This window comes from Ceratotherium simum, chromosome 26, assembly GCF_057802395.1.
Source record: "Ceratotherium simum simum isolate JZ-2026a chromosome 26, ASM5780239v1, whole genome shotgun sequence".
NCBI classification, from domain to species: domain Eukaryota; kingdom Metazoa; phylum Chordata; class Mammalia; order Perissodactyla; family Rhinocerotidae; genus Ceratotherium; species Ceratotherium simum.
The window spans coordinates 24790476-24857443 of NC_141925.1; the positions used below are offsets into that span (position 1 = coordinate 24790476).

Below are 66968 nucleotides of genomic sequence, written 5' to 3' on the forward strand. Positions count from 1 at the left end.
AAAAAAAAAAAAAAGGATCTATGGGACCACATAACAGGAGCCCCTATTGAAATCTGGGGGTCAAGAAAGTCTTCCTGGAGGAAGTGATGCCTATGCTGGTACCCGAAGGATGAATAGTAGAAGTTAGCCCCGCAGAGAGAAGAGGGGAGAGAACTTCAGGAGGAGGGAAGAGCTTTACCAAAGGCCTGGAGGCAACAAAGAGCCTGTGGTGTGGAAGTTGCCAGAAGGAGCTCAATGTGGTTGGACTGTGGGGCCTGGGAAATGGTGAGAGAAATAAACATAGGGCTGTAGGCCCTTGTTAGGAAAGGTGATAGCAAACTAGCCAAGCTTCCTATTCTGTCGCAGGCCCAGCGTCTACATGCAGTCTGGACAATAAAGGCACCCCAGGCAGTGTTATGCTGGTGCCCCACCACCTACTGCCCATGCTAGAACTTGCAAAGACCAGTGTCTTTCTGACATCCTTGTAGGAGTCAAGTTCGGTTGGCGCACACTGGTGCAGCTGTCCCAGTTGTTAAGATATTGAACTAGTTCTGTACTGCTTGTAAAGAGCCAGGGCCCGAGCAGTCCCTGGAGTACCCCCCATGCCACTCACTTGGGCCCCTCCTTCAGGAAACCCCAGAAGGCCCCACATTTCCACTACTGACGGGTTTACACCTGAATAACAATAGTACCCATCCCGTGTTATCATAAAGACTAATGTATATAAAATTTAGCCTAGTGCCTAAGTGCACATTATTAGTACTTAATAAATGTTGGATATTATTATCACCACCAAGGCAACTTCAGGAACAGTCAGACCAAAGTTCGTTTCCCAGAAGACAAACCTCCAGTGGGCTTCAGGTAGATGTCACATGTCCTGCCTCCTCATGGATCCCAGATAAGTTGGTGGCAGTGGGATCACATGGAGCCTTGGGCCACGACATTCAAGGCCAGGCTCCTTCCACCACCCTGCTCCGCCATGCCGGCCTCTAGCCAACACTGCATGAATGCTCATGAACACAGAGAAGAGTGCAACCTGCTAACTTCCATGGAGAACTTTGGGGACATTTGTGGAAAACCAGAAGCTGCCCTCTAACGTCTCTACTGCCAACTGATACTAGGGCACAACATGGAGCTGGGTTGGGGCTGGGTTGGAGCCCAGCATAGTGTACCCAAAAAGCCTGACTGGGGCTTCTGACCAGACTAGAGTAACAGGGGCCAGATAGACCTACCTATCCTAAACAAGTAAAAAGCCACACAAAATCTAGGATTTTCAGACACTGGACAACGGGCAGAGCATGACAGCGAGCCTTCTGACTGCCCTAGCTTACTGCCTGGACACAATTTCCAGCAAGTGTGGGAATAGAGAACCCAAATAGACTCCAGCAGTCTCCCTGAGTTGAGGAGACAGAATGCAGAATCTGGGGAGGCCAAGGCAGTCAGCATTGACAGGGCAGAGGAATGAGAGGAGAAAACTGCACCATGAGAGAACTCGAGACACTGGCAGAGGGTTTCCAGCTGAGTGCTGAGGAGAGGAAACAATCCCCAGGGCTCACACTGTGGCAGACTAGGTGCCTTGAGAAACTCAAAGGTGGGTTTGGAAGCAATTAACTGTTTTTCCAAGTTGTTTATTTTCCTGTTGTAAGTTAAGGAGATGTAACCACAAGCTATCCTGAAACTGACCAAGTGAGAAACTCAAGGGAGATATAATCACCAGCCATCTTGAAACTGACCAAGCCTCACCACAAGAGCTATGCCCATGTCTGTTGTCTTATTTTTAATGCAAAGATCTCTCCAGGAGGCGCTTAGGCCTCATTATGTGGAAGCATGTTCTCTAACTGAGCCTGTGCAAGCGAATACCTGCCTCTCCCTTTTGAATATTCCTTCCCCAACCTAAATAAATGTTCCTGCTTACCTTTGTTTGGGGACACCATGACTTTCGAAATGATTCCTCATATTTGCTGCATATACACTTTACTTTGTGAGACAACTTCCACTGGTGTAGAGTCTCATTTAACTCACCAGGAGGCAAGCCCACTTGGTTCAGTAACAACACTGGGTGGGAGTAGCTCTTGGTTCCACTAGGCAGATGGAAAATACCACCAAACGCACAGGCATCTGGTAGAACTCGAAGGGCATTGCCTCAGCGGTGGGGCCAAATTAACCCTGGACTGAATGCTATTCTGGTCCTGCCTAGCAAAGTGGAAAAGCAAGCCTTGAAAGAATCAAACTGCTTCCAAGGCATTAAGACACCCCAGGGCTGGCCCCGTGGCTTAGGGGTTAAGCGCGCGCGCTCCAGTACTGGCGGCCCAGGTTCGGATGCGAACTCGCACTGACGCACTGCTTCTCCGGCCATGCTGAGGCCGCGTCCCACATACAGCAACTAGAAGGATGTGCAACTATGACGTACAACTATCTACTGGGGCTTTGGGAAAAAAAAGGAGGAGGATTGGCAAGAGATGTTAGCTCAGAGCCGGTCTTCCTCAGCAAAAAAAGAGGAGGATTAGCATGGATGCTAGCTCAGGGCTGATCTTCCTCACAAAAAAAAAAAAAAAGACACCCCAAATTTCTCGGCAAAGTAACGTAACTATTTCCCAGAACAAAGTTCAAAATATTTAAAGGAGATTCCCACCTGTGGTTGAGTGAGGGGGTCAGCAAATCCTTTCCCCCAAAAGCAACTATAAAACTGGACAAAATAGACAAAACAGCCATTTCAGTGCTCTGAAATTGACCAAATGCATACCACAATCCAAGAAGTGTATTGGATTGAAAACTGCTCAGCTTTGGGTTAGGACAGCAGGAGCCCATGGTGTTCTTGCCTGGGGCTGCTCCACCTCTCCCCCTTCCCAGCTCATTAGGTGCAGAGGTCCTGCCAAAGTGGGGCAGGGCTTAAGGACCAGCAGCTTCACCAGTGAAGAGGGCTCGTTTGATTTGGAGACGCACACCATGCCCATGCCCAGCGATGTTGCCGGTGGAAGTAGACACCTTAGTGGCAAGAAAGTGGGGAGAGCCAATGGCTCTACTAGCCTGATGCTGTAGTTGTGGTTGAGGCAAGCAAATTCCTAGTTGAGGCTGTGTGCATTTGCAGCAGAGAGCAGAGAGTGCCCATGCTACCCTCACAATCCTGGCCACCCCTGGGGCTACATGCACAGAGAGGACTCAAAAGGGCTCAGTGGAAAGTGAAACTGGAGCCCACTTGAAAACAGCCTGAACTTTGTGATTTCCTACCCACACACAGATCCATCGGCAGAGGATAGAATCCTCACTGGCTCAAGGTGACTGAGTACAACCTCTCCCCAATAACTGGCCGATCATTAAGCTACACAGACACAGGGTAATTCCCAGGAGCCCAAGCATAAAAATAAAAACAAGAATTGTTAAAAACAGGGTAGAGATGTCAGTGGCCACACACCATGAGGCAGGCAGATTTCACAGGTTTTGCCCACGCAAATTGTTTGTTAAACAAACAAAAAATAATGACAACAGGGCTGGCCCCATGGCTTAGTGGTTAAATGCGCGCGCTCGGCTACTGGCAGCCCGGGTTCGGATCCCGGGCGCGCACCGAGGCACGGCTTTTCCAGCCATGCTGAGGCCGCGTCCCACATACAGCAACTAGAAGGATGTGCAACTATGACATACAACTATCTACTGGGGCTTTGGGGGAAAAAAGGAGGAGGATTGGCAATAGATGTTAGCTCAGAGCCGGTCTTCCTCAGCAAAAAGAGGAGGATTAACACAGATGTTAGCTCAGGGCTGATCTTCCTCACAATAAAAAAAAAAAATAATGACAACAACAACCTGTAGGGGGCATAGGAATTCTGTCCAAACTCAGGGAAAAAAGTAATCAGTAGAAACTGTCTCTGAATGTCCCCAGATGTTGCATTTAGCAGACAAAGACTTTGAAGCAACTATTATACGTATGTTCAAAGAACTAAAATAAACCATGTTTAAAGACTCAAAGGAAAGTATGACAATAATGATCAAAAAATAAAATAGATCATCTTGATAAGGAGATAGAAATCTTTTTTTTTTTTTTTTGGTGAGGAAGATCAGCCCTGAGCTAACATCTGATGCCAATCCTCCCCTCCCTTTTTTTTTTTGCTGAGGAAGACTGGCCCTGGGCTAACACCTGTGCCCATCTTCCTCCACTTTATATGGGACGCCACCACAGCATGGCCTGACAAGCGGTGTGTCAGTGAGCGCCCAGGATCTGAACCTGGGAACCCTGGGACGCTGAAGTGGAGCACGTGCATTTAACTGCTTGTGCCACTGCGCGGCCTCAGAAATCTTTTTTTTTTTTTTTTTGGTGAGGAATATCAGCCCTGAGCTAACATCTGATGCCAATCCTCCTCTTTTTTTCTGAGGAAGACTGGCCCTGAGCTAACATCCGTGCCCATCTTCCTCTACTTTTATAGGGACGCCGCCACAGCATGGCTCGACGAGCAGTTTGGGGGTGTGTGCCCAGGATCCAAACCGGCGAACCCCGGGCCGCTGCAGCAGAGCTTGCGCACTTAACTGCTTGTGCCACCGGGCTGGCCCCAGAAATCTTTTTTTTTTTTTAAAGGAATGAAGTTTATGGGCCGGCCCCGTGGCTTAGCGGTTAAGTGCTTGCGCTCCGCTGCTGGCGTCCCAGGTTCGGATCCCGGGCATGCACCGACATACCACTTCTCTGGCCATGCTCAGGCCGTGTCCCACATACAGCAACTAGAAGGATGTGCAGCTATGACATACAACTATCTACTGGGGCTTTGGGGGAAAAATAAATAAATAAATAAAATTAAAGGAGTGAAGTTCTGATACCTGCTACACCATGGATGAACTTTCAAAACATTATGCTAAGTGAAATAAGCTGGACACAAAATGACAAATGTTGTTATGATTCCACTTATATGAGGTACCTAGAATAGGCAAATTCATAGAGACAGAAAAAATAGAGGTTACCAGGAGCTGAGGGGAGAGAGAACGGAGAGTTACTGTTTAATAGGTACAGAGTTTCTGTTGCGATGATGAAAAAATTCTGAAAATGGATAGTGATGATGGTTACACAACATTGTGCATGTACTTAATGCTGTTGAATTGTATGGTTAAAATGGCAAAAAAATGAAAAAGGAATTCCGGAGTTGAAAAGTACAATAATAACTGAAATGCAAGATTCACCAGAGGGGCTCAACACTGATTTGAGTTGACAGATAACAGAATCAGTGAATTTGAAGATGTGTCAACAGAAGCTATCAAATCTGAAGAACAGAGAGGGGAAAAGGCAAAGAAAAATTAGTCTTGGGCCGGCCCTGTGGCTTAGCGGTTAAGTGCGCGTGCTCTGCTACTGGTGGCCCGGGTTCGGATCCCAGGCACGCGCCGACGCACCACTTCTCCGGCCATGCTGAGACCGCGTCCCACATACAGCAACTAGAACGATGTACAACTATGACATACAACTATCTACTGGGGCTTTGGGGGAAAAAGAAAGGAGGAGGATTGGCAATAGATGTTAGCTCAGAGCTGGTCTTCCTCAGTGAAAAGAGGAGGATTAGCATGGATGTTAGCTTAGAGCTGATCTTCCTCACAAAAAATAAAAAAAAATTAGTCTTTGCTCAGAGACCTGTGGAACATCAGATGTCCTGACATAAGCATAATAGGAGTTCCAGTAGGAAAGGAAAGAGAAAAAAAGGGCAGCAAAAATATTTGAAGAAACAATGGTAGAGTTCCAAAGTTGGTGAATGTATCCACATACTGGAAGGGTGGCATGCCCCAGTTTCATGGGGACAGAAGCTCCTGTGCTCAGGACCCTTCCAGACACTGCCCTATGTACTTCTTCATCTGGCTGTTCATCTGTATCCTTCATAATATCTTTTATAATAAACTAGTAAATACAAATCAAGACACAAAGCAATGAAGTGACTTGTCTCAGTTCACACTACTACTAAGTGGCAGAGCTAGGATTCAAACCCATGACTGTCTGACTAAGAAACCAAAATCTTAATTATTTTGCTTGCAGAATATGTCTTCACAGGAACTAATAACATAAAGTACCTTATTAGGGAAAAGAACAAAAAATAGAAACAATGGCCAAAAACTTCCCAAATTGGATGAAAAACTAATCTACACATCCAAGAAACTTGATGAATACCATGTAGGATAAATACCAAGAGATCCACAGTCAGACGCATCATAGTCAAACTGTTGAAAGATAAAGAGAAAATCATAAAAGGAGCAATGAAAAAAGACTCACCATGTGCAGTGAAGTGTCAATGCTGATATATGCTGACTTTGCATCTGAAACAACAGAGGCCAGAAGGTAGTAGAATGACTATTCAAAGTGCGACAATTCAAAAATGAAATTAAGAAAGCAGTTCCATAAACAACTTTGTGCCAGTAAATTCAACCACATAGATGAAATGGACAAATTCCTTAAAAATAACAAACTACCAAACCTACTCAAGAAGAAATAGAAAACCTGAAGAGCCTTACATATAATTAATGAAACTGAATTTGTAGTTAAACCTTCTTATGAAATTAATTTGAACTCTGTGCCTAAAATAAAAGCTTTATCTTTGAAACTAGCGCAGACCTCTAGGCATTGAGAAATAAAGTTTTTCTTTTTCATTCCCAGAAATACTCTTTCACTATACAATGGGTTTTTGGGGTTTTTTTGTCTTTACATAAGCCAACTTTCAAAATATTTGGAAGCAGAGAGGATTCACTCTCAGGTTTCTCGTCGTTTCTTTTCTGGTGACCTTGATAAAGTCCATTGAATTCTTTTACATTCCCCATAAACTGGAGGTAATAAATGCAAATATTCAGGGGAAAAAAAAAAATTTTCCTACAAAGAAAACTCCAGGTACTGATGGCTCCATTGGTAAATTCTACCAAATATTTAAGGAAGAAATAAATAATATCAGTGAACATTATTAGAAATAAAGAAATAAATATAAATTCTACATAAATTTAACATTATCCCAATCAAATACCAACTTGTTTGAGAAATTGACAAGCTGATTCTAAAATTTATATAGAAATGCTAAGGACATAGACTAGCCAAAATAATTTTAAAAAATTTTTTTAACATTTTTTATTTATTTCTTATTATTTATTTATTTATTTTTAAATTTATTTAGTTGACATACAATATTGCATTAGTTTCAGGGGTATAACATAGTGATTTGAACTTTATTTACATTACAAAGTGATAACCTTGATAAGACTAGTAACCATCTGTCATTATACAAAGTTATCACAATATTGTTGACTATATTCCCTATGCTATACGTTACATCCCCATGACATTTATTTTATGACTGAAAGTTTGTACCTCTTAATTCCCTTTACCTATTTTGCCCTTCCCCCCACCCCTCTCAAAACAATTTTTAAAAAGAAAAAAGTTAGAGGATGTATACTACTTGATGTCAAGACTCACTATAACGCCACAGTTATCAAGACATGGTGAAGAGTATGGTATTGGTGAAGAGACAAACATATACATCAATGGAATAAAATAAATAATTCAGAAATAGATGAACATATATGTGGTCAATTGATGTTTGGCAAAGGTGGCAAGGCAATTTGATGGGGGAAAGGATAATCTTCTCAACAAATGATGCTGAAACAATTGGACAGCCATATGCAAAAAAAGTGAATCATATACAAAAGCTTACTTGAATGTATCATAGACCCAAATGTTAGAGCTAAAACTATAAAACATCTGGAAGAAAACATAGAAAATCTTAGTGACACTGGGTTTGATGAAGATTCCTTAAATATAACACAAAAAGCACAAACCATAAAAGAAAAAAAGTCAACAAATTGAACTTCATCAAAATTTAAAACTTTTGCTCTTCAAGAGACACTGATATAAAAAAATGAAAAGACAAGCTATGGCCTGAGAGAACATATTTGCAAAATATATATCTGACAAAAGACTTGCATCTGGAATATATAAAGTTCTCTCACAACTCAATAATAAGACCCAATTTTAAAAATAGGCAAAAAATAGTAACATATTTCACCAAAAATTCTGGCTGGACTTTTTTTTTTTTTTTTTTGGTGAGGAAGATTAGCTCTGAGCTAACATCTGTTGCCAATCTTCCTCTTTTTGCTGAGGAAGATTGGCCCTGGGCTAACATCCGTGCCCATCTTCCTCTATTTTATATGTGGGACATCTGCCACAGCATGGCTTGATAAGCAGTACATAGGTCTGTGCCCAGGATCCGAACCTGTGAACCCCAGGCCACTGAAGCAGAGTGCGCTAACTTAACCACTACGTGACTGGGCCGGCCCCTGGCTGGACTTTAGAATCACACCGACCTGGGTTCAAATCCTGGCTTTACCACTTCCAAGCTGTGTGACATTGGGCAGGTCACTTCACCTCACCTCTCTGAGCCTTGTTTTTCTCATCAGCAAAATGGGGAAAATATGTAACTAAATAGTAGGTAGTTGGGAAGATTAAACATAATATTCCTAACTTATTTGGGTACTTAAGAAATGCCGGTCGCCCTCTTCTTCTCTTTGTCAAATAGAGGTGAGTTTAGTACCACGTTCTAAGCCTGAGAAAGCTGGGCCAATAAGAGGCAGCAGTGCCTTAGGCCAGAGGGCAAATGCCCACATATGTCCAAGCAAATGTGAAGAGATGGAGACAGAGAAATGTGTCCAAAACCGGGCATGGGAGCTGTAGGGCCTGACGCTGCTGAGAGCTGCAGGGCAGAGATACGTAGGGTAGTGGGTGGAGAACAGGAAAGTGAGAGCAAGGATGATAGCATCAGAACAGCAAAACCAGAGGCTGCCCGAGCGAATCTGAAACAACACCAGCGTTTGCAGCTGGGTTTTACAGGCTTGTCACGTGCAATGTTTACGCATATAAGTGGGGTTTACATAGAGGGCAGGCTGGGCCAGACAAGCCTCCTGGAGAACAGGGGCCTGGTAGGGACAGGGTAGCAGCAGCCCCAGCCAGCTGACTGGAGATGGGTGCTGGGACGGCCCCCTGGAGGAGGCTGTGGTGGTCTGGGCACCACCAAACCTACCACTGAAGAGCATACCCTTGAACCTGAGGAATTGCTGAAAAGGACCAAGGGGCAGCCCGGCCTCCACGGGGAGTTCAGAAGTGACTACTGACTTGAAAGAACATTATCCACTCTTGGGCCCTGCACAAAACATCTGTTTCTAAATTCACTTGAGAGAAATTCCTCTCGGGTCTCAGCATGAGGAGGAGCTGGGCATCTCCAGGGCTCCAGCTTGGTTCTGGCTGGGAGAGAGTGGAAGGCAAGCTGACAGCCTCAGGTTGGTCGACTGCCAGTGAGTCTGGGGTTCAGTGACCATGCAATGAGGCACCCAGCCAGTTGGGTGGGTCTGGAAGGGGCAGCAGATGTGTCAAACGCATAAGACACCCCCAGGGCCGGCCCCGTGGCTTAGCGGTTAAGTGCACGTGCTCCGCTGCTTGCGGCCTGGGTTCAGATCCCGGGCGCGCACCGACGCACCACTTCTCCGGCCATGCTGAGGCCGCGTCCCACGTACAGCAACTAGAAGGATGTGCAGCTATGACATACAACTATCTACTGGGGCTTTGGGGGGAAAAAATAATAAATAAATGAAATTTAAAAAAGACACCCCCAAACTCCATGGGCTTTGTGGAGTCTGACCCTTCATTTATTTTGACCCCTTTCTGGGCTCCCCCACATTCCTTGTCTCCCCCAGGGCCCCACCAGACGCCCAGGGCAGAGTGTGATACCCCGGCCCTCACCCAGGAGTTTCCAGACTCCCCTTCCCCACTCCTGCTACTCTTCTGGAAAATGGCCTGCCAAAGGCAAGAGGCTGCATTTCAGAGGGTCTGCTGTCACAGCTGCAGTGATGACATCTGCAGCTTTGACCTGGAGCCCCTCCTATAAATTTGCCCATGGCTCAGTGACACCCCCAGGAGTTAGAAAAACCCTAATGACCCCTCAGCCCTGCCCCCTGAGAGATTTTTGGGTTCAGACAACTGTACACTGCCCATCCAGGTCACACCTCATCCCTTCTGGGGCAGCAAAGAGTAACAGTCCCACAGGCCCCCAGTTTCCAGTCTGGCTCAGGAAGGGGTTGTCCCCCTAACACACAGCACCCCTAACACACAATTGGCTCCTTCCCGCTGCTCTTTTGTAGTCAACTCTTCCCCCACCCTTACCCCCTGGCGACTAATGATCTGTTGTCTTTCCCTATGGTTTGTCTTTTCTAGAATATCATATAAATGGAATCCTACAGTATTTGGCCTTTTGAGTCTGGTTTCTTTCATTCAGCACAATACATTTGTTTGAGTGTTCATCCATGTTGTCGACTGTATCAGCAGTTCCTTCTGTTTTATTGCTGAATGTAATATCCATTGTATGAATGTACCACAGTTTGTCCATCCACCAGTTGAAGGACAATTGAGTTATTTTAAGTTTTGTCTTTTTTGACCATGAATAAAGCTGCTATAAATCTTTGAAAAAAAAAAAAATTGGCTCATTCCCTATTCATTCATCAGCACTGATGCCCTGTCTCAGGCTAACTGGTGGAGACAGACCAGGAGAAACTGCTCTAGGTGTTGTGTCAGACATCTGTGCTGTTTGGCCGTGGAAGAAACGATGACCAACCTGGGAAGTGGGGAGTGGGAGTTACAAAGAATTTAGGACAAGGGAGGCCTAGAGCCAAGCCACAACAGTTACATTAATTGGCTTTCCCAGATAGACAGAAAAGACAGAAGGGCATCATCGGCCAGGTCTGGAGAAGTGAAATTATCCACCCTATTCTGGGAGCAGGCTGGAGCCTGGAGAGGGGAGAGAGAAGCGAGAAGGAAAGCAAGGCAGATGTGGAGCTGAAGGGGCTGGCTCAGGCCAGGCCATGGAAGACCTTCTCAGTCAGCTTCAGGCTTCTGCATTTTATCTTAAGGGCAATGGGGTGTCATTAAAGGTTTTCAGCAAAAGGCAAAGGACTTCACCTCTGTGGTCTTCCTCCCAAAAACCTATAACCCAAATCTACCATGAGAAAAATACCAGACAAGCCCATATTTTAGGAATCTTTTACTAAATACCCAACCAGTACTTCTCAAAACTGTCAAGGTCAGCAAAAACAAGCCTGAGAAACTGTCAGACCAGAGGAAGCTAAGGAGACATAACTAAATGTAATGTAGTATCCTAGAAGGGATTCTGAAACAGAAAAAGGATATTAGGGAAAAATTAGCAAAATCTAAATAAAGCTTGAGGTTTAGTTAATAGTGATATATCATATATCCATATTGGATGTATGGAATATTACTCAACAATAAAAAAGAATAGAAGTATTGCTACATGTTACATGGATGAATCTCGAAAACATGCTAAGTAGAAGCAGATACGTAAGACACAAAAGAGCACATATTGTATGATTCCATTTGTACGAAACGTACAGAATAGGCAAATTTACAAAGACAGGAAATAGATTAGTGGTTGCCAGGGACTGGAGGGGGATGGGGGATGGGGAGTAACAGGGAAGGACCGCTGATGGGTGGGGTTTCTTTCAGGGTAGACAAAAATGTTCTAAAATTAGATTGTAGTGATGGTTGCACAACCCTGTGAATATACTAAAAACCACTGAATTGTACACTTTAAGTGGGTGGATTATATCTCAATAAAGCTGTTTAAAAACAGCTGGTTTTAAACCTTGACAGTTTTGAGAAGTACTGGTTGGGTATTTAGTAAAACAGTTGGTTTGTTAGCTGTAACAAATGTACCACTGAAAAATGTTTGTTTTTTTTTGTTTGTTTGTTTATTGCACTAACATTGGTTTATAGCATTGTATAAATTTCAGATGTACATCATACTTCTATTTCTGCATGGATTACATCATGTTCTCATGTTCACCACCCAAATACTAATTACAATCCATCAAAAATATGGAACGCTTCACGAATTTGCGTGTCATCCTTGCATAGGGGCCATGCTAATCCTCTCTGTATGGTTCCAATTTTAGCATATGTGCTGCCAAAGCGAGCGCTGACAGATGTTAACAACAGGGGAAACTGGGTGAATTCTCTGTACTGGTTTTGTAAGTTTTCTGCAAATCTACAAAACCATTGTAAAATACAAAAAGATTACTTAAATAAAAATCATATATATGTGTATATATATACATATACATAGACTTTTTCTTTAACAAAGAAGCAAGGGAGTTAAGTGCTGATAGGGGCTTGAGACAGGGACGTGGCCACAGGGAGAGAGAACTTAGTGATGTTCACAAGAGGGAGAGGCATTCAGCTGGATGGGGTGTGTGCTGGTTTCTTATTGGGGCTGTAAGCAATGACCATAAACTTAGTGGCTTAAAATAACACAATTTTATCATCATAACGTTCTAGAGGTCAGAAGTCCAAAATGGTTTTCACTGGGCTAAAATCCTCAGTGGGGCTACATTTCTTTCTGGAGGCTATGGGAAGAACCAGTTTCTTGCTTTTTCCAGCTTCTACATGCTACTGTATTCCTTGGCACATGGCCCTTTCTTCTATCTGCAAAGCCAGCAGCAACATCTTCACCTCTCTCTCACTTTGGCTCTCTTGACTCCTTCTTTTACTTTATAGGACCCTTGTGATCACCTTAATAATCCAGGATGCCACCATCTCAAAATCATTAATCACACCTGTGAAGTCTCTTTTGCCATGTACGGTCACATATTCACAGGTTGAGGTCGAGGACGTGGACATCTTTGGGGGCCATTATTCTGCCCACACAGGGTATCATCAGGGAGGTGAACACAGGAGGCTATGAGCAAGTGAGGTCAGCTTTGCATACGTGGAGCTGGAGGCGCCTGTGGGACATGCAGGTGAACCACCCTCTTGGCTTCCATCCATTCACCGAACACAAGGCAACCTCTCATGAATCAGTGGGACACAAAGGTGAACACTGTATTTCACTGGTCCTGAGATACCTGCTTTTCACTGCTGAACATTTCTGAAATCAGAATGTACCTTTTAATCAATGACATCTTACAAATGTAATTGCCAGGGTTTTCTTTCTTAATGACACACAAGGTTAAGACATCTTACAACTGAAGGCATCTTAAGAGTCAATGAAAACCAAGTCTGGGCTGGCACCAGAGTGGGCCTAATACAGAAGTCGGGAGGTCTCACAGAGCATCAAGTATTCCCATCCTGCCCCCTAGTCTTTCCTAGGTCCCAGCATGGCTCCTTCCACCCTGGGGCTCCCGTGTGTCTCACGGCTCTGGCTGCTATAATGAACAGACTCCCCCGGAATCCTGGCCACATACATGCTCAGCTCTGCTACCACAGCCAAGTCCAGGAACCAGCCCCTCTCTCCAGGTGTAACCTGTCATGGGAGTCAGGCCCAGTGGTTCTCACCTGGCCGCACAGTGGAAACACCTGGGGGCTTTTAAATGCCCCCAACTGCCAGGCCACTACCTAGACCAGTTCCTTCAGAATTTCTGAGGAGTAATTTACAGCTCCCCTTGAGATTCCAGGGGACAGCCAAGAGAGGAAAGTGGAGGAACCAGCTTAACTTGGTGCCAGGGAGGAGAGGCATAAGGCAGCACTGGTGGGAGGTGTGGAGTGTTAGGTCCAGACTATACAATTATACCTGTCTGTCTTCCTCCCAACCCCCACGAGACTCTGAATTCCTGGAAGGAGACCAGCACAGTTATCTCAGTTCCCTCAAGGCACTACCTCTGTGCCAGGCACACTGTGGGAGCCAGAAAATGTAAGCTTCAGGGCCTCAAAAGTCAGGCAGAAAAGGCCTGGTGCCAAGGGAGGTGTGGGAAGAGAGCCCATTAGGTCTGGGCCAGCCCTCTGATTCACTGTGTGACCTCCAGTGAGGTACTGCCCCTCTCTGTGCCTGTTCAATGCATGGTTGGCCCAGGTGTCCTTGAAGGGTCCTTCAGGTGCCAACACTGAGTCTGCACTTCACCTAAAGAGCTAGAGACAGTGGGGTGGCAGTGAGTACCAGGCTTCCTGCTTACCCCCAACATATGTCGCAGCCCTTCCTGGCCTAAAATCTCCACTTCTGGGGCTCTATCCTGTACTGGCTGCAAGGAAAGAGACTGTGAAGTCCTAAAAGCCAAAGCCATAAGAACAACAAAACAGAAACCCCCAGAGGATATCGGACAACATTGTGCGAGTTGAAGGATTTTTCGATGGTGAGCAGAGTCCAGATGGAGAGGCCACAGGCCACCTGATAGCCCTGGCTCTGCCCATAGGAGTGGTAAACAACGGTGAAGCGGTTCAAAGGAACAGAAACTCCCAAAAAAGAACTTCATGAGGACACACTCAAGGACAGAGGCAAGGGGCTGTGGAGAAGGTCCTGGCTTTTGGCCATCAGCACAGCGAAGGCCCTAATACACAACTAAAGGCTTTTATTAGGAAAGGAAAATTAACTGGAAAGTGGCCCCCAATATCCTCACTGCCTGGGGCAGCTGGGGCATCCTCCTCAGAGTCCAGGAAAGAAGGGGCCACCAAACTAGGCCCTCAGCAGGCTCAAGTGTAGAGATCAAAGTCAATACGTTTGGAGTTGTAGAACTGTCCACCTGGGGGGTCCAGCTTCCGGCAATAAACACCATCCGGGAAGTAGCCTTCATTCACCCAGGTCTGCAAGAAGAGAGGGTAGAGCTGGGAACGAACTGATGGGGTAGGAGGAGGGAGAGAAGCAGCAGAACGAAGTAGAAAGGGGCTTACCTGCATCTGGGTGCTGGTGAAGGGCCCGTACAGCTCAGCATCCCCTGTGTTCTCCCACTTATACTCCCACATCACATCCACCAGGCCGTCTCCAGGCGACTCTGCTTCTAAAGTAATAGGCAAAGCCAGTTGGGCCTCAAGTGCTCTGCCCCTGCCCACAACACCCTTCCTCTGCCCTTCAATCTCACCTCCTCTCTGGGCAGCAGTTGGGGTCTCCAGCTCTTCCTCTGCCACTTCCTCAGCAAACATGTCCAGAGAGGGTGGGGGTGTGGGGTCAGGAGGTCCCTGGGTCTGGCACCCCAATCCCTTCAGCCGCATGGCCAACCGTTCCCTTGTTTCCTGATATACGCCAAGGTTGCCCCGGGCCACCATCTGGTCAGCCAATCCAGAGAGCCGGTCCAGGCGCTGGGGGGAACTGGGCCGCCCAGGCCCCTTGCTGCCCCCTTTGCTTCCTCCTCGGGCCCCTAGACGCCTCAGTGCCCCAGCCACTGTCTCCCTTGGCAACAGCAGCTCCAAAAGGCCCTCTAGGAGGGCTTGGGCACTCATTGGTGTCTGGCCCAGGCTGTCCTCTTCCTCCGAGTCTGACAGTGGGCGCTGATCAGGTGGCCGCTCCCTGATCTTCACCTGTAATATGAAAATAGTAGGGGTTATCTGCTGAAAGCTGCCAGCAGGGCCGAAGCCCAGCACTTGCTGCCTCCAGGCCCCAGCCATGCCAGTCCCTGGGCCACACCCAGTCAATGTTGTCCAGCCAGCTATCTCGGATCTGAGCATCCCGGTTCAGGAAGTAGTTGCCATCAGCATCAAAGTGGCCTTCCTCCATCTCTTCCTGCAGGTTGAAGGGTGTAATCCGCACACCTCCCTCACTGGGTAGTGTGGCTGCTTCTTGACCTGCACCAAAGACACAAGTGTCTCATGCTAGGCATGCGAAAAAGAGGAGCCCCCTGCCACACATCGCCCCAAACCCCTATTTGTTCCCACAGCAGAAAGTCAACTCTTGGGTATAGCTCACCTTCCACATCCTCTGAGGCCAGGATGTCATATTTGCTGGATCCCTCATCATCATCATCCTCCTCATCACTGTCCAAAGAGTGTTTGCCTTTGAAGCGGCTCCCAGGACCCCCTGCCCCAGCCACAGGGTCCACCAGCTGTGAGCAAGAGCCAGCGAGTTGAGAGATGCAGGTTACTGGCTATTCCTCAAGATACTCTAGCATCTGGACTCAAACTGATAATCCTCCAAACCCATTTCCCAGAGAACATCGAAAAGCTAGCTTTTTCTACCCTTTCTTTGTTCCTCCAGGTTTTTCCTCTTCTGACTTCGTTTCTTTTTTCTCCCCTACCTCCTCCCCAGAACGCAGGAGTCTGTGCCCCTCACCTTCTTCTTAGGGACACCGACTTCATCTTCATCATCCTCATCTCCGACGCCTTGGAAGGTCACTTTCCTCTTTGGCATGACTGGACAGAGGGGCGGTCCCCAAGCTGAGCCGAGGGAAACGGTGCAGATTAAGGGAACTGGGCAAGGATACTCACAGCGAGAGGGCCCCCAGCACAACGAATATACGTACTAGATCCAGTTTGAGAGGGGAGGGAGCACAGAATCGGGGGCCGAAAGGGGAGTTGGCAGCGAGGCGGCCCCCAGGAGTCGGTTTGGCATCAGAAAGAGTTGCTGGGGCGGGGACGGAGATGTGGACGCGCGCAGAAGCTCCCTATGGACGCCCCCACCCTTGACGAAAAGAGACAGGCTCCCCCAAGTGAACGCCCTCATTCCCGGCCCCCGCAGCCCTGCGCGCGACGGGGCTCCGCGGGCTGACACCCGCTTCTCCACCCCCAGCTCCCCCAGAGCCCACGAGGCCCCGGCGGACGCAAGACCTGGCACCCTGGTCGCCCCGCCCCTCCCCATGCCGAACTCCCAACTCCGCGGGGTGACTCCCAGCTGTCCCGGCCTGTGTGTACAAATAAGGGAGCCGGCAGAGCCACGAGGTTTCGAACAGTTCCACCAGTGCGCGCTCACCTAAGGATCCAGGGTAGGCGGGGGAAGAAAAGGAGAGATGCCTTCACCAGGGCTACATCCGGGGCACCCGCCGACATCGCCCGGAAGACAACTGCGGAAGTCGCCAGGGAAAGCCGGAAGTGGCTTCACTCGGGTTAGAGGACTAACTGGAAGAGCGGGCGGAAGTACGGAATGAGCGGGGGGCGGAGACACCTCCCTCCCGGAAGTGACGTGAGCCGTGTGGGGCGACGGAGGCGAGGAGAGGAGACGTAGGAACGCCTAAACCCTCATCGGATGAGAGGAATGGCCGGAAGTAGCTTCCATTCCCTAGTATAGTAGTAGAGGCTCTGGAGTGAAAGTGGGACGCACTCTACTTAAAGTGGCGCCCCGGGTCACGATGGAAGGGCAAAGTCCCAGCAGGGCCAGTGGGTTACTGCTCTAGTTTCCCCCAGCGCTGGCCAAGGTCTCTACGACCCTCACCATCTCATCAGAAATCCTCTCTTCCCGCTCTCAGCGTCGTTGTCTACCCTGTCCTAGTCCCAAGTGCAGCCTTGCTGTTCTCCCTAAGGGGAAGCCCGGCTTTCCTGATGGCCCGGCTGGAGGCCTCTGACGGCCCTTGGGGCACTTGCCGAAACCAGCTCCCTTTAGAACCCAGGGGAAGTCATTTACCCCGCACCTACCCCCTGGGCGAATTCCTGGTTCTGATGGGAAGAGCCATCACAGGATAGGTAGCAGTGACACCTGTGCCCAGTACCCAGGCCAGAAGCCCCTTGTGCCCTGACCTCAGGTAGGCCTGGAAAAGGGCAGCAGTGCCTCTTTCTCTTGAACCAAAGCCGCAGGGTAAATCCCCCTGCTTAGCAAACAGGGCCCCAGCCCTGCATCCCCTGCCCAGGTTATCTGGCACAAGGGGCAGAGCTGGGGTTGGGAGGTGGGAGAAGCGGATCCCAGTGCTCTGGGGACAATACCTCCAGCTCTTGAGGATACTCAGAGTCTGAATCCCACTAGGCTAAAGCTGTGCCCAGGAAGAGCCCACTGGAGCCAAAGGAAGGCAGCATGGGGTCCCCAGGGTAATGAGACAGACCCTCCACTCCTCTCTCCTGCCCCCAGGGTTTCCTCCCAGATTGGACTACCATGAAACTGCACCAAAAGTCTGTGCTCAGTTTCTTCCGTGGGTACAGAGCACAGGCTCCAGATCAAGAGCATCTTGCTAAAGAAGGGGACCCAAAATACCAGCTACCAGGGCCGCTGGTTCATCCTCCGGGGAAACCTCTTTTACCTGGAGCACCAGGCAGACCGCACACCTCTGGGCCTCATCCTGTTGGAGAACTGCCAAGTGGAGCCACAGAATCCTATGACTTCACCATGCTGACTCCCAGGGTAGAGGACACAGAAGGTGGGCGGGCCTACAAGCTGGCAGCAGAAAACGAGGAGGAACTGGGAGCCTGGCTGTGGGCGCTAGCTGGGGTGAGCTGGAGGTGGCTGTCTGTGCTGCTACCCACACGGGAGGCCCAGTACCAGGAGCTGCGCCAGGCTGCTGGCCAAGAGCCCAGCTCACCCCTAGAGGACTGTGGCTTTCTAGCTACCCTCAGTTCCCCCTCCAGCTTCCAGGAGTTGCATGAGTGCTTCTGGAAGGAGATCTGGGCACTGCAGGTAGTGCATAGAGGACTCCAGGAGGCCAGTGACAATGAAGGCAGCAGATCCCAGGCAAAGGTGCAGCAGGAGCTCAACCACTGTTTGTTGATGAGTGACTGAGAGATGGATCAAAGGCCAAGAGGTACCCACCTGCAAAGACCAGCCAACTGCTTCAATAGACACCCAGATTCTGGCTTGCTCTGTCCCTCCCTAGTCCTTATTCTAAACCCCTCCATCAAATAACAAAGCAGGAGACAGGCCCAGGTACAACAGCAGATTCTTTTCTGGTTCCTCAAAGCGCCGCACTGGGTGGGAGCAGAGACAGAAGAGAATGTAAACATTGGATTCTACCCCCTGGAGCTCAAGGGAAGACCCCTTACCCAGATAAGAGGCTGGAGGATTGAAAGGGAATAAGGTGAAAGATGGGGGCCCTGGTGAGACAAAGCAGGGGAGGCCTGAGAATACAGAGGAGGGTGGGTGAAGAGAAAGGAGAGCAAGGACGGTGGTGGGTAGGAAGTGGGGGACATTTCCTGTTCCAGTGCATGTCCCCTTAAATAAACCAGAGTGCAGGAGAACTCAAGGACAGAAGATAGAGCAAGCACCCCCACCCTGGGCCAACCAGGTCCTCTGTACATAATTACAACACAGAGATGTCCAGAAGTAGAGTGAGGAGAGCCTCGGCCCCCAGCCAGGAAGTGGGGGCGACAGGCAGGACTGAAGAAGGGAGAAAGGAACCCAGCTCCACTTCACGGGTAAGGGGAGCAACTGGAGTGTAAGAATCTGAAAACTGCTGACTCCCATTGCCAAGAGTCACCCTGTGGTGACAAAAGGCCGATCAGGACAGCACCTGGGAAGGGACCCCAGAGGGAATTGGGGCAGGAGTGACAGAGACCCCAGCTGGGCCTAACTGGAGGTGAGGGGCCCCAGACTTGCTCACGGCTGCCCCAGGGAAATGCAGCTGCCCCGTGCACTCCAACTGTCCTGGCTGTGCAGGGATCAGCAGCTAGCAAGGGGATGGGGAATCAAGCCACTTTCCTCAGCAAGAGGGACGACTGGCCTGCTCTTGGCTGAGGGAAAAAGAGGGGGGCCATGCAGTCCAGCCCCAGGGCAGAGGTCAAAAGTAAGCATCCTGCCGGGCCTCAGATGCCGAGGACCTGTCCCCACCATCCTGGGGAGCGGGGGGACCATCTGCCTTTCGACGCAGCGAAAGCTTCCTGCCTTGGGCCTTCTTCTCCTGCTTCTGCCGCTCCTTCTCCTGCTTCTGCTGCTCCTTCTCCTGCTTCTGCCGCTCCTTCTCCTGCTTCTGCTGCTCCTTCTCCTGCTTCTGCCGCTCCTTCTCCTGCTTCTGCTGCTCCTTCTCCTGCTCTTTTTCCCACTTCTGCCGCTCCTTCTCCTGCTTCTCCCGCTCTTTCTCCTGTTTCTGCCGCTCCTTCTCACGTTCCTTTTCCTGTTTCTGCCGCTCCTTCTCCTGCCTCCGGGTCTCCTTGCTGGGACCCAGTGGGGTGCTGTTGCCGGTAGGTGAAGGAAGGGAGGGATGCAGTCCCTCAGCAGTGACCACAGGCCCTGGGGCAGGCCCAGCACTGGCCCTGCGGGCAGGAGGAGGTGGGGAGGGGGGCCCTCCAGTTGCCCGGGAGCCACGGCTCTTGAGGCCAGGGAGGCTGAGGAGGCTGGATGAGGGGCCGAGGGGTGGCTGCTGCCTCCGGCGCTCCTCGTGGATGGCCCGGGAGCCATGCAGTCGCCGTGAAGGTCGATACTGCAGCTCCCCCCGGGTCTCCCGCCACTTCTTGAGCTGGGCTGCGTTCTCTCGCTCAATCAGTGCCTCTGTCACCGGGAGGTTGGTCACCTAGACAGAGAAGAAATGAGTACCAGAATGAAGACGAGGGTGGGGATGGGCTGAAGCAGGTGTGGGGTTTGCTAAGGCCAAGACCTACCTCATGCACCAGGAAGTCCTCCTGCATGCACTGTTGGGGCAGGTTGCGCAGCTGCTCCATGGTTTCATACATGCCTTGGCAGGAGCGCAGCTTCTCCACCGAGCCCAGTGTGTGCCGCAGCAGCACCAGGGCCACCCGGAAGATGATCTTGACGCCTGCAGGGTCAGAGAGAAGAGAGCATATGGGATCAGGCGTGGGATCCCAGCCCGTCCCACATAGAAGGGACTGATAGCCCCCATCCCTGTCTACTGCCAACCTTACAGATGAGGAAACTGAGGCCCCAAGAAGGGAAATGAGCTGCCATGGGTTTCAGGGTCCTGAGGGAGAGCAGGCTCTGGGTTGGTGGCAGAGCCAAGACGAAGCCTCAGTTTCTCCAGCCCCCAGCTGGCTTACAGTGAAGCCAAGGCCCAACAGTGTCAGTGGGCCACCCTCTGGCAGCCACCATGGAAACTCTAGCCCCCTCATGGCCTGAATGGCTACAGAAGTACCTTCACAGAAGAACATATCCCAGACACGCAGCACTGAAGCCCAGGGCAGGGTGCGGGCGAAGATGCACATGAACCATTCTGTCATGTAGAGCACGGGGTCAATGCGCTGCCGCCGCAGGTGCCGATGTGCCAGAGGGGAGGCCCGGCGCAACAGTGCAAAAAAGATTTCTCCGTCTAGCTGAATGGCCTCCTGGAAGTGGGATGAGCCATGAAAAGAGGCCTGCTGTAGCCCCCTTGGGGTAGAAATGGCCCTGGTACAGGATCCTCACCTCAGCGGGAAAGGCCCAGAGGAGAGGGACAGAAGGACACAGGATGGGGCAGGACAAGGACCTCCCTGCAGCCTTGGGTAAAAGTCACAGCCCCGGTTGCACCCAGACTCCAGACACTTACCAGCCCTGCACTGTAGTAACCGGGGAGGTACTTGTCGCAGATCTGCACCAGACACCAAAAGGCTTGCTGAAAAGGGCAAGAACAAGGAGGAATGGATGGGGCCTGAGAAATGGAGCAGAGAGCTCCCCCATCACCACTGCAGGCCAAGATCCTCCCAGCCCCTCTCCAACCAGGACCAGCATATGCTGACCTCAGCAGGCATGTGCATGAGCAGCACTGCAGCCACTGGGGCCTGGGCCTGGCAGTAGCCCTCGTCAGGCCGGTAGATGGTGTAGGCCTTCAGGATTCGATACAGGTCCTGTTGCCTGTGGGTATTGGAAAAGACCATGAGGGCAATCACAGGAGTTGGGAGCTCTCTGACCCAAACTAAACCTGCACCCTACCCCCCAGCCCCAGCCAAGACCCCTCCTAGATCCAGTTCCAGATTAACCTCAGAGCTTGAGCACCACACACCTCCATCTACCTTCCTAGTTCTGCCTATCGAGCTTAAGCCAAAGACTCAGACCATAGTCAAAGCATTCCAGGCTCCAGCCTTCCACCCTTGCCTGCACACTCTGCGTGCTCCCTACCCATTCCCTAGGACAGGCTGTGTTCTCTCTCCCTCCTTCATCTGCCACCATCCCATAAACCTTCAAGGTCATCTTCTCCAGGCACTGTCTGAATGCTTTTATCACCCCAGAAGAGGAGCCCTCCCAGGGCAGGGCCTGCCTTATCTGTCTCACTGGATGTCGTCAATTCCCCACCAGCATGTCCAATGGGCCCTGGTTCCTGGTGAAGGCTTGGGAAGCCAGCTGTGCCTCAGACCCTTCTCTTGTCTCTGCATCCAAAAGAATAAAATCTCTGCCCTATACCTGCTCCTCTTCCTTGAGGGTGCCCCATCACTGTGTCTGGAAATTCCATCCACTCAGCCCCACATCAGAAAACAGAGAGCCCTCCTTCACTCCCCATGGCTAATCACCGAGTTTTATCAACACCACATCCTGATTTTCATTCATGTCTGTTCCCTCTCTCATCCTCCACAGCCACTTCACAGCTCAGACCTTCATGTCTTACCCAGAAAATAGTACTGACCTCCCAGATCCTCTCCCTGCCTCCAGTCACAGACATTCTCCTGACCACTGCTTATAACAGTGCTTCCCAAAATTCAGTCATTGAAGTATGATCTTCATTTGTGCTGTATATGTATACCACTCCTACTATTATTTACTTAATATTTTTTCTCCACTTTGCAATAGCATCCATGAAATGACAGGTTTGATATACTAGTTATTTTACCTAATACATATTAAAATAAGCATGTAACTTCCACAAGCTCTCATGCTTCATTCACCCACTGCTTCTGTGCCCCTGCCTTCTCCCCTGTTGTTATGGGTGAACTGTCCGTGATCCTGGCCAAGCACAGCCTTTCCACTTGGGCACTGGATCCCATCACCTCTCGCCTACACAGGCTACCACGCCAGCAACCTTCCCATCTCTCCTGCATCATCATTTTTTCTCTCTCTAATAGATCATTCCCGCTGGCATACCAACATCTGTTATCTCCTCTAGCTTAAAAAAAAGTCTCTTGACCTACTATCCCCTCCAAATACCACACTATTTCATTCCCTACCTATTGAGTAAAACTACTCCAGAGTACAGACTCACTGTCTTCAACGTCTTTCCTCCCATTCTCCAGCCAGGCTTTAACCCACTGCTCCACATAAAACTGCTTTTATCAAGATCACCAATGACCTCTACAGTGCTAAAGTCCAGAGATCAATTTGCAGATTTGACTTGACCCATCAGCAGCATTTCATACAGCTGATCCTGAAACCCCTCTTCGCTTTGCTTCCAGAAATCACACTCTCCTCGTTTTCCTTCTACCTCTCCAGCTTCTCCTTCTAGCCTCCTTTACTGGTTCCTTCTCATCTTCCCATTCTTGAAATGCTGGAGCTGCAGGGCTCAATATTTGAGTTTCCTTTCGTATCTACACTTGCTGCCTTGATGACCTCATCCTGTCCCATGGGTGAGATTTAGTCCCATCTAGAGGCTGACAACTCTCCATTTCCAATTTATCTCCAGTTTAAACCTCTCCCTGAAATCCAGACTTGTATATATCCTAGATTCAACTTACTTGACATCTCCATCTGGATGTCCAATAAGCATTTCAAACTTCGCATTCCAAAACTGAGCTCCTGATATACTCCCAAACTTACTTTTCCCCCAGTTTTCCCCATCCGTATCAGTATACAGCAACTCCATTCTTCTAGTTTCTCAGGCCAAGAACCTTAAGAGTCATCCTTAACTCCTCTTTCTCTCTCATACTCCACATCTAATCCACTGGCAAATCCTCTTGGCTCTACCTTCAAAATATATCCAGATTCCAACCACATCTCCCCATGGTTCCACTGGTACCATCCTGGTCTATTTATCATCGTCCCTCTCCTGGATTATGGAAATAGTCTCCTAACTGGTCTCTCTACTTCTGCCCTTGTCTCCTTAGAGTCTATTCTCAGCACAGCAGCCAGAATGATCCTTTTAAAACACAAGTCAGGGGCCGGCCCCGTGGCCTAGCGGTTAAGTGCTCGCACTCTGCTGCTGGCGGCCCAGGGTTTGGATCCCGGGCACACACCAACGCACCGCTTGTCAGGCCATGCTGTGGCGGCGTCCCATATAAAGTGGAGGAAGATAGGCACAGATGTTAGCCCAGGGCCAGTCTTCCTCAGCAAAAAGAGAGGAGGATTGGCATAGATGTTAGCTCAGGGCTGATCTTCCTCACACACACACACACACACAAAAACCTCAATGTTACTATATTTTAAAAAAAAACAAAACACACAAGTCAGATCAGGTCACTTATAAACCCATCTCCACTCACATTCTCTATTCCTCTTTCTTGCTTTAAACTCCTCTTTAATACTTACCACCATTTTATATGCAAGATACTTTCCTTTTCTATTTTACTTATTATCCATCCCCACTAAAATATAATAAGCCTCACGAGGACAGGAGTTTTGTCTTTTGTTCACTGCTGTCATCTGTGACTAGAACAGTGCCTGGCAGATAGCTGGCACTCCATAAATATTTGCTGAAAGGATGAACTTATTGATAAAAAATGTCCATCTGAGAACCACCTAAGGTTATCTTGCATACTACTAGGGAGCGGTATCTATACACCTTGAGGAAGCCTGGCATACAGAACAAAAATCCAAGTGCCTTGGAACAGCATTTAAGAGCCCTTGGTGACCTGGCCCTAAACTGCTTTTCCAGCCTCAGCTCTACCCAACCCCACTGCCCACACACAGTTCACATAACCCCCCAGCCAGAAAAAAACCTGCCCCTTGCTCTGCTCCCATCTATCCTTCAAAACCCAGCTCAAATGCAACCTCTTCAGGGAGCACTTGATGTGCCTCTCCTTTCCCCTTCCCAACTGCCCAACTCACCCCCAGCCCCTAAGTCAGAGTCTCCCTCCCAGGACACTTCCTTCAATATGGCTTGACACTCAATCCATTAAGGACCACTCTTCTTGAAGGCCTAGAGGGCAAGAACTGCTTTCAATGCAGCCCTGTATTCATCTGGAACCTTCTACGATTGTTTGCTGACTGACCCACATGGTTAGGCCACCTTACCCATGCCCCCCTCGAGCAGCAAACATCTCGTGGAAAGGGAACTGGCGATGCAGGTCCTTCTCAATCACATCCAGCCACTTGGGGTCCCCAGGAGCCCGTTCCAGCTCCTGCAGTGGGACAGCAGGGATTATCTCAAGATCTGGGGAGACCCATGATTCCCTTCACACAGACAGTGTCACATGTCCCCACATTCTGGACGCACCTCAAACTTGCCCGGGTTTTGCTCCAGGAGTTCCTTGCTATTGGACAGGTACTGCCAGGCCTTGGCTCTGAGGGAGGAGGGGATTCCCTTCCTGCAGCGCAGCTTCACCTAAGGCAGAGTGGAGGCAGGGGGACAGCGTCAGGGGCTGGCACAGCCTCCAAGCTCTCCCCAGCAGTCCTCAGGCTCCATGGGACACCCCTCCCACATCCCATAGGCTTGACTCCACTGGACGTGGCCTGGCCTTCTATCTTTAAAGCTACTCCTCCCCTGAGGCCCAAGTACCACCCCCCAACATGGTCCAGAATGCAGATACTATCGTGTTTCTGGGCTTCCCCGGAGCACATGGGCCCACCCTCCCCCCTTGTCCATTGCCCTGCCAACCACTCCGCCTTTTCAAACCTTCTGGAAACGCCGTGACAGCCACTTATCCCAGTTACTGAACATCTCCAGCCACTTGAGTTCCCGCTGCCGAGCCACATCCACAGGAATGGAGCTCTCTCTGCAGGAAGCCGGGGAGCATGGAAGGGGTCAGTAGCAGTAGTATAAAACCTGGATTGCTGGGGGAACTGAGGCAAGCCACCTCCTCAGGCTCAAATGAGACTGACATAAAAGCATTTTGTGAGCTACCAAATATCAGGATGTCTGGCCACGTGGCCATCCAAGGCCCTAGTTCACGACACTGAAAGGACTCCTTCTCTTTGGAAGGAATCTCTGTACAAGATTGTGTTCTCATACTGGATTTCTTTCTATACAGAGGTGTGTTCAGATCCCACTTCTGACACATACAAGTTTGGGGAGATAGTACAGAATATTTAAAAGCCACACTTTGCATTAGACCTGGATCCAAGTTGTAGCCTTACCACTTACTCATTGTGTGACCTTGGGCAAGTCACTTAATTCATCTAAGCCTCAATTTCCTCATTTGTAAGATGGTGAGAAAAACAACATCTACCTGAGAGGTTATATGAGATAACACACAGCAGGGACTCAGTAAGTAATAGCAGTTATTATCCATAAAATAAAATACAAAACCAATATACTTCTCTGTCTCCTTAGAAGCAACTGTCTGAGTTTCCCATCAGACTTTTGAGATCCTTTGGGCCACCTGCAATTCCCTCTTCCTCCTCCTCCCAGAAATCACCCCAGATTCCCAGGCAAATGAAGCTTTCCTTATACTGTTTGCCCACTGTTCAGTCAGAGTTTCACACTCAAGATGCCCCATCAGTCTTGAAACAGTTACTTGTAGGAGCCAGAACCAGGAGGCGAGTGGAATGGAAGAGCAAGCTTGGGTTTCCAAACAGACTTGAACTCAAATCCCAGTTCTGTCCCTTAGAAGTTGGTGAGTCTTGGTAAGTAATAACCTGAGTCTCTTCCTTATCTGTAAAAAGGGATGTCAGCACCTACATCACAAAGTTATGAGAGGACTATTGAGAAACAGTGTATAAAAGACTGTTAAATGGAAGGGCTCATTAAATATTTCTTTCTTTTGTCCTAGAAGCTCCTTAAACAGAGAGACCATCTCTCATTAATCTCTACCATAAATCAGTTCCAAACTCTACTAACGACCAGGAAGAACAAAAGGCCTCTCCTGCTCTCAAGAAGGTCGCAAACTAGCAGAGGAGATGCAATATGGTACGGGAAAGGCAATGACAAAAACATACAGAAAAGGCACCTAATTGGAGTAGGGGCAGTGGATATCAGGGAAGGCTTCCTGGAGAAGGGGGCATGTGAAGTAAGCTATGAGAACTTAGCAGGAAAAGAAGGGGGAGAAAGGCATTCCTGGTAGGTGCGACAGTTGAAGGAGGAGAAACTACAAATCAGTTCAACAGGACCACAGCACTAAGTGCACGGTGAGGAGCGGTGGGAAAGAAGACCAGAGAGGCTGGCAGAGCCAGGAAATAAGGAGCCTATGTACAGGCTAAAGCACTTGGACTTGATCCTGTGGCCAGTGAGGAGCTGCTAAGAGCTTTTAAGGTAACACGTGCCCCAGTCAGCCTTGCCTCAGAAGTAGATTCCTGCAGCACGGACGATGGATTTCAAAGGGACAAAATTACAAAGCAGAGTAATAGCACCCAGCCCAGCGCCTGGCACACAAGAGGGGCTCACTAAAATCCAAGTTCCTTAGGGCAGCATAGTATTGAGGAGAGAGCCATTGGTCACATAGATCCAGATTATTTGAGGGGGGCAATTCACTCAACTGCAGTAACCCTTCTTCTTTACCTATAAATTGGGTACAACAACGCATCCCTCGTGCATGAGAAAGCACCAGGGTCAAACTTCAGTTCCCTTCCCCTCATAGGACCATGAACCTTGGTGCTCAATCAAAGGTTTTCTTATTTTTTTGTTGGGTTATAAACCCTACCTAGAATACCTTCCCACAGGGCTTCCCCCAACACCAGGCAGGTCTCCCCCACCCCGACAAGCACAGGTATGACTAAATCCTACTCATTCTTCATGATAAAGATCAGCTTCAGTTGAATTCCCAGACTGGGCAAAAGATCCCTTCCCCAGGCGCTCACAAAATCCTGTGTTGATCTCTAGGCTAAACCTAACCGACATATATTAAAACCAACTGTTTTAAGGATTTGTTTCTCCCTCTGGATGACGAGCACCTTGAAACAACTATTTCATCCTTAGTACCCAGCACAGGGCCTGGCACCTGGGTGGTCAGGTGATGCTGTAGGCTGAAGTGACCAGCAGGTTAAAGGGGTACAGGAACAATGGGCCGGATCCAGAGAGAGAGAAGGAAGAAGTCAAAGACGATCACACCCCCACCTCAGGAGTGACTCAGGCCCCCGGAGGGAACTAGGAAAGAGTAAGCCGGGTTGATGAGATGAGGAAATGGGGAAGAGGCCTCCCTCACCCCCTTTCCTCTAGTGAAAACATAAGACTGCCCTTCTGTTTCCCAGGGGGGCCCTGCCTTCAGGGTCTCCCTCCATCAAAAGGACTTCCCCACCTCACCACCCCATCAGACTATGCGGCTGATAGTCCCCATAGGGCCCATAGGGCTATGGGAGAGGGGAGATAGCTGCATCCTTCTCAAACTCTTTCCCCCAAGGGACCAAAGATCTCTACCAGAAACCCTGCCCAGCCAACCCTCCAAAATATCTGGCCCATGGCTGGAGTTTCACATTGAACAGCTGGTACGACCTTAGGAATCATCTCATTCAATCTTTCACTTCATAGAAGAGGAAACTGAGGCACGGAAATGGGGGGAAGACGCTACCTCAAGGGCACACAACACACCAAAGGCAAGACTTAGGCTCAAACCCAGAACTCCTGACACCTGGTCTGAAAATCTCACTAACGTTCAAGTGCCACAGAAACCTCAGGATGTTTTAGGCATGATAGGCAACGCCAAGAATCCCCCTCCTGCTAATCACTCCTGGATCCTCAGAGGAGGCTGGGCTGCCAGAGTCTGGGCAAGGTGTATCATTGCTCCCTCCCCCAACCTCTGCTTCCCTGAAGAAGTCCCACTGGGTGCCTACTGGGTACTCACAGGCTGCCTGAATACTGGCTGCCCCCAAGGAAGCCATACTTGTCCGTCTTGCGCAGGGCCAACCCATTTATCTCCGAGTCTGAGCCCATGGAGCTCACATCATCCGCCAAGGATTCCAAGGTCCCAGACATGAGGCTCACAGAGTCCAAGTAGCTCAGAGTGTCCGGGGCCTGCCCTCGAGGCCCAGAGATGCCAGGTCCCAGGCTGGACGTGGAGCCTAGGTCCTGAGAGTTTTCAGCAGGTTCCGGAGCTGGGGTCACCGTCACGACAGCTACCAGAGCCTCACATGTCCCTGGAGGTCCTGTGCCAGGCCCCGAGGGGTCCTCTGGAGCCTGTCCTGTTGATGCTGATGTTGTTTCTGCAGCTCCATGTCCACTTGTCACCTGTCCTGCTATCACTGCTGCAACCCGGGCAGTCACTCCTGAGGCCACTGTGGTTCCCGGCTTGGGGGCAAGCGGGGGTTTGGCGGTCAGGGCCCCAGGAACCGTTCTGGAAGGGGTCCTGGTGGGAGTCCCGGTGGGGGTACCTGGTCCAGGGACGGGTGAGGTTCTAGCCTCCTCTGTCTTCAGAGGGTCTGCCTCCGAGGCCAGACCCATCGACATCTCGGCTCCTGCCACTGCCGCGGGCACCAGGGGCTCCGGGTTGGGGGAGACCGACGCCCTTGGGGCTTCGGCTGAGGCCTCCAGAGTCAGCACCACCACCGTGCTGCCTGTAACCGTCGGGGCGGGGGCTGGGGCCGGGGCCGAGGTCTGAGTCGACCCCGCTACCCCGGCGGGCCGCGCCTCCCCGGGGGCCACCAGAGTGACCGGGGCCGAAGTGGCCGTGGTCACCGGCGGCCCCGAAGCCACCACCACGACGGGCCCGGCCCGGGACCCGCGGGGCGGCGGCGAGGGGGCCGCGGGGGCGCCATGACGGCGCGGCGGGGCCACCAGGGGCGCCGGGCCCGTCTCCATGGCCGCGGGCCGCCCCTCACATCCCCCCGCCGGGGCGGCCGCAGAAGGCGCCGCCCCTCAGGCCGCTCCGCGCCGCCCGCTGAAGAAGGGGAGAGGGCGAAGGGCGCGGCCCGGCGCGGGCCGGGGGCGGAGGCGGCGCGCGGGCGGCTGCCGGGCGCACGGAGGCGAGGCACGGGTCCCGGAGCGCCAAGCGCCGAGGTCTCGTTCGCGCCCTCTCACCCCTTGCGCTCTCTCGCCGCCGCCCCCTCCCTCCAGCTTCGGGCAAGCGGCCGACTTCGCGCCTGCGCACACGCCCCGGTGCCGGCTAAGCGGCCAGCGTTTCGGCGTTTTACGCCTGCGCGCAGGCCATCCCATCGCGCTCCTTTTTTTTCCCGCCTCGTCAGAGGGCTTGGACGAATAATAGGACAGAGGGAACTGGGCTTCTGCCAATCGTTGGAAGGGTGGGTGGGGTTGGAGGTGGGAAGAAGGTGGGTAATTTGGAAAGAGGAAACAGAGAAGGCGGAGGGTTATAAGACCAATGAGAGGACAAGTGAAGGCAGGAGGAGGCGGAACGAAAGAAGTAACTAATAGAAAAGCGGGAAGCTGACCCGCCTGGCCAATAAAGATGACTGAAGAGTGAATGACTGCGGAGGGAGGCGGGTGCCGTGCGAGAAGAGGCGGGCGTGGCTAATAGGAACAGTAAAAGGGGAGCCAATGAAAAGAGGAGTAGGCGGAGGTCAAACGACAGACGGTGATGTCCATTTGGGCGGTGACAGACAGCATCCGCAGTCAATAGGAAGAGCTGAAGAATTCTTTAGGTCTCCCAAGAAGGTCAAGAAGGAATGACAGATGGGGGGGCGGGCCAAATTTGCGATTAATTTGCCTTGTCAGCCAATGAGCGCATTCTCTTACTTTAGCAACGGGGGGGAAGATAGACAGCTCAGTCCCAGCCAATGGAAGCATCCAAAGGGCAGGGGTGCTGCCAGCAGGCGGTGCCAGCGCAGGGATATCGGTGACAGCCGGAGGCAAGCGCAGGAGGACGGTGACAGTTGGGGACAGCGCGGAGAGGGGGCGGGGGTCGGGGGCATTAGTGCAGCCCTTAGCCAATAAGAGCTCCGTGCTGCCCTGCCTGAGTCCTTTCTGGGCCGCCATTCTCCATCCAGCTCCCGAGCCCCCGCGCTCTGGTGGTCTGTGAGACTCCGAGCCCCACTACAGATCCACTGCCCTGCTCAAGTACTCTCGACCTCCGCTCTGACTCTAATTCTCATCGCGGCCCGCAACCAACCCCAACACTCCAAGCCCAGGCGACTATAACCAGAGCCCCCAAATCCTCTAAGCAACCCATCTCTCTGGATCTGCCATTTTCTGCGGGAATTCCAGGCCCCAAGACCCTTTTCACAGCCCCCCATCTATCTGAGCTACTCAGAATCCAGGCTTCAATTCCTCAGACCTCATCCTCTGAGTGCCCCCCCCTTCTAGTGGGGATCCCAGACCTCAAACCATTAATTCCCAATACCATGAACTCCCATATCGGTATTCTTATTCTTTTGGGGATCCAGGACCTGTCCCATCAACTCCTTTCTCCTCATTGCCACACCTCTCTGTGCTTCTCATTTTGTGCTAAGAAACCAGATGCCAATCACATGAGTCCTCTAGGCTACCCTAAAGCACAAACACAAAGCCCTGACTTTGCGAGCCTCTCCCCTCTCTGACCCTCATTCCCCTGAACCCCAGGGTTAGAGGGCCCCAATATCCATCCAGAGTCCACCATCCTGAAATTTCAGTCAGGCCCAGCTCCCTACTTCCCAGTTCCTCCTTGGTTTTCTGAGTTCTCTGAGGCTTCTCACTCCCAGCTCAGCCTCAGATCCTGTGAACTCCCATTCAGTGTCTGAGATACACCGCTCCTGATCTCCTTCTCAACTTCCCCACTTTCCATTTGACCCAAGCTTCCTGAGCACTTCCCCCATTCCCCTCTTTGGAGTTCTCCTCCCTCCCAGAGCCCAGTAATAAGTGGGCTCCTCCCTAGGCCTGGACCCCCATGGTAACCGTATAAGGTGAGGCAGCTGTCAACTGAGGCAGGGAGGGGCCAGTGCAGGAGGCCAAGGGCAGCTGCTAAGTTTAGGGTGGCTCCTTCTCTCTTCTTAGAGACAACAGGTGGCTGGGCCCCAGTGCCCAGAAAAGAAAATGTCTTAGAGACATTGGCATGACTCTGGAGGAGGAGGAGGGGAGGAGGCACCTTCCTCGGGACATCAGGTCCTAGAGGGAGCAGGAGGAGGAGGAGGAGATGGGTGTCCTTGCCAACCTGGGGCCTCCTCAGCCACTATTTCCCCAGACCTCCACTGTATGGAGAGGACTGGGGTAGAGAGGCCCAGAGGGGTGGGAGAGGGTACCTCAAAGTCACACAGTCAGACAAGCTGGTTCTTGCCCAGAATGGAGAGAGAAGCCACTGGCCACCCCAGCTACCCAGGAGGTGACCAACTAGCTTCCCTCTTGGTATCTTTGATTCCCCTCCTCTGAGTTCCAACTTTCATACCAGTATCCAAAGAAGTGATTATAGACTCCCACTAGACCATATTCTTCTCCTGTTTGAAACCTTTCCCAGGCTCCCAAGGTCTCAGCCTTCAGCCTGGCATTGAAGACCCTCCAGTGTCTGGTCTCCAGCCCCTTGCATCCTCTGCTCAAGCCCCATCACAATTCTGGCAACCTGAACACTTCTGATCTTTCACTTCTCCAGGCCTTTGACCATCTGTGCCCTCTGCTGCTCCTCCCCTCTCACTTGACTCACTTCTACTGGCCTTTATAAAGTTATTCCCATACTCCTAGCCAGGGCTGCTATGCTCTCTACTTCTGCACTCCTAACCAGCTGGTACTTTTTGCATTTTCTGCATTTATCCTGTCTCCATGGCTACCCTGTAAGTTCCACCAAGGCTGGGCCTAAATGTTAATTATAATGATTATACTTCACTGAACTGTTTCCAAATAGTGTTCACATCCAAAACTTCTGTGGGATGGAAATTACATCCCCATTTTATAGAGGGGGAAACCAAGGCCCAGGGAGTTGAGGCACAAGGCCCAAGATCACAGAGCAGGCTCTCTGTTCCAGGCTCTCTGTTCTCTTCACACCTAGGGATTCCATGCTCCGCATCTCTCCTCACAAAATCCCCCCTCTCCTTGAAGGGGATATACTTCCTGATCCTTCAGCTTCCCCAGACAGCTCTCTCCTACCCTTAAACTCTGCCACTACTCCTACACATACATACTCTTGACTGTGAACTCCACAGTAGGGGGAGGAGGGGTGTGTTTGCCAAAGTGCACCCACAAAGCACAGCCCAGTGCCTGGCATACTGTGGGTGCTCAATAAACTTACTGGGTTTAAATCTGGGCCCACTCCAGGGGAAGCAGGGGCCTGGTTGATCTCAGTACTGTCCTCAGCTTGGGCCCTCTCTGAACTCTGGCACATTCCAGCTGCCTTTTGGGAGAAAGAACATCCCTTCCTGCCCAGGTCCTAGTGAGACAGGCATCCCAAGACCCACTCCCTCCTCCCTCCCTCCCTGGGCTCCAGCTGCTGCTGGCCCTCCAATAAAGGAGAGGCCCTGAGCCTGCTATTTTGGTATCTGGGGGGTGGGCACCCGCAGGGCTAAGGTTACCCTGGTATTAAGGGCTCCCTGGGGCAGGACTATATAACCCCAGAGGGACTGCCCCAGGCTGACTCTGCTCCTTTCCAGCCAGAGCCACTGCCTTGCCCCCAGGAGACTGAAGACATGGTGAGTGAGAACCCCCAGCCCCTGCCCCAGCCCCTAGACCTCAAGACAGCCTCACCCTTGGAAAGAAAGTAGCTGGTTCCCAGTCTAGCAAGAGGAAAAAAGATGAATCCTCCCTTTCTTAGTACCACTAATAGGGAGCATGGAGAATGATGGCTTAAAGGACCCATTCAAGGATAATTTGCTCAGACACTCCACTCACAGGAGCTCAGTCCCTCTCAAAGCATGCTCCATACCTTCCTGCACTCCATCTTCCTAAAAACCTCTGAGACCAGCCAGGCGAGGATTCCTACTCCTATTTTACAAATGAGAAAGTAGAGGTTCAGACAGGGTGAATGAGTGGGTCAAGGTCACACAGCAAGTTTGGGACTCAGAGGAGGCAGGCTCGGGGCACTGTGGAGGGGAGGAACCTTCCACTTGTTGGATAGCGTGGAGGGATAGAGACTCAAGGTCTACAGATAGGAATTTGGAGAAGCAACTGAAGCAAGTCCCCTCAGCAAAGAGGTCATAGGAGGGGGAAGCCTAGAACCAGAAAAGTTGCTTTAGAAGAATGGACTCAAAGAACCCCGAATCTAATCCATTGCCTCCAGAGAGGAATAGGGATTGGCCCATGGATCTCTTTGCCCAACCCTCACCCCCCAGGCACCCAAGAAGGCCAGGAGAAGGGCAGCGGCAGAGGGCGGAAGCTCCAGTGTCTTCTCCATGTTTGACCAGACTCAGATCCAGGAGTTCAAGGAGGTGAGTGAGGGGAGAGAAGAGACTGAAGGCTGACCAAAGATACCCTGCTGCCCCCTCTCCCCACCCCTTTCCTGGAATGTGCACCTGTTTGGGGGGAGGGGAAGAGTTTAGAATTCCTTGCTCCCCTCCCAGCTTGGGGTGTAAGAGAACAGCTGGCTGGGGACCAGAATGTGATCTGCCTGGGGTAGGGATGCTGAAGCCTGGCCGTGGGGACCTAACTCCTCCCTGCCCCTGCCCTCCACAGGCCTTCACCGTAATTGACCAGAACCGTGATGGCATTATTGACAAGGAAGACCTGCGGGACACCTTCGCAGCCATGGGTGAGCCCCCTACCCCACCTGTAAAGATTCAAGGCTGCAGAGTCCTGGAAATTCAGCAGCCTTGCGTTCCAGCCCTGCCAGCTCCACCCTGGGCCTCAGTCTACCCAGATGAAAAATCAGTGGGATGACCTGAGTTTATGAGAAGCATCATCCCCTGGACCCAGAACCTCACTCCAGCCCATGCTTCCCCCCACCCTGCTCCAGGGCGCCTCAATGTGAAGAATGAGGAGCTAGATGCCATGATGAAGGAAGCCAGCGGTCCCATCAACTTCACTGTCTTTCTGACCATGTTTGGGGAGAAGCTCAAAGGTGAATGAAGTGTCCTTGCTCCAAGCCCTCAGACCTTTCAGGGAGAGACCCTTCAGGGACCCTTCAGCTTCATGTGCCCTCTGACTCCCAGGTGCTGACCCCGAGGACGTGATCACTGGAGCCTTCAAGGTCCTGGATCCTGATGGAAAGGGCACCATCAAGAAGCAGTTGTAAGTGACCCCCTCCAACTGCTCTCACACAGAAAGCCTTCTTAAATTCCTACCAAGGGTTAGGCATTGCCAGGGATGAGGGAGAAATTAGGACTGGAAATGGGTGATAGGAATAAATTTTCACAGCACATATGGGGGCAAGGGCAAAAGAGGGGAGACCAGAGTGTTTGGGAGACCAGTGAGGGATCTAGAGTGACCTCGGTTTTCAAGGCGAGACTGCGAATGGAAACAAGGATGAGGTAGGAGGGAGTGGAACAGAATCACGAAGCCCAATCTCAACTCCCTGTATGTCACCTCTCTCCAGCCTGGAGGAGCTGCTTACCACGCAGTGTGACCGCTTCTCCCAGGAAGAGGTGAGTGGGGGAGGGGCCCGGAAGAAGCAGAGGGGGTGGGGCGCGTAAGGAACGGGTAAGCGACGCCCGGTGTCTTTCCCCAGATCAAGAACATGTGGGCGGCCTTCCCTCCTGACGTGGGCGGCAACGTGGACTACAAGAATATCTGCTACGTCATCACGCATGGCGACGCCAAGGACCAGGAGTAGGGAACTCACTCATGCCTCTGCTGGCCAATGCCTTCCTGCCAGTCAGACCACCCGCCTCAACTCCTAATAAAATTGAACTGGTCTTCGTTTCTTACCGGTGGCGCCTTCAGTGGGTTTGTGTGAGAGGGACTTAGACTGGGCTGAAACACTGCCTGGCACAAAGCGAGTACCCAACAAATGAATGAATACACAGTAGCCCGGAGGCCTGGGTGGGGCGGTTCCACCCGCTACGCCCGCCACTTATTTCCGCCGAGAAAGAGAAGACTCGCGTGGCCTCAAGGAAACTCAGTTTTTATTGAAGTCACAGCTTGGGTGAAGACGGATGGGAGTTCAGGGGTCAGGGAATCTTGAAGTGGGCGGAGGGAGAGTGGGGGCGGAGCCAAAGGCGGGGCTACACACTCCAGGATCGGGAGAACCTGTTAGCCCGAGAACCCAGCGCAAGGGCGGGCATTACAGGCTGGAGCGCCGGGGTTAGGCGCTGGGCGGCCTGGGGCTCGGGGATTGGAGAAGAGACGAACTGAAGGCGGAGCCGAGGTAAAGCAGGGCCCCGGCGGGGACCTCAGAGAGCGTCCGACTGCTCGCCCTGAGCCTGGCTCTGCTGCATCTGGGCCTGCATCTTCTCCAGCATCTCTTGCATGCGGCGCAGCTGTGTGGGGCAAGATTGCAGGCGGTGGAACCGGGCGAAGCCAGAGAGGGACTTTGAAGAGGATTTGGGGCCTTGGTCCTGGGGGAAGCGAGGTGCTTTCTCACCTCTTCGTCTTTCTCGCGGATCAACTTTTCCGTCTCGGCCAGAGGCAGCATGGGCAGCGGGATCTCTGTGGCGCTCTGGCGGGAAAGCTTACTAGGGGATAGGGGAAAGGAACAGGAGTCAAGGGCGGGACCCGTGGCTGTGGGTCACGGCCGCGAGGCAAGGTCTCAGGCGAGATTGGGGTCTAGGAGGCGGGGTCATGTTTTTGAGGTTAGAGACGTAAGCAAAATTGGTGGGGAAAGACTCCGGGAGAGAGATCTGGATGATGAAGGCGGGGTCATGGATGGTGAGGGCGGGGCCTTAGAAGCACTTAGGAGTCAGCTCCGGCTCTTACCTACGGCTGGCTCGATCACGCGCCCCAGGCCGGGCCAGGCTCTGTAGGCAGCGGGCCCGGTAGCCCTCGTAGAGCAGATCGTGCGTCACCTCCTTCAGATCCTGCAGGTGTGTCTGCACCAGCATCCGTCGCAGGTTCAGGAAATCGCAGTGATGTGGGTTCTCCACTGGGGGGCGGACCGGCGAGCGTCAGGGTCCAGCCCTGGGTCGGGTCTGCCCGGAGTCTGCCGCCGCTCTAGGGGAGGGTCCGCGGTCTCCAGCCCAAGGACCCCTCTTTTGGCTCCTAGGACCCCCGGGGCCAGAGATCGTCCCAACTTCACATGTTGGGTGCAGTTGACTCGGAGGCGCCTGGGCTCCCTGCTGGCCTCAGAACGCGTTCTCCGCCTTACTCACCCTCCACGGTACCCCAGGAGTAGCGGCGTCCCCTCACCGGTCGGGTCCCGCCGTCCCTCACTACCTCGCATGAACCGACGACTGCGAAAGGGATGCTTTCCTAGAGCGCAGGTGTCAGGGATCATCATTGGCCCCTCCTGGGCAGAAACCTCTTTCTTAGCTTCCACCTCGACATCCGCCTCCTCTGCTTCTCTGCCCCTTCCTCCTTTGCCTCTGCACCTTCATCTCCGCATCCTGCCTCTTGAAGTCTTCATCCTCATCAGAGTCACAATCGGGGAACTGGTAGATGCTGATCTCCTCCTCCTTCAACTGGTCCCGGATCTCAGAGAGACAAATGCAAAGACACTGAGAAACAGTGTCTGTTGCTGTGAGCAACAGACATTCCATGGCCAGAGACAGTGAGGTATGGGTACAGATAGTGGGTGGTCAGAGACAGAGACGAAGACATGAAAGACAGAGATGGTGAGAGATGGACATACAGAATGACCAAAACCAAAATCTGAGACAGTGAGAGACAGAGACATGGATGGTGAAAAACTGAGACAAAGACACTCTAACAGCAAAGACAGGCTGGTGAGATTCTAAGTTGAGGCAGACACCAAAAGACCGAGAGAGAGAGACATAGCAAAAACAGAGGGAGAGGGCTCTGGGGACACTGGAGGGGGGGTCATCAGCATCCTGGGGCCAGAGGGCTATCAGGGATCATTGTGTCTATGCCCCTGCCCTCAGACAGGCCTTAGCCAAGCATCCAGCCCGGGAATTCTATCCTGACCCTCCAGAGACATGGCTCCTTTAGGCAGCTTACTACCCACTTTCTTCAGAAACTTTCTCCCACAGTCTAGCCTGACACATCACGCTCCAAAAAGGCTACCGCAAGATCAAAGAAGTCAAAGCTGAGTTCACCTTTGATCATGTCTTTGGGCTTCTTGTGGGGCCAAGGGTCAGAGGTCAGCACACATACCTTCTGCTTGAGGGCCTGGGTTTCCTTAGGCATCAGGGCATCTGCTTTGCCAATGACTGGGATGATGTTGACCTTCTCGTGCACCGCTCGGAGGAAGGCCACATCCAGGGGCCGGAGCCTGTACCCAGGGATTGGTCAGGGCTCATCTTCAGGGCTCAGAGACCCCCCTAAGCCCTCCCCAAATGCCCCAACCCCCAGGGTGCCCCCCAGACCCCCGGCCAAAGGGTGAGATGAAGTAGAGGCAGCAGTGGACACGGGAATCCTGGATGTTCTTCCGGTTCAGGCCACTCTCATCCCTAAGATACTGCTCAAATTGCTCCTCAATGAAGCGCACCACGGGCAGCCAGCTGGGGTACAGGGAGAGAGCGTGTGGTCAGAGATCAGGGGCCACAGGTCAGGGAAGGGGCCAAGGCTAGCCAGGACTGTGGCGGTGGGTGAGAAATCATTTTTTGGCTCCAACCAAAGACATCAGAAGAAACTGGCAGGGGTGTAGGTGAGATGTCAGGAAGCACAGGGCACTTTGGGCCACATGGCCACCAGAAACAGGCCCCACCTTTTGGGTCAGGATGGGTGGGGGCCAGGACAGACCAGCCCTGTAACTGACCCCTCAGTATCCACAGAGTAGCCATATGGGGAGCCTTAGCCCCCATCCCCTCTCCCACTCCTCACCAGTCTGAGCAATCCACTGAGTCCCCAAAGCCAGGTGTGTCCACCAGGGTCAGCTTCACCTTAATGCCCCCCTCCTCGATCTCCACGCCCCGGCGCTCGATGGTCAGTGTTCGTGTCAAGCGAGCTATGGGGCAGGGAGAGGTCAGGGAGCTGGGTAGGGGTCTGAGGCAGGACTAACTTCCTTTCTCAGTATCAACTGTCCCCACTCATATTTCAGGGGAAGAAACTGAGTCTCAGAGAAAAGCAGTGAGCTGCCTGAGTATCCCCAGAAAGTCATGGGAGACCCAGAGGGAAAGGAAAAGAGTGCAACCTGGGGACGTGGGGGAGGAGGCAACACAGAGTGCCTGGAGAGGATGGGGAGGGTCTTACCACTGGCCTCTGGCAGTTGCCGATCCTCATAGAGGTTGGTGAGAAACAGGCTGTTAATAAGGGTGGATTTCCCCAAGCCTGACTCCCCTGTGGACAGGACATGCCCAACTGGTCAGGTGAGGGGACAGCCAGGGTCTCTTGAGGACCGCCTCCCGCCCCCCGCCCCCTCTCCAAAACACCCAGACCTGCCACCATGAGTGTGAAGTCAAACCCCTTCTTGACGGACTTGCGGTGCAGCTGGTTGGGGAGGGCGGAAAACCCCACATACTCTTTGTCCTGTTGGTGGGGGGTAGACAATATGAGGCTGCTGGAAGCAGCAGGCAGGGCCCCCAGTACAACCTGAGCTCAGTGGCTAGGAGAAGTCAGCCTACTATGGGTTGACCTGGGCCTGGCTACCCCAGGGGTTTGGGGGCTAGGGGCAGAGATACCCAGATTCCTGGGCATAAGGACTCACCATGGCCCTGCTAGCTGTCGTTGCACCTGCTTTCGCTCCCCACTTCCTCTGGTGGGGCAGGAAGTTGAGTGCAGCAAACAAGGGGGCAGGCAATGCAGGAAGCTGAGATGCTCGAACTGGCCCAGAGAGGTAAGGAAAGCCAAGACCAAGAATACCTGGAGTCCCCACCTCCTGGATCCCTTTCCTTATCACCCCTATAGGAAGCTTCAATCCCTCTTCTCTACACACCTTTATTCCAAGCCCCACTGTAGCCCCATCACCCTGGTGGGAGGTGGGGTGTAGGCAGAGAGGAAGGAAGCAGGCTGGTCTCTCTAGCAAGTGAGATGAAGGCTTTGACAGAGAGGGTTAAAAAAAACGTTTCCAGGGTCTGAGTGGACCAAAAGCCATAACGGAATTGGGGGTGGGAGGAGCCATCTGTTTTCCTCGCCAGCTCATGCAGTGGATTCTTAAAAGGACTTCAGGTCTTCGGACACCCCTGCTAGAGAGACCTTTCTGCAGGATCCTGGCCAAGGCACTCGCCTGCACAAACCTCTTCAGGGGCTTCCCAGTGACCTCAGAATCAAGTCTGAGTTCTGGCTTGGCAGCCAAAGCCTGCCCTGTCTGACTTCATCACCCTGTCTCTCACTTGCCCTTGGCAAATGCCCATATCCTTGGCTCTTCCCACACTGAGCTTTTCCTTCTGCACCAGGTGAAGTCCTCTTCATCCATCAAAGGGTTGATTCAAAGGGCTCTCCTTCCTCCTCTATGATCTTCCTCCACCATGATCTTCCACCACCATCCTAGGCAGAGGCATTGTCCCTCCTCTGGACTCCCCAGCACCTTTCGCAGGCCCCTCCAAGGCCCACATGTACTTCCCTGACTGTCTCTTCTATTCCTGGCTGAGCTCTGAGGACAGGGCCCATGTCTTCCTAATGTCTATATCCCCAGTGCACAGGGCCTGGCACAAAGAAGGGGCCAATTAATAATGTGCTAGATGTTGGGGCCGGCCCCGTGGCATAGTGGTTAAGTGCGCGTGCTCCACTGCTGGCGGCCCGGGTTCGGATCCCGGGTGCGCACCAATGCACCGCTTGTCAGGCCATGCTGTGGCGGCGTCCCATGTAAAGTGGAGGAAGATGGGCACGGATGTTAGCTCAGGGCCAGTCTTTCTCAGCAAAAAGAGGAGGATTGGCATGGATGTTAGCTCAGGGCTGATCTTCCTCACCAAAAAAACATAAATAAATAACAATAATAATACGCTAGATGAATAAATGCCTGAAAGAATGAGTGAATGAAATTAGTCAAGGTCAAAGGCTGAGAGGCTACAGACCATGTAAAAGGAGCCTTGCTTTGGAGGCAGAAAGAATTCCCCAAACCTCAGCTCTACCACTTACTGTGTGACCTTGGGCGAGTCATTCGACTTCTCTGAACTGCAGTTTCCTCATGTCACATACATTTCCACTTTGTTATCAGGTCTCAGAGTGGTTCTGGATGACAATGGGCTTTGGACTCAATCAGTTAAATATACAAACCCTGGCTTTAGCATTTATTAGCTAGGTGACCTAGGGCAAGTAAATTAACTTCTCTGAGCCTTTAAAGCTAGCCTCCTTACTATGACTTACAAGGCCCTGCTTGATCTGGATCCTGCCTACTGCTCTAACCCCATTTTCTTTCTCCACTCCTTTTTATTCTATCTCTTATTTCCCTTTTAGCCACTGTTATGGACTGAACTATGTCCCCCCAAAATTCATGTGTTGAAGCCCTCACCCCTAATGTGACTACATTTGAAGACAGGGCCCTGGGGCCGGCCCGGTGGTGTAGTGGTTAAGTGTTTGCGCTCCACTGCGGCAGCCCAGGGATCGCAGGTTCGGATCCCGGGCAGGGACAGAAACACTGCTTGTCAGGCCGTGCTGTGGCAGCATCCCATATAAAGTAGAGGAAGATGGGCACAGATGTTAGCTCAGGGCTAATCTTTCTCACAAAAAAAAAAAAAAAGACAGGGCCTTGAAGGAGGTAATTAAGATTAAATGAAGTCATAAGGGTGGTACCCTGATCCAACAGGCCTGGTGCCCTCAAAAGGAGAAGAGACACCAGCAATCTCTCTCTACGCGGGCACGGAGGAAAGGCCATGTGAGGACACAGTGAGAAGGCAGCTGTCTGCAACCCAAGGAGAGAGTTCTCACCGGGAACCAACCCTGCTGGCACCTTAACCTTGGACTTTCAGTCTCCAGAACTATGAGAAAATAAGTGCCTGCTGTTAAGCCTCCTTCTCGGTGGTATTCTGTTCTGGCAGGCTGAGCAGACTAATGAGCCTCAGCGCTCACTCCTTTCCCTCCTCACCCTAATGCAACCACTCTAATGTGCATAATGTGTAATTTTTTGGTTTGTATAAGTTTTTTAAAAGATGTAGTATACAGTACATGTTTACACAAATCATTTTATATATGTATGAATACATATTTCTGCCTGTTAACTTTTTCATTCAGCACTGTTTTTTAAGATCCATCCTTGTTGCCATGTGTATATCTTATCCTTAATTCAACCTCATTTCTATACCGTTCCCTTCATGTAACCTTGGGAAAGTCACATCTCCGGGCTTTACTTTCCTCATCTATCAAATGGGATTGGAAGCTCCTGCCACATTGAACTCACAGGGGCTGTGTAAGGTTCATATGATTATAGGGACATATAGTGATTAAGAGCTATGTGATCTTACTAGCTGTGTCACCCTGAACATCTTAGTTTAACCTCTCTGTGACTTTATCTGTTTCTTTATCTGTGAAATGGCACCATTAATAATTCTACCTCATAGGGTGATGATGAGGATTATATGGTCTAATACACATAAAGCTCTTAGTACCATGCCTGGCCTTTGAGATGAGCTCACACAGAATGCAAGTTATTGCTATTACATGAGCTGAGGGGTGTGACAGTGCCGCCAGCTCAAATCTAGGGACTGCTCTTCTGGATTAGTTGCTAAGGATCCAGACAGGGTGAATCGGTCAGGGCTCGGCCCTCTGGGGAGACAGAGACAGCCACAAGTAAGTGTGACACACAGCATTGGTGCTAAAAATGTAGCGTAATGGGGATAAACAAAGGACTTAGAGAAGCCAAGGGAAGGGATAATTACACTCCCCACCCCCACAGCAACCCTTCTTCCTGCATTTCTCATCAGGCTGAACAGCCCTATGGTCTTAGTTAAAACTTGGAACTCCTGGGGCCGGCCAGGTGGCATAGTGGTTAAGTTCACGCGCTCTGCTTCAGCTGCCCGGGGTTTTCAGGTTCAGATTCCAGGCGTGGACCTACCACCGCTCATCAAGCTATGCTGTGGTGCCACCTTATATACAAAATAGAGGAAGATGGGCACAGATGTTAGTGCAGGGCTAATCTTCCTCAACAAAAAGAGGAACATTGGCAATGGATGTTAACTCAGGGCCGATCTTCCTCACCAAAAAAAAAAAAAAACCTCAGAACTCCTCCCTCTCTCACTCTTCACAAGTATATCCAATTGGTTTCCAAGTCCTTCCTATCGATCAGAAAAATTGGTCCCCTTCTCTCTGCCCCCCACCCCCCTGCCCTGTCCTGGGTTCAGACTCTGATCAGCTTCTCCCTGAGTTATTCAACAGCTTTAAGAAAATAACATGTTTATTCACTTATTTATTGTATAATCAACACATATTCTCATAGAAAAATTAGAAAACACAAATGGATTAGAAAAATTTACATCTAATATCACTACCATGATAGAACCCCAATTTGATTTTTATCCTTCTAGATTTTCTCCCATGCCTATACATATAAATAAATATATATTTACAAAACTAGGATCATCCAATAACTTTGGAAATCTGCTTTTTTCACTTCATGTGTTCTCTAGATCTTTCTATTATAATAAATACACATCTACATTATCATTTTTATAGATGCTTAGCATTTAGCTTGTTTCCTAGTCCTCCCTGTGATAAACAAGGCTGAGCTGGGATGAACATGTTTGTGGTACTATCACTGTGCGCTTGTCCAACCATTTCCTTGGGCCCAATTTCTATAAGGAGAATTACTGAGTCAAAGGAAGTCACATATTTAAGGCACTTGTGCATATTAACAAATCATCCTGTAGAAAAGGCTCTTGGCTGGTCTTCGTGCTAAGTGTAGAGATGACACGAATTAATAGTGACACAATATTCCATTTACATGCTTACTAACTCCAACAAATTATGCCCCATCATTCATGTGATAAGGTTTGCGGCCTGTCTGCTTGAAGAAAGGAAGGGCCCCCCTTGAGCTTCCTATGGGGCAGTGTATGGTGGACAGCAGTTTTCCCATTTAACAGTCATCTGGATTAGTTCTTTTTCACCTTGCCCTCATGTCTTCATAACTACCTATGCCCCTATCAGACATCCCTGGAGGGGCTTCTGTATCTTTAGATCTGAGTTCAGGTTCAGACCTAATAACTCCAGGCTTTGTCTTCTCAAAGTCAGAGCCAGCTCTGCAAGTGAGTATGGTGTGTGAGCTGGCCAGCCTTTGGGGGAGGCTCCTCCAAGGGCAGCTGGCTCTTTGCCGTTTGGTACCCTCTTACCTCTGTTTCCCAGCACAAGTGCCTAGCACATGGTGGATCCCCAGGAAATGTTTGTGGAACAAATGAATAAACTTACCATTCTATCTCTAGCTTCCACTGCTTTCCTATCATGTAAACTCATGACACATTAAAACATAACTATGCCTTAGTTTCCTGAAGATAGGTCTTAATCATCTTTGGATCTCAAACTTCTGGCATATAATAGGTTTTCAATTAGTGTATGGTCTGCTGTTCATTTCATTCCCTCTGCCTGGAGGTCTTCACTCAGCCCTCACTTCAGCCAGGCTCTAGACTTTGCTGAAATCTTAGCTGTCTTGAAAGGATCAGCTCAAAAATGCCACCGTCTTCCTTGGTTACTCCAGCCAAAAGAGTAATAGCTGATATTTTTTGCTAAGTGCTTTACATATATCAATTCTCAACCATTCAAGTTAGATACTATCATCCCCATTTTACAGTTCAGGAAACAAAAGTAACTTCTCCAAGGTCAAACAGTAGTAAATGACAAGGCCGAGAATCTAACTGCATTAATGACCTTAAAGACAGTGTCCACAGCCACTAAACTCTACAGAAGGTATCTTTCTCTGCACTACACTCCTTGCATATCTTGGTCATAAGGTTAGTACAGAATATGTCACATCATCTGCACATCTCCATATTCTACTGGGCCGAGAGCTCTCTGAGGAGTTTCTTTGTATTTCCAGGGCCTAGACGGTGTCTAGATATTGGTTGGTGATCAATTAAATATGTATTGATTGATATTATGGTCCCTGTTTCTATCAGTGTCTAACATCCATACATACCAGGCACACAGAGACATGCAGGCTCATTCCCACAGATTAGAACCTTTCCTCCTCTCCCACACCATCTTGAACGGATCCATGTAACTCTCATGTCCTCACAGTTCTCTATTTTTCAGGAATTGTGTGCTTGCCCCTTTAAACTGGTAGCACTCCAAGAACAAATCTTACATGTGTTTGATCTCTTTATGCCAAACTGTTGGCTTAGCACTGAGGTGCTAATAAATGTGAATTAATATATAAACCTCTGCTACCCCTCTCCATCATTAGACCAGCTGCAGGCATTTCCAGGCACTCCCCTCTCCCCAAAGGCAACTTGGGATCATGCTTGTGATCAACTTGTGATCTGCTGGAACACAGCCCCAGCCAGGGCCCCACCAAGCTGGAAAAGAGGGTTTAATGTTTCAGCCTCTCCCTGGGCTTGGCCTTTGTAGGGCTGTGGATCTGTCCCTAGCCTCCCCATGGCCTCTTTCTTTGTGTCTCTGTCTCTTTGTCTCTGCTTATTTCACTCTTTGTTCCTCTGCCTCTGAGCCTATTTCTCCCCTGGCTCCCTGCCTTTTCTTATAGCTCCTCCGACTCTGCTTCGATGACTTTATATTTCTACATCTCTGTCTCTGGCGGCCAATCTTTTTCTCCCATATTTTCAGTCTGCCGCTGTCTCTCGGTTTCTCTCTGCCTTTGTGTCCTCTCTGACTAAGGGCTCCTAGGTTATGACTTTATGTCTGTGAGTCTCTATTCTGTGCCCCAGGTCTGATTCTATCCGCCGGCCTCTTCCCAGCATTTATCTGGCGCCAGCCACTAGCCTCTCCTCCTGCCTCGGTCTCCCCGAGCCCAGCCCACCCCCGGCCCCACCCCCAGCCCTCGGCCTCTCGGACCGGCCCCGCTTTGTTTCCAGCGTCTCGGCGCCCCGCCCCCGCCCCGTCTGGGGTCTTCGCCGCCCTCTGCCGCCCTTTGTCTGCCTTGATCTTTCCCCCACCCCTTTCTCTGGGTCCGTCTTTGGATCTCTTTGTCTCTCCGGGCTGGGGTGGCTGGCGCTGTCGGCCAGCCGGGGAGGTCGGCGCAGGTAGCCCCACACGGCGACCATTAGGCAGCGTCTTCGGCCCTCATCACCCAGCTCTAGCCCAGGAGGCACACGGTTAATACCACCGAGTTCGGGCAACTGTTCCTCGGCTTAGAGTAGCCCTCTCCGCGGCACGCGGCCGCCCGCCAGCCACCGAGCTCGGGAGGACGGGGGCGGCCCCCACAGGCGTGCGGCTCCTCCGAGGTCCTAGAGCGGCTCGGTGCGGCCCAGCGCTTCCGCTTCCCGTCCCCGCCCCCGGCGGCCGCCCCCGGGACGCCTGGGTCCGAGCCCCCTCCCGATTTGGCGCGGATCCCGCGTCCCGGAGCCGCCAGCGGCTCGGGCACCGGAGCCCAGCCGAGGAGCTCTGGAGGGCACCGGCGTGGCGGAGCCGGTGGTGGCCGGGAGGTGAAGGGGCGGCTGCGTGCCGGAAGGAGCAGCAGGTGCAGTGGCGGACGGCGGCGCAGGCGGGGGTCACCAGGCGCCGCGCCCCGCACCTCGGACCCGGACGCTGCCCGGTGTCCGCGCCGGTCGGCAGAGGGCAGCGGCAGGGCGCCGCGGGCCGCACATGGCTGTGTGACCGTGGGATTGTGTCTGTCTCCTTGCTCAGGGCGGCGTGCTGGCGATGGAGCGCGCGGTGGAACCCTGGGGCCCGGATCTCCATGGCCGGGAGGAGAGGGAGCAGCTGAGAGGCGCCCGCACAGGTGAGGGCGCGGCGGTTCGCCGCCGTGGGCAGGTAATGGCTGGGTGGGGACCCCGGTGTTGGTTTTACCTGGCCGAGACCCAGAAAAATCGGATATGAACTGTGCTTCCAGGGAGAGAGGGGGAGGGGAGCAAAGGCCAAGGGAAAGAGCCAGTGTTTCTGAGAACCTACTGTGCGCCAGGCCTTAATGGGCGTCATCTCAAGGATTCTCCCCTTCCCGGACAGTCATCACCATTCGCACTGCCTCTGCCCTACTTCAAGCCTCATTCTGTCTCATCCTGGCAATTGCAGCAGCCTCCCCTCAGCCCTTTTCTTTCCAGTGATACACTCTACAGCCACACTGATCTAAGTCCAATCTAATCCTGTCTCCCTTCTCAAAAACCTTCCCTAGCTCCCTTCTGCCCACTAATTAAAAGCCTTACCCTAGTGTTCAATCCAGTCCTTACATGCTTAATCTAGTCCCAACATCCCTTTCCAGCTTAATCTTCCATTCCTCTCCATGGTTTACTCTTTTCTCTGCTGTGAAAGCCCAGCCTTGTCTCCTTATTTCCTCTCTCGTGACAGCACAGTTATTCTGAGCCAGTTATAATTACTTATGCTTTATTTTATCTCTCCTACCAACCCCAAGCATCTTGAGGGACAGGTGTGTGCTGGGTCCTCTCAGATACACACAAGATGATTGAAGTAATAAATTACAGAATGGGCTAATATGAAAAGATAAAATATAAATAGCAAATACTAGCTTTTCCAAATAGAGACAATATAATGTAGTGGTTAACACAGGCTTGGGAATCAGACCTGAGTTAGAAACCTGGCTTTGCTACTTTCTAGCCTTTATAACCTTGAGCAAGTAACTTAAATTCTCTGAGTCTCCATGTCTGTAAAATGGGGATAGTAATAGTATTACCTCGTATGATTGTTTGCAAGCATCCAGTAATGCTTAGTTCAGTGATTGGCACATATTAAGGGCACAGAATAAGGAAGTTCTATTATTAATGAGAGGCACAAACAATAATAAGTGCTTCAGAAGTTCAGAGGTGAGAGAGTGAGAGAGAGCTTTGTGACCTCAGATTGTCAAGGAAGCCTTCCTGGGAAGGTTGCTATGGAAGATAGGGGCTGAGCTAAAGGGCAGGGTCTACAACTTCCTTTTCTTTCCCCAGGTCTAGGGAGTGAGAATGTGGAGCTTTCTCACCCGGATGAATTTGAACATACTCCACAGGAGGATGACTTGGGGTTCAAGGAAGAGGAAGATTTGGCCCCAGGTCATGAAGTAGGAAATGCCTCTCTCAAACCGGAAGGCATCCAGACCTGGGATGACTTGTGGGTCCAGAGAGAGGGGCCAGGAAAACCTCAGGCTCGGGACAGAGGCCCCCGGCTGCTGGGAGAACCACGCTGGGGCCAGGCTAATGATCGGGCTGCTGTGTGTGGCGAGTGTGGCAAGAGCTTTCGGCAGATGTCAGATCTGGTGAAACACCAGCGGACCCACACAGGGGAGAAACCCTACAAGTGTGGGGTCTGCGGCAAGGGCTTTGGGGATAGCTCTGCCCGTATCAAACACCAGCGAACTCATAGTGGTGAAAAACCCTACAGAGCCCGGCCACCAGCCCAGGGCCCCCCAAAGATTCCTCGATCCAGGATCCCTGCTGGTGAGCGCCCCACTATCTGTGGTGAATGTGGCAAGAGCTTCCGGCAGAGTTCTGACCTGGTGAAACACCAGCGGACACACACTGGCGAGAAGCCCTACAAGTGTGGCATATGTGGCAAGGGTTTTGGCGACAGTTCTGCCCGCATAAAGCACCAGCGGACACACCGGGGGGAGCAGCCACCCCGGCCTGTGATGCCCCGACGGCAGCCATCTCGAGCAGCCACGGCAGCTGCACAGGGACCTAAGGCCCAGGACAAGCCATATATCTGCACCGATTGTGGCAAAAGGTTTGTGCTCAGCTGCAGCCTTTTGAGCCACCAGCGCAGTCACCTAGGGCCCAAACCTTTTGGCTGTGATGTGTGTGGAAAGGAGTTTGCCCGGGGCTCAGACCTGGTGAAGCACCTGCGGGTGCACACAGGAGAGAAGCCCTACCTGTGCCCTGAGTGTGGCAAGGGCTTCGCTGACAGCTCCGCCCGGGTCAAGCACCTCCGCACCCACAGTGGCGAAAGGCCTCACGCCTGCCCGGAATGTGACCGCACCTTCAGTCTCAGCTCCACCCTTCTCCGCCACCGCCTCACTCACATGGAGCCCCAGGACTTCAGCTTCCCAGGCTACCCTCTGGCCCCCCTGATCCCCAGCCCACCCCCCAGCTCAAGCCCACCCCCACCTCCTCTTGGCACCAGCCCCCCGCTGACACCTCGAAGCCCTTCACACTCGGGTGATGGGCCTTTTGGCCTGCCTGGTTTGGAGCCAGAGCCTGGGGGCCCACAGGCTGGGGAGCCGCCCCCACCACTGGAGGGTGACAAGCCCCACAAGTGCCCTGAGTGTGGCAAGGGCTTCCGCCGAAGCTCAGACCTGGTGAAACACCATCGTGTGCACACAGGAGAAAAACCCTACCTCTGCCCTGAATGCGGCAAGGGTTTTGCCGACAGCTCAGCCCGCGTCAAGCACCTCCGCACCCACCGTGGTGAACGGGCTCGGCCACCACCACCATCCACTCTCCTGAGGCTGCATAACCCCCCTGGCACCGCACCCACAGCCCCCCGACCCCGGGTCCGGGCCCAGCCCTCTGTACCCAGCCAGCCCCATGTATGTGGCTTCTGTGGGAAGGAGTTCCCCCGGAGCTCAGATCTTGTCAAACATAGGCGCACACACACTGGGGAGAAGCCATACAAGTGTGCAGAGTGTGGCAAGGGTTTTGGTGACAGTTCTGCCCGAATCAAGCACCAGCGTGGGCACCTGGTCCTGAGGCCCTTTGGGACAGGGGATGGTCGGGCAAGGCCGCTCAAGGAGGAGCCACTAACAGGACTGGAATGATGGGGTCTAGGGAGGGTGGAGGCCCAAGAGACCAAAGGGAGGGTATCTGCTGCTTAAGCAGAGAAGAATGGGCCTGGGAGGTAGTGGGGGGGAGAAGGAGGGGAAGAAACGGGAAAAAGGAGTGAATAGATAGAAATAGAGATTGGAGACAATGACCTTGAAGCTCAGGAAACTGTCCTGGCTGGGCTCAGGCAGGACCTTGCCAGTGTGGTCTATACCCCCAGCTTCTAGAACATTGCCTAGTACACAGTAGGCACTCAGATACATTGAATGAATCAACTGGCCTTAGCCTGAGGGCCTTTAACCCTAAATTACTGCTGCCTCTTAACCAGTTAAGAATTGATCCCTCCCAACCTTGCCCCTGGGAGACCAGCACCTGGAACCAGGGTTTGTTTGACCTTATGAGCTGCAACAATGAGACTTCTGGAGTTTAGGGTGACAGAATGAGGCAGGGGCATCTTGATCATCCTTCTGATAGGGAGAATATTACTGTGTGGCAGCCAGTACCCAGCCTCAGGACACTGGACATGGTCTTAGCCAGAAAGGGTGCTCTTGGACAGAGCCCACACCTATCTGCCCTGGAGAACCCCAAACCACCTTGACACCTGGACATGGCAGCATAGACCAGGATGGCAGAAGGAGCACTCATCTGCTCCGAATGCCAAGCCCAGGTCCTTCTGGTGGATATCAGCAGAAACAAACTGGCTGGGAAAAGCGCAGGACTGGAGTGAGGAGAGGCCAGGGAAGATCCAAGGCCCAAAAGCCACATCTCCATGTGTCTCCTCACCAATAAACTGCTTCTTGTCTGAGGCTTGGACTCTATTTGTGTGTGAGTGCATGGTGAAAGGTGAAAAAGGTGTCGAATGGTCACCACAAGTGAAACCCATAAGCCATGTGTAAACTTGTGTGGGTCCCTTACCCTCTTTGCGCCCGTCAAATACAGAAGTTCGCTTGGCATAGTCAGCCACTTTCTAGCTCTGACATCGGGTTAAAAAACGGCCACCAAGTCTGTCAACTGATGCCCCTGACCTGAGTTCTGGCTGCTCACAGGCGCCACCTATGCCACAGCAATGAGTGCGACCCTTAAAAGGGAAAACACGCGACGCCACGGGGTGGGAGGGGTGTTCAGTGAGCGCTGTTGCTATGGCGACAGGTACCGGGAGAAATGTGGCCGGCCGGTCTGGCACAGGCGCAGAAGGCCCGGACACTGAAGCTCTGCGTACTGGGAAACGCCACCTCCCTGAGACTCTTTATTTGTCGAGAAACAGGTCATTTGGCTGCACAGCCCAAAGGGAGGGCAAAGGGGATGCCTCTTCGTCCCCTGGAAAGGGTAACCGTATTTCCCAGCGACTAGTGCGTCATTAGCAGGAAGACTCCCAATCCTAGCTTTTTCCGAGGTGGGCGCCAATAGGGGGGAAGGGGAAAGAGGAACTGACCTGATTGGCCAGGGACAAAAAAGACTAGGGCGTTCACCCCTCTAAGAAAATAAGTACAGGATCGCTTGGCAACTTCTCGGGCGGGGTGTCTCAGCTAATCTGCGTACGGGAATGGTCCCTGGATAGAAGCTCTCGCGAGATCTTAACCATCGGACGCTTCCCTAGAAACCAATGAAAACCTGCTGCCGTGCGGTTCCTTCTGGTGGTCCCACCCCTGCCAAATTATACACACTAGAAATCCAGAATTTTTCGTTCAGGCCTGGGGTTCTTGGCGGCTTCGGTCCTTAAGTGCACACACACCCCTAGGCCTGAATGGAGGCCTTTTGAGCCTTTGGAAGATCCTCTCTGCTGGTTTTCGTGGCTCCCTACCAGGTCAGCCTCCAAGCCGTTCTGCAGTGAACTTTGTAAAATTACATCTGACCATGTCACTCTCCTATTTAAAAACCCTGCCGTATCTCGGCATATCTTCTCTGTAAAATGCAACTCCTTAGTTGGCATTCAACGCCTTCCACTTGTGAGGTTTCAGCCCTGTGCCTCTTAAATGTTTCCTTTACACACACACCCCCACCCCACCCCTACACACACATTTGTTGACCTCTCCAGTCAAAATACCTCAAGCATTACTTCCTCCCAGGAGCCTTCTAGCCTGGGTTAGAATCTCCTTCATCTGAGCACTTAACACATGGAGACTTCTTGAGGATAATTATTCATTCATAACATCATTACTCACTGTGTGCTACGTACTAGCAATAGAAGGATGAATAAGACAAAGTCTCTGCCCTCAGTTTTTATGCAGAAGATAGACATTGAACAAATAATTACAAGTGTAGTAGGGACTATGCAGGAAGCATACATGTAGGAAGTTTGCATGCAGCAGAGAATCCTGTGATCCAAAGGCCTCTCCAAAGAAGTGGCAATTATGTTTAGACCTCAAGACTGACTTGGAGTAAGCTAAGAGAGGAGGAGGTGGGAGGTGGGATGGGAGATGGACTGTCCTAGGCAGAGTGAAGAGTATGCACCAAATCCTTGGGGGATTCAAGAACTGAAGTAAAGTTTCAGTGGGGCTGAAGGCATAGAGTGAAATGCAGAGTAATGAGGAGTAAGCTGAAGACTTCCAAATTCAACGTTTTACCTCCCAGTCCTAACAGGGGCCTGGGACACAATAGGCCTCACTAAATACTTTGGTGAACAGTGTCTTTGGAACATGGTGTGCTCTTCACACGCTGTTCCCTCCTTGTCCATCTGACAAACTCCCACTCATCTTTGAAGGTCCTTCACGTTTATCTCCTCAGTGAGGCCTACACCCAGTATTCATTCCCTTCAAGGGAGTTATTCAGTTATTCACTCATCCCACTATTCTCCTGCCAGAACACCTATTTTCATAGGTGTTCCTTTTCATATATATATATATAATTTATATTTATATATATTTTTCCTTTTCATGTATAATTTATATATATATATTTGTGTGTGTGTGTGTGAGGAAAACTAGCCCTGAGCTAACATCCGTGCCCATCTTCCTCTACTTTGTATGGGACGCCGCCACAGCACGGCTTGACAAGCTATGCGTCGGTGGGCGCCCAGGATCTCAACCTGTGAAACCCAGGCCGCAGAATTGGAGACAAGTGGTGCGTTGGTGCGCGCCCGGGGTTCCAAACCCGCAAACCCTGGGCCGCCGAAGCAGAGCTTGCGCACTTAACCGCTGCACCACCAGGTCGGCCCCTGTATATCTTTTATAAAATAAATCTTCTTTACTAGACTATGAGATTCTCAAGAACAGAGACTAGATCTGATTCCAGGTGGATACTTGTGTTTGTAAAGGGATGGAGTCCTTTTCCTCCTTTTGCAAGCATCTGTTCCAAAGTCCTCCAACAGCAGGAGGCCCTTCCATAGGGACTTGCACTGTTCCCAGCTGAGTCTCCTCACTCATTCTCTGAATCAGGGCAAGGAGGCCTTCTTTTTGCTAGAGGTGGGGTTCCAGCCATAATCTGGCCCCTGCCTACCTCTCCTCCATTTCCCACATTACATTTCCCCTTGCTAACTCCCTTGGCTCCAGCCACACAAGCCTTCTTTCTGTTCCTCAAACATGCCAAGCTTATTCTCACCTTAAGGCCTCTGAAGTTCTGTTTAGAACACTTTTCCTCCAGATTTTCAAATGGCTGACCCTTTCTCATCATTCAAGCTTCATCTCAAATATTATTTCCTCAGAGATGCCTTCCTTGCCCACATTAAAGAAGCCCCCCAACCACAGCCACTCGCTATTGCATCATCTTGCCCTATTTCCTTCTTGCACCTAGCATTATCTGAAATTATCTTGTTTATTTACTCGTTTACATTTTTTACACCCTTAGAAGTGCCATAGTAGCCAAGATTTTTGTCTGTTTTGTTCACTACTGCATCTCCAATACCTAGAATGGTGCCAAGCACATAGTAGGGCTCAATATATACTTGATGAGAGAACGAACACAAGCAAAGTGGCTTTTGGGGATCTTGAGTGTGAGTATCTAGGCATTTGCCCCCTCTTCCCAGCTCTGGGGGAGAGCATAAGTTTGACCAGATGTAATCCCAACATCCAAATTACGCCCTGGGCTCTTCGGCCTGAGGCTCAGGTTTGAGTCCTGGCTCTGCCACCAATTTCCTTGTGTAATTTCATTTCTGAGAGAGAATTTGGTGCAATAGAAAGAGCAGTAGCTTTGGAATCTGCTACTTACCAGCTATGTGACTTTGAGCAAATTAATTAAGCTCTCTAAGCTTTAGTTCCCTAGTTTGTCAAAGGGAGATAATACTATTATTATTTTTGTGTGTGTGAGGAGGATCAGCCCTGAGCTAACATCCGTGCTAATCCTCCTTTTTTTGCTGAGGAAGACCAGCTCTGAGCTAACATCTATTGCCAATCCTCCTCCTTTTTTTCCCCCAAAGCCCCAGTAGATAGTTGTATGTCACAGCTGCACATCCTTCTAGTTGCTCTATGTGGGACGCGGCCTCAGCATGGCCGGAGAAGGGTGCATGGTGCGTGCCGGGGATCCGAACCCCGTCCGCCAGTAGCGGAGCGCGTGCACTTAACCGCTAAGCCACGGGGCCGGCCTGGAGATAATATTATTGATCCCCACATGGCTGTTGTAAAGAGACTTATGGATTATAAACACTTACTGAATGTTATTTCTCTTTTCATTTCTGAATCTTAGTTGCCCCATTCATAAAATGGTAGAATTAGATATCTTTTTCACGAGAAGTGGAAAATATATATCTTTATATGAAATATCCCAGTTTTTAAATGTTGGAAATTAAAATTTGTGAAAGACCGCTCATTTTTTTGAAATTAATTTTTAAAAGCAAAAATACCCTGAGGTCCAAATAAGATACTTCTGCAGACTGGATTTGGCTCGTGTGCTGCTACGTCTCTGCCTAGGCTGCAGGTTGTCAAGGATGCTATGTATAATAACTTAGGCAAATCAGTTTACCTCCCTGAACTTCAATTACCTCCTCTGTAAAATAGACCCACCTTTGTGCGGATCTAAGGCGATCAGGTGTGTAAAACGCTTAGCATAACGCTGGCGTCTAGTAGGCACACCAAACAACAAGCGGCAGCGGTAGCTCGGGGAGGCTGTTGGTTTGGGAAGTATGCATTCAAGGAGCAGGATATCCCAGAGACCAGGAGACTGGCAAGGCGACCTCAGGAAAGAAGGAGAAAAGACGGGAGAGAAGGAAAAAAGAGAGAAGGGAAGAGGTGAGGAGGCAACAGGGTCCGCCCTCCAGGCGGGGCGCCAGCGAGAGGCCCAGGCCGGGGCGGGAGCGCACGTGGCCTATTTCGGGCGGAGCAGACGTGTCTGGCCGTGGCTGAGACCTACGAGCTGGCCACAGGAGACGAGCCTTGAAGGTACGTTACAACCGGACGGCGAGGACCTTGAACGCCGGGACGGGGCGGCCTGGGGTCCCCCGGAGTTGGGGACAGCGGAGGGTGCCGGCTCTGGGCTCGCCACCCTCCCGGGGCAGTTTGGGCCGGACTCCTGGGTCCTCGGGCCCCTCCCCCTCAGGGGCGGGGTTAGGTGTTCTGACCAATGACCGGCCGCTCTAGAGGCCCCTCCCCGCCGCTCCCCGCCCCTCCCCGCCGCTCCCCGCCCCTCCCCGCCGCTCCCCGCCCCTCCCCGCCGCTCCCCGCCCCTCCCCGCCCCCAGAGCCGCGGCCTCGCAGAGTGCCCAACCGCCCGGCGCCCTGGCCTGGGGCAGCACGAGCGCGGAACCTGCGGCTGGTGAGTGCGCACTCCCCCAGGGTCTCCGCCCCGATCCCGCCTCCATCCCATGCCCTAGAGCTCCGGGCCGCCGACTCAGGCGCCGAGGAGTGACTCAGCGCGGGGAGGGTGGCGACTTGCTGGGGCTGGAGATTCGAAGTGTTCAGGGCCTTGAATGCCGGGATGAGTGGGGGGTGAACGAGTGTCTTTGGAACTGGTCCCGGAGCAGTGCTGGGGCCTAGGTCCAGGGTGAGATGGAGGGGACAGGGCCAGACTCAGAGACCAGGGCAGGGCGGGAGAAGCCACGGCTGTACCGCCTTGCCTGGGCCAGGGCCAGGGCCAGGGCCAGGGCCATGGTAGAGGGGCAGGTCCTGAGCTTCTCACCCAGCTCCCCGCCTCAGGACACCAAGATGCCTGGCGAACAGCAGACAGAGGAGGAGGAGGAGGAAGAGATGCAAGAGGAGATGGTGCTGCTGGTGAAGGGTGAGGAGGATGAGGGTGAGGAGAAGTATGAGGTGGTGAAACTCAAGATCCCTATGGACAACAAGGAGGTATGTGTCCCACACCCTGGGGCCCGTTGCCCCTACATCTGGTCCAGGTCCAGCCTCCCTCAGACAGAAGCCAAGACAGCCAGCCCCTACTTTTCTCTGAATTTTAGGACCTATAATCTCAGGGTTGGCCGCCCATTCTTCTGCCCCACTGCCCATGCTGCCATCATATGGATGTCACACCTACTGTGCCAGGCTCTGTGCTGGGTGCTGGAGAGTAAACTCGATCCTTGGTTCCCCATGGAACTTGATGTCTAGTGGGGTTAGACAAGTTACCACTCAGCTGCAATCTTGTATGATTGCAGGGTGCAGGCACAGGGGGTGTGGAAGCCCAGAGATGGGAACGTAATGCAGACTTAGGGGTGGGGAGGAGGTCAGGTTAGGTAAGAGCAACAGTAACAGCTGACTCTTGGTAGCATTTACTATGTGCCAGACAATGTTCTAAGAACCTCAGTTCTATAACGTAGGTAGTATTTATTCCATTTTACAGGTGAGGAAACTGAGGCCCAGCAAACTGGACAGTTTGGTGACTGGCTCAAGGTCTCAAAGTTAGTAAAGGGATGGCTTATCTGAGACTGAGGGGGCTCTGAGGGGAAGAAGGACTGGCCCTTTCAGTGGCTCAGAGGAGTGAGTGGGGTACTGGGAGAAGTGAAGGCAGGTGGTTCAGTTGTGCTGAAGTATGGATGAGAGGAGGGTGATTGGCTGGCTAGGTGGGTGTCTGGGTTTTACCTGAGGGTGTTGAAGGTTTGAGGAGAGGAGGTTTAGAGAGATCAGAGTATGAGTTCGATTTCCCCATTCGAGACCCTAACTGCCTAACCAGGTATATTTCCACTTCCCAGAACCCTACAGGACTCCCACCCCAGCCAGAGTCCAGCTGGAGGGCTCCCGCTGGGCATGGTTTCTGAACTTAGGCTCCCTCTGATTTCTTCCCGCACAGGGGCCAGTTCCCAGGGAAAGGAAGTTGTGCTGCCCCCTAGTGGATGTAGTGTGCCCTAGGAGGAGGGGGCTGGCTGCTTTGGCCTCCTCTTCCAGTCAAAATAACTATTTAGTTCTGTTTTTCTCAGGTCTCTTGCGCCTATCATCCTAGCTCAGCCTGCCTCTTCTGGCCCTGTGGATCCCCTGATCTCCACCTTTGGCCCATAAGTTAAGAACCCAGACTCCAGAGCTTAGGGTTGACTTCCAGCTCCATCACTTACCAGCTGTGTGACCTTGGGCAAGTTTCTTAACGTCTTTGTGCCTCAGTTTCCTCATTTGTAAAAGGGAAATCATAACAGCACCTACTTATTGAGGTTGTGAAGATTAAATACATGTAAAGAGTTAGATGTGTCTTACGCATAATAAACACTATGTACATATTTGTTGCTATGATTCATTCTTCTCCTGAAAGTTCAGGACCTTGGGCGAGGTCATCCTTCCCGAGATTTTTCAACTCATTTTTATCAAAGGTTCTGGGCTGAACCCTGGGGCCAGGAGTGAACAGGGAAACCAACATGGAGGGCCTAGACAGAGGGTTGAGGGCAAACAACTCAAGGCAGTGGGAAAGGCATCACAGAGTTTTGACTTGGGTTTTGAAGACTTAGTGGGGATTTGGCAACTGGATGAGGAGGAAGGGCATTCCAGGAGGAGAAACAGCAAAAGCGAAGGCTTAGAGATGAGGCCAGAGAAGTAGATGTGGCCTGAAAGTAGAAGGTGTTGGAAGCCAGCATAAGAATTAGAACAAACTGTTAGGTTATGCAGTGCCACCAGAAGCCTTAAATCAGAGGAGGGACATGATGGGATTTTCTATTTAGAAGAATCATTGGCTGTTATGGGGATACCAGGCCAGATAAGGCTGGTAGCCTGCTCTAAGGTAGTGGCAGCAGTGGAGAGAAGATGGAGAGAGGGAACCCTGATTGGACTGCCTGGAGCTAAGGATGGGAAGGTGGGGGGTGGGCATGGCGAATCATGAAAGGTATGTAGGGTATCATGTAGCAGGTAAAAGCATTGGTTGAAATCCTAATTCCACCACTGACCAGCTTTGCCTCAGCTTTCTCATCTGTAAAATGGGATAATGAAAGTTAAGATCCTTGAATGCCAGCCTGAGAAGTATCATCTGGGGGACTGGATTTGGAGGAGGAGGGTAAAACTGAGGATTACACACACATCCAACATTTACCACTGTGCCCACAAGATAGCTTGTTAACTTGCTGTGTGGTCTCCCTGAGTCTCACTTTCTATGAAATGGTGATCTCGAAAGCTCCTTCCAGTGCTGACATTCTGTGATTCTTAGCTATCAGCAAATCCCATGGCCAGTCATTGTCCAGAACAGGCCTTAATTATGCTGCACTCAGGGGCTGGAGTATTCTCTCCTGGCCTATCAGAATCCAATCTAAAAAAAAAAAAAGAATCCAATCTATCTTGAATGAATAGAAAGATTTTCTCAGAGGGCTCTATGCACATCCAATCCCATCTCCCTGCTTAACCCTTGAGTGGTTTTCTGTTTCCCTCAGGATAAAGTCTCAGCTCTTGAGCCTGGCATTCAAAGCTCTTCACCGTCTGACCTCATCTCTATAATCACTCAACACCCATCCCATGCCCCAGCTTCAAACAGATCTGACCCTTTCTCACCTCTAAGACTTTGTCCATGTGGTCTTTCAGCCTGTACAACTCTCTTCATCTTTTCCACGTACTTTCTCCAGGATAGCTCGTCTCTTTTTCTAGATCAGGTGTCTTAATTTTTATCATGCGTACAGATCACCTGGGGATCTTGTTCAAATTAAGATTTTGATTCAGTAGGTCTGGAGTGGGAGTTGAGATTCTGCATTTCTAACAAGTTTCTCGTGATGCTGATGTTGCTGGTCTGTGGACCACACTTCCTGTAGCAAGGAGCTAGAAGGGAGGGATCGTATTTTATTATACTTTGTACCAAAAAAAAAGGGAGATTCTGACTGCTAAAAGAGTCTGGGGGCAAGGGGTGGGGAGATAAGCTGTGTAGGTGACCTCAAACTTGTCAATGAGATAGAATTGCATTATGACAAAGAAAATAGGTGTTTTGGACAATGACAGACTTCCTTTCAAACCCTGGCTCTGCTATTGATTAGGTGGCTGGCCTTGGGCAGTCACTTTACTTCTGAGTCTTATTTCCTTACTTATAAAATGAAGCTGCAGATACCTAACCCAAAGGGTTGTGAGAATTTAAAATGAGAACATGGTGAAAAGCACTTAGCACAGTTCCTGGCTCGTAGTGAGTACTCAGTAAATGGTAGTTGTTGTTATTATTATTAATTAGAAAAGTAATATCTGAGGAGGAAGCTGGGATGTTTGCCCTGGTAAGAAAAAAAATAAGTAGGCAGACAAATCACTAACTTCAAATACTCGGATCATCATATTATTATACTACATCGTATCCCCATGGTACCCTCTTGTTATAGTGTAAATGCCATTTATTCTAATTTTTAAATCTAATAGTTGTACAACTTAAGCCATGGAAGGGCCTTTAATGATCACCTAGTCCGGTATTTGCCAAGCTGTCACATGTATATCGCTCACCTGTTGTTCTCATTTATTTAATGCTTTTCTTCAGATAGATTCACGTTGCTTTGTTAAATAAATTTACCTTCATCTAAACAATAATATTGATAAAATTGTAGGTTTCATGTGATCCATTGTTTTTCTAATATCCGTGAAAATAGATACATAATATTTATAATATGATAAAAATTTGCCTACATAACACTTAGAATTCTCTTGCATCCTGTGATGTGCGTACCTCAAGTTGTGAAATTTTTATCTCACCTAGCCTACCTTGCCTTCCTTGGTTCACTGAGGCAGGGGAGGAGAGTGACTTGCCCGGGGTCTTAATGACCTAGACTCAGCCCCTCTTACCAAGATTCTTCCTGGGGGCACCCAAGGCCCCTCCTCCTGCAGCTGGAGATACCAAGGGTACTTGTGTGAAGAATTTCTTTTTCATAAGCCAGTGAACCCAGCAAAGGAAGTCTTCACGCTGGTCAAAATCATCTTAAAGAAGGGTACCAAAGAAAAATGGGCCAGAAAAATGTAGATATAATGAGAAAAGTTCTCTCAACACTGGCCGACATGTTGAAATAAACCCAATAGACGTCAAAACCAGGGCAAGACTGGAAAGTGTGACCTTGAATTCAGACTGTGCCAGACCTGCTGTGGGGAGTTTCTCGATTTAAAGTATCAAGTTGTATTTTAACCTTGAATCTCTTTTGGAGAGTGTCCAGCTCTGGTCATGTCTTGGTTATGCAAGTGCAGGGAAGCAGTGTAGCCTACTGGTTAAGGGCAAGCGCTCTCGAGTCGGTCCTGACTCCCACTGGCTATGTGAATTTAATCTCCCTGAGCCTTAGTTTTCTCAACTATCAAAAGATAACACCTGACTCAAGGGGGTGACAGGAATATTTAATAGAATAATGTACATAAAATAGCATTGGCCAAGCTTTACACTCTAATGTCGTTGTCACAATTATGATTCTATGTATTGTTTAAACCAGAGTTCCCTTGGCTGGTCACTAATTTCTCAAACCTTCTTGTTTTCCAATTTCTGTGTTGGTTACCAAAAAGCTACTGCCGTTTTTACAAAGGATCTCAAAGGCCTTGAAGGTGCCTTCCTTGCAACCTCAGAAAGAAAAGGCTTTACTGCTCCTTAGCTATCATTTATCCTCTCTTAACCTGTTGCCTTATCTATAAAATAAGACTAGTGATAACTACTTGTGGAGATCGAATATGAGGAGAAGATAACACTGTCTTGTCCTTAATATGTGCCCAGTATTTCATTAGGTCATGAATTAATATACCTAATTGCTTGGCCCACAGTAGATGATCAACATTCCTTTTGGTGGCATGAGCCTTCTCTTTTCTAAGAAGGGAGCAATGTGCCCTTGATATTCTTCTTCACTCGACTGTTAATATAAAATGTTTTCCCTTCACCTGCCTCTTACAAAGCATTTCTTTTTCTGATTTTTATCTCCAGAAATCCAGACCTCATGAAACTGGCTTATTTTCAGGTTTTTTTCCTTTCAGGCCTCAGAGTAGTATTTGGTTTTTACCCTTGCCTTCTTCTTCACAGGTTAAAAAATAACAAGTGCTTGCTCTTGAAAGTTGATTAAAGAGCCTGGACTGGATGCTCTCCTGGCTCTCCTACCTCACTGACTGCTCCTGCTCAGTCTTTGCTGGCTGCTCTTCATCTTGCTGCCTCAGGTTCTCTCTGCTCATTCTCTGGGTAATCGCATCCAGTCTCAAGGCTTTAAAAACCATCTGTAGGTTGACGACTTCTCAATTATCTCCAGGCTAGGCCTCTCTCCTGAGCTCCAGGTGTGTCAAAGGAGAATTGGAGATAACATCTGAAACATCTCACCTACCAACGGGCTCCTCCCACAGTTCTCCTCTGTAGATGGCAACTCCATCTTTGCAGTTGCTAAACTCAAAATCCTTGGAGTCATTTTGACTCCTCTCTTTCTTCACACCTCATAATCTGTTATCAAATCTGTTGTCACAAGCCACAAAATACATCCAGAAGCAGACCACTTCTCACCACCTTCACTTTGCACCTTTGTCACCTGGGTCTGAGCCACTGTCTTCTCTTGCCAGATGACTGCAGTATGGTAACCTCCTGACTGGGCTCCTGCTTCTGCCCTCTCCCCTCCTTCATTCTGTGGAGGCTTTTAAAATATGAGCCTAATCTGTTCACATCCCTGCTCAAAAATGTCTAACATCTCCTCTAATGATTCCCCATCTCATTCATATTACAAGGCCCTAAGCCAAGAGATCCCCTCTATGACCACTCCCATCATTTTTCTCCTCCTTATGCATTCTGCCCTGGGCACTTTTTCTTGCCATTCCTGCAACTCAGCAGACAGAACTCCTGCCTCAGGACCCTGCTGTTCCCTCTGTAGCTCCCTCACCTCCTTTAGATCTTTGCTCATGTTGTATCAGTAAGGTTTCTTAACAACCCTATTTAAATTTGCAGCATCCCCGTAATACCAGCACGCCTTATCTATTCTTCCTGAAAGAAGGAATTTTTAAAATTTAATGCTGAATCTCCAGTGCCTAGAACAGAGTCTGGTACATTGTACGCGCTCAATAAATAACTGAATTAATAAAGAATAGCTAGAATGACCCTAGGCATTGTGATATGTGCGTTAATGTATTATCTCATTTAATGCGCACAACCTGAGGCAGCCGCCGTTGCTTTTCCTATTTTACAAACGGGGAACCGAGAGGCTGCAGCGTGCGGAGACCCAGGTCTCTGGCTCTCGGGCCTGTCGGTCAGGGCTGACCTGTCCCCCCTCTCCCCGCAGGTCCCCAGCGAGGCGCCAGCGCCGTCGGCCGACCCGGCGCGCCCACACGCGTGCCCAGACTGCGGCCGCGCCTTTGCGCGCCGCTCCACGCTGGCCAAGCACGCACGCACGCACACGGGCGAGCGGCCGTTCGCGTGCACAGAGTGCGGCCGGCGCTTCTCGCAGAAGTCGGCGCTGACCAAACACGGCCGCACGCACACGGGCGAACGGCCCTACGAGTGCCCCGAGTGCGACAAGCGCTTCTCGGCCGCCTCGAACCTGCGGCAGCACCGGCGGCGCCACACCGGCGAGAAGCCGTACGCATGCGCGCACTGCGGGCGCCGCTTCGCGCAGAGCTCCAACTACGCACAGCACCTGCGCGTGCACACGGGCGAGAAGCCGTACGCGTGCCCGGACTGCGGACGCGCCTTCGGCGGCAGTTCGTGCCTGGCTCGCCACCGACGCACGCACACGGGCGAGCGGCCGTACGCATGCGCCGACTGCGGCACGCGCTTCGCGCAGAGCTCGGCGCTGGCCAAGCACCGGCGCGTGCACACGGGCGAAAAGCCGCACCGCTGCGCCGTGTGTGGCCGCCGCTTCGGCCACCGCTCCAACCTGGCGGAGCATGCGCGCACGCACACGGGCGAGCGGCCGTACCCGTGCGCGGAGTGCGGCCGGCGCTTCCGCCTCAGCTCACACTTCATTCGCCACCGTCGCGCGCACATGCGGCGCCGCCTCTATATTTGTGCGGGCTGCGGCCGGGACTTCAAGCTACCCCCTGGCGCCACCACCGCCACAGCCACCGAGCGCTGCCCAGAGTGCGAGGGCAGCTGAGCCGCCGTTCTCGGCGTCGGGGGGTGCAAGCGTCTGGCTGGAGAGGGGCACGCTGGGACCCCCGACCTGGGGCTGCATTAACCTGAACGACTCCTCCCCGCCCCGCCGCCCGGGTCTGGGAAAGGGTGGGACGGCAGGCCTGGCTGCCGTGGAACTGGGAGACAGGGAGAATCCCCTACCAGGGTCCCTGGAAACCGTGCCCACCTTCCCCTCACTACATCCCTTTGGCCAATGTTAGTGAATAAAGTATTATATCCTCACCCCACCCGTGCCTGTGAATGAGGTGGGTGGGGAGAGGAGGAAAGTTGGGGTTTTCCCGAGACTTGGTGACTTGAAAAGGGTTCCTGGACCTGGGTTTGTGTGTAGTTTGGTTATGTCCTCAACCTCAGATCTGGAAGGGTCCACAAATACAGCACGTTCAAGGCCAAACAGGCGTTGCATTCTGCAGAGCTTTGGTGAACAGGTATGGAGCTCATGGAGCTCAGTCTAGTAAAGAAGAGACAAGAAATAGAAACTTTATAGCACTACGTTAAAGGCTGTAAGGCTTCATTATAATCATTAGATCATTTTCACCCTCAAAACACCCCAAAATTAGGTAAATCTTTTATCTCCGTTTCTGCAGATGAGTAGACAGGTACTGAATGCCAGTAAATGGCAGAGCAGGGACAAGTGAAGAGGCAACTGCAGTCCACTGTCATTGGAACTATGATGGAGGAAGTTGTTGGACAGGAGAGGTCTTTATTGTCGTCTTGGAGTTGAGAGGCTCTTCTCAGAGGTGATGTTTAAGCTGATCTTGAAGGCTAAGAGATGGGGTTGGAGAAGGATGCAGAAAGCCCCTGAAACTGCATGCCAGGCTTGTTAGAGCTTGCAGATGTCCCCTGGGGTGGAATGTAGGGACAAAAAGCAAGGAAATTGGCAGCACCTAGACCACTAGGGACCTTGGAAGCCAGGGGAAAGGGTCCAAGGCAGCAAAAGGCCTTGAGGGATTAGAGGGGGAGGGATGGATCTGACATATTAAGGTGCTAGAATTCACCGAGGTAGAGTGGCCATGGGGATGAGGGAAAGGAGAGATGGGGCTGACCTTTTTTCTTAGCTTGAGTGACTGCAGGCAGTGTCACTGAGATGGGGACACAGGATGAGGTGCAGGACGGGAATTGAAGGGGTGGCAATTGGTACACCCCCATCTGGACATGTTGAGTGTGAGGCAAATGTGGAGGGGTTAAGGAGATGATTAGAAATACCAGCTTGGGGATATTAGGTCTGGAGTGCGTGACGCCACCTCCAGAAGAGGGTACGCAAGAAGTCTGAAAGAACAGGCAGAGGTAGAAAGAAAGCCCAAAGTGTCTTGTCTGGGAAATATAGAGGAAAGTGTTTCACGGAGGGAATGGTCAGCTCGGTCAGATGCTGCCCTGGTGTCCACTGTAAGAGTTCGGGGAAAGTGGTGAGAGCAGTTTCAGTGGATGGGAGGGAGTTAAAGCCAGTCTTGAGTGGGTTAGGGTATAAATGGGAGAATGAGGAAGCAGAGTGGATGGGTAGACAACTGTTTTCAAGAGGCTTGGCTGTGAAAAGCTTGAGGGAAGCAGCTGGAGAAAGTTTGCTTGTCTTGTTTTGTCAATAGGGAAGAGACTCGACTGTGCTTTATATGCTGGTGGGGAAGGCTAATGGAAAGGAAGAGAAGTTGATTATATAGAGGGAAGAGGAGAAAACTGATCAAGAAGAGGGAATGAAATCAGAGACCACTAAGGATAAGGCTCCAGCTATCACTGGTAGGGAGAGGAAAAGTGGGTTTGGGAACAAAGCCGAAGCAGTTCAAGTCTGGATTCTGTTTTACCTGGGAAGTAAAAGACGTCACTGGTTAAGAGGGAGAGAGGTCATTAGTAGGAGGAATGAGGCCAGTCAAGAGGAATGCCTCACTTTACTGATGTGGAAACAGGCTCAGAGGGGCAATGGAAGTAGTTTAAAGGTCTTTTTCCCTGCATTACCCTACCCTGAGTGAGGCAGGTCATGGGTGTCTCAGAAAGGGAAGTCATGGGCCTGAGGTCACACAACAGGTAAATCACACACACCCAACACTATCTTTAGTTGTAGAGGTGGATGAGAAATTGGCTTTGGGAGGGCAGGGGAGGGGGTGAGGGGCCCAAGCCCAAGGGAAGAGAAACCCCACCCTGCTCCACATCAGAGGCCTGACCCTGATTTGTGCTGGGGACCTGAGGCTGGGTTTTAGGCCTGGGCTTGCTTTAACTGTTGACATTTCCTGCTCTGGGCCTCTGCAAGTTTTGAGTTGAAAATAACTGCAAACTTACAAAGTACCTACTATGTGCCAGGCACTGTCCTAAGCACTCTACTTACAATAACTCACTTAAACCTTTCAACTCTATCAGGTAGATAACATTATTTTCATTTTAGATGAGGAAACTGAGATGCAGAAAGATGAAGTAATCTGATGAATGTCATCCAGCTCATAAGTATCAAAGATGGCATTTGAACCCAGATAGCCTGGCTCCAAAATCTGGGCTTCTAACACTACATACAGCTTCCAATCTCCTTTAGAGGCCCAGAAGGGGGAAGGAATTTGCATGAAATCCCATAGGGAACTTGACAGAAATCAGATTTCTCTGCCCTGCAGGTGGGAGGTTCAACAGAGAAACATGGGAGTTGGGCTCAGAGGCATCCTGGTGCCCCTCTCCAGCACCTGCTGAGACAGAGCCTCCCTGGCCACCCCAGGAAGAATCCAGAAGTTGCTAACCAAAACTTTTATTGAGGGAGAAAATACCAGGAGGCTGTCTCCTGGAGGTTCTTGGGCCCTAGACCTCAGGAAGTAGGGCCTCCAGGCCCATGATCTGTTAGGAAAGGACTAGAACAAGATTTCATGGCCAGAGGTTTCTGCTCCTCAGATGCCATGCTGAGTTGCAGGTCCTGTGTCCATGTTTCTAGGTTGAAGCCTGGCCCGCGGACTCACAGGCAAGGTCTGCAGGCCCCACTGACTGGTCTTCAGAGGTGGCCCCATGGGGCAAGTCTGTATACTTGCGGGCGGAGCCGCGGGACAGATGTGCGGGGTAGCGTCGCCGGTTGGTGTCCATCTTGGAGAGCACTGCTTGGGGCAGATCCACACGGCAGCGGGCTGCTAATGCTACCAGGTAGATGAGGACATCACTGAGCTCCTCTTGAAGGGCTGCTCGTTCCTTGGGGGGCCAGGCTTGGGGGCCAGGCTTCTCATCAGGCTTCCACTGACTGGGGGCAGAACACAGATAGGCACACACACACAGATGCTAGCTAGGACAATGGGCTCTGCCCCTCTTAGGAGCACCCAGTCCTTGGAGCAATGAACTCCCACCTCTTAGGAACTTCCTCCAAGGACAACTCAACCCATCTGGGCCCTTGGTGGAGTTAGGGTGGAAAAGAGACCCCAATAGATGATTCACCCAGACCCCAGTGTCCCTACCTGAGCCAAGGAGTGGCCAAGAGGTCATTTCATTTGTTGATACCCAATTCTGCTTTTCTCTAGCCCTAGCCTCTGGCACCCCAGACTAATCCTCAGACCTGGACCACTGCATAAGCCTGCTGACTCATCTACTCTTGCCCAGTACCATCTTTTAAAAGCACCCATTACATTTTGTCCCTCCCCTGCTAACAGTCCCCCAGCTGTGCTTGGAATAAAACCCAAACTCCTGACCAGGCCCTCCAGGTCCTGCATAAGCTAACTCCTGCCTCTTCCAATGTCATTATCCACCACTCTCCCTCTCACTCCCCACCTGAAGCCACTCTGGCCTTTTCTGTCTTGCCAACAGGCCAGACTGTCACAGGGCCTTTGCACTTACTGCTCCCTCTGCCTTGAATGTTCTTTCCCTACATCTTTCCCATGGCTGGCTCCTTCCTGTTATTCAGGTCTCAGCTCAGCTGTTACCATCTCAAAAAAACCTTCTCCCTCTGTTGCCTTCTTTCTCATCACCTTGTATTATTTTCCTCATAGAACTTATCACAATTCCTAATCTTTTAAAATTAGTTTGTTTATTGTCAGTCTCCTTGCACTATGAAGGCAGGAACCGTGTCTATCTTGTTCAAGGCCATATCTCTTCATTCTAGAAGACCCAGCACACAGCTGATGCTCATAAATCTGTAATGAGTGAAGCTTGCCCTCACACATCTCTGTGCCCTCATATCTCCATCCCCATGGTGACTGTGCTGGTTTAGGCCTCACCATCTCTTGCCTGATTTACACCAGGCTCCCACTGGTCTTCCCTGACCCAATTTTGGTGATCCAATCCACCCTGCAGACACAGTGATCTTTCGAACACTCAAATCTGGTCAGATCTTCTGTCCAAACACCATCACTTCCTAACCCTGATTCTATCATTCTGTGTTCATATCCCACCCCTCTCCTCCACAGCCCTATCACTCACTCAGCAGATACATACTGAGTGTCTGTTGTGTGCCAGGCACCTGGGACACACCAGAGAACAAAACAGATACAAAATCCTTGCTCTTCCTTGAGCAGCTTACACT

General features: G+C 51.1%; 7 protein-coding genes, 1 non-coding gene and 1 pseudogene across 13 annotated transcripts in view; 4 read left to right on the plus strand and 5 right to left on the minus strand.

Moving 5' to 3' along the window:
* Positions 1-11848: 11848 nt before the first annotated feature.
* On the minus strand, positions 11849-11955 carry LOC147913623 (U6 spliceosomal RNA). The gene has a single exon (XR_015548642.1). It is a non-coding gene; the product is annotated as a U6 spliceosomal RNA (small nuclear RNA).
* Positions 11956-14299: 2344 nt separating this feature from the next.
* On the minus strand, positions 14300-16935 carry CD2BP2 (CD2 cytoplasmic tail binding protein 2). Of its 2 annotated transcripts, none has more exons than XM_004439426.3 (7): positions 16644-16935; positions 16008-16111; positions 15645-15780; positions 15366-15523; positions 14824-15259; positions 14636-14742; positions 14300-14548 (listed from the first exon to the last, which is right to left on the minus strand). In XM_004439426.3, exons 2-7 carry the CDS (start codon positions 16083-16085, stop codon positions 14438-14440), a joined length of 1026 nt encoding a protein of 341 aa, XP_004439483.1. In that variant the 5' UTR covers positions 16086-16111; positions 16644-16935; the 3' UTR covers positions 14300-14437. The 2 variants fall into 2 exon arrangements, with proteins under 2 accessions (XP_004439483.1, XP_087273431.1); XM_087417305.1 differs by lacking the exon at positions 16644-16935 and adding an exon at positions 16198-16346.
* Positions 16936-17402: 467 nt separating this feature from the next.
* LOC147913624 (sesquipedalian-1-like) lies at positions 17403-18436 on the plus strand (annotated as a pseudogene).
* A 78-nt stretch (positions 18437-18514) lies between these two features.
* Positions 18515-29635, minus strand: TBC1D10B (TBC1 domain family member 10B). The gene is made up of 9 exons (XM_014794507.2): positions 28373-29635; positions 25273-25372; positions 24874-24981; positions 24672-24778; positions 21254-21368; positions 21064-21129; positions 20674-20863; positions 20186-20340; positions 18515-20097 (listed from the first exon to the last, which is right to left on the minus strand). Exons 1-9 carry the CDS (start codon positions 29323-29325, stop codon positions 19369-19371), a joined length of 2523 nt encoding a protein of 840 aa, XP_014649993.2. The 5' UTR covers positions 29326-29635; the 3' UTR covers positions 18515-19368.
* Positions 29636-30281: 646 nt separating this feature from the next.
* Positions 30282-35237, plus strand: MYL11 (myosin light chain 11). Its single transcript, XM_004439427.3, has 8 exons — positions 30282-30346; positions 33030-33068; positions 33708-33803; positions 34048-34123; positions 34328-34432; positions 34524-34602; positions 34907-34955; positions 35039-35237. Exons 2-8 carry the CDS (start codon positions 33066-33068, stop codon positions 35141-35143), a joined length of 513 nt encoding a protein of 170 aa, XP_004439484.1. The 5' UTR covers positions 30282-30346; positions 33030-33065; the 3' UTR covers positions 35144-35237.
* A 180-nt stretch (positions 35238-35417) lies between these two features.
* On the minus strand, positions 35418-39196 carry SEPTIN1 (septin 1). The gene is made up of 11 exons (XM_004439429.3): positions 39071-39196; positions 38802-38892; positions 38617-38703; positions 38248-38371; positions 37791-37925; positions 37579-37696; positions 36837-36938; positions 36618-36717; positions 36226-36391; positions 35894-35984; positions 35418-35789 (listed from the first exon to the last, which is right to left on the minus strand). The coding sequence occupies exons 1-11, from the start codon at positions 39071-39073 to the stop codon at positions 35703-35705; spliced, it is 1104 nt and encodes a 367-aa protein (XP_004439486.2). The 5' UTR covers positions 39074-39196; the 3' UTR covers positions 35418-35702.
* Positions 39197-45410: 6214 nt separating this feature from the next.
* ZNF48 (zinc finger protein 48) lies at positions 45411-49950 on the plus strand. Of its 2 annotated transcripts, none has more exons than XM_014794593.2 (3): positions 45411-45554; positions 46087-46180; positions 47340-49950. In XM_014794593.2, exons 2-3 carry the CDS (start codon positions 46102-46104, stop codon positions 49139-49141), a joined length of 1881 nt encoding a protein of 626 aa, XP_014650079.1. In that variant the 5' UTR covers positions 45411-45554; positions 46087-46101; the 3' UTR covers positions 49142-49950. The 2 variants fall into 2 exon arrangements, with proteins under 2 accessions (XP_014650079.1, XP_014650077.1); XM_014794591.2 differs by lacking the exon at positions 45411-45554 and adding an exon at positions 45571-45919.
* Positions 49951-54174: 4224 nt separating this feature from the next.
* ZNF771 (zinc finger protein 771) lies at positions 54175-62725 on the plus strand. 4 transcript variants are annotated; one of them, XM_004439430.3, is made up of 3 exons: positions 54175-54454; positions 55207-55356; positions 61653-62725. In XM_004439430.3, the coding sequence occupies exons 2-3, from the start codon at positions 55216-55218 to the stop codon at positions 62463-62465; spliced, it is 954 nt and encodes a 317-aa protein (XP_004439487.1). In that variant the 5' UTR covers positions 54175-54454; positions 55207-55215; the 3' UTR covers positions 62466-62725. The 4 variants fall into 4 exon arrangements, 3 of the variants coding, with proteins under 3 accessions (XP_004439487.1, XP_004439488.1, XP_087273434.1); XM_004439431.3 differs by lacking the exon at positions 54175-54454 and adding an exon at positions 54750-54826; XR_015548569.1 differs by lacking the exons at positions 54175-54454; positions 61653-62725 and adding an exon at positions 56418-56706 and having other exon boundaries at positions 54855-55356.
* Positions 62726-65203: 2478 nt separating this feature from the next.
* Positions 65204-66968, minus strand: part of DCTPP1 (dCTP pyrophosphatase 1) — a 3128-nt gene continuing 1363 nt past the window's right edge. The window contains exon 3 of the mRNA XM_004439432.2: positions 65204-65696. Within this exon, the coding sequence (XP_004439489.1) occupies positions 65396-65696 (301 nt within the window). The 3' untranslated portion in view covers positions 65204-65395. The remainder of the gene's footprint in view (positions 65697-66968) is intronic.

Excerpts from the sequence above, each read along its gene's own strand:
- CD2BP2 (XM_004439426.3), bottom strand. The coding sequence starts at position 16,085 with ATGCCAAAGAGGAAAGTGACCTTCCAAGGCGTCGGAGATGAGGATGAT. Across the intron at positions 14,743-14,823 it reads AACTGCTGCCCAGAGAGGAG|AAGCAGAGTCGCCTGGAGAC; the intron begins GTGAGATTGAAG and ends CTATTACTTTAG. Across the intron at positions 14,549-14,635 it reads TCACCAGCACCCAGATGCAG|ACCTGGGTGAATGAAGGCTA; the intron begins GTAAGCCCCTTT and ends CTCTTCTTGCAG.
- SEPTIN1 (XM_004439429.3), bottom strand. Across the intron at positions 38,704-38,801 it reads CTTCACACTCATGGTGGCAG|GGGAGTCAGGCTTGGGGAAA; the intron begins GTCTGGGTGTTT and ends TCCTGTCCACAG. Across the intron at positions 36,939-37,578 it reads CCCAGGCCCTCAAGCAGAAG|ATCCGGGACCAGTTGAAGGA; the intron begins GTATGTGTGCTG and ends TGTCTCTCTGAG.
- MYL11 (XM_004439427.3), top strand. Across the intron at positions 34,603-34,906 it reads GGCACCATCAAGAAGCAGTT|CCTGGAGGAGCTGCTTACCA; the intron begins GTAAGTGACCCC and ends ACCTCTCTCCAG. Across the intron at positions 34,956-35,038 it reads ACCGCTTCTCCCAGGAAGAG|ATCAAGAACATGTGGGCGGC; the intron begins GTGAGTGGGGGA and ends GTCTTTCCCCAG.
- TBC1D10B (XM_014794507.2), bottom strand. The coding sequence starts at position 29,325 with ATGGAGACGGGCCCGGCGCCCCTGGTGGCCCCGCCGCGCCGTCATGGC. Across the intron at positions 25,373-28,372 it reads AGCCAGTATTCAGGCAGCCT|AGAGAGCTCCATTCCTGTGG; the intron begins GTGAGTACCCAG and ends GGCTTCCTGCAG. Across the intron at positions 20,864-21,063 it reads GTTACTACAGTGCAGGGCTG|GAGGCCATTCAGCTAGACGG; the intron begins GTAAGTGTCTGG and ends TCCCACTTCCAG.
- ZNF771 (XM_087417308.1), top strand. The coding sequence starts at position 55,060 with ATGGAGGGGACAGGGCCAGACTCAGAGACCAGGGCAGGGCGGGAGAAG. Across the intron at positions 55,357-61,652 it reads TCCCTATGGACAACAAGGAG|GTCCCCAGCGAGGCGCCAGC; the intron begins GTATGTGTCCCA and ends CTCTCCCCGCAG.
- ZNF48 (XM_014794593.2), top strand. The coding sequence starts at position 46,102 with ATGGAGCGCGCGGTGGAACCCTGGGGCCCGGATCTCCATGGCCGGGAG. Across the intron at positions 46,181-47,339 it reads GCTGAGAGGCGCCCGCACAG|GTCTAGGGAGTGAGAATGTG; the intron begins GTGAGGGCGCGG and ends TTCTTTCCCCAG.